We start from the raw sequence: 72089 nt of genomic DNA on the forward strand, positions 1-72089 counted from the left end.
TGCAATATTGGTATTTTGGCGTATAATTGGAAGATGGTTGCGCCATAATTGCAGATTCTACCATGAATGAAGAAAATACTAGATTCTGATTGGTTGTTCAGAAAAATCAGACGGCATCAATTGTGGATTGACGCTCACCTGATGGTAAGGCCGCTTCACCGCGCATTAACAAATCTTATTGTGAGAACTACTTCCGTTTGACCACAATGATGGCGGATCATAACAACAACTCCATGAATTTTGACGCTGACTTTCGAATTTTCTACATAGGCAATTGGAATTTTTTGGATTAAAAATGCGTTTGATTTCATTGCGCTTCACTGCGCACGTAAAGAACACTGCCGCACTACTTCAGCTTGGCCACCAACATGACTAATATCAACACAACAGACGTGATGGAAATGCTGATGAAACATTTATTTAAACTCGAAAAATACAAATATACGATTTCTCCTCCACAATTATTAGGGAACCTCACTAGCATATTACCTTCTATTATATAAATATTCAAACTCAATTACAATACACAGCCCCGAACATAAACAAAACAATATGTAATCAGAAAGCCTTGTAAAAATACATCCCTATCTATATACAAAATATGCAGCAAAACATTAGTAAACATTTACCTACCTGGTAAATGGTATATTTATTTCCGTTTAGAATGGGAAATTTGCAAAATAGATCTAACGGTCTGGCGAAAAACACCACAGTTATGCCACTCATAGTCATACTCCATCATATCCCGTTGCATCGTTCACAAAATAATTCTGCTCTCTGCCAGCTTCCCCGCAAGGCTGTCACTGTTATGTTCATCTACTTTGAAAAAACGCTTGGACACAGTCCAGTCCCAAATGATGAAAACAAAGTTCCAAGGAATCACAAGTTAGTCGCATGTACACTAAGCAGCAGCACTGTCACTCTTTTGTCGCATGCCGGGTTGGAGGCAGTACGTGAAATCATGATCGGCCGGTCATAAAAATCAACAGTCTTTGATGAGTTACAGGTCGTAGGTTGATCAGGAAAGGATCTGTTCTTCGATTCTGCAGGGTTCAGATTCAACAGTCAGTCAAGTATTGTCCACTGTCACTTCAAATTTCAACCTTTCGCAAAATGTAAACACTGGCTCGTCCGCCATTTCAAACTGTTACGTAACTGTCTACTTCGAAGAGAAAATATAAGTAGGTCAGACGATTCCATTATAGTGTAGCCAGGGGTACAGGTTTCACGGCACCCTGAAAACAATAGGCTTGTTTTATTCGTGTGGGTAGGGATGAAATAAACAACAAGATCTCGGGTATTACATAATTGCATTGAATAAACAGTAGTTTGATTTCTTTGGACAGAATATTGTTATGTTGTAATGTTAAAAAATACGAACGGCACCTACCGCTCCCTTCACAGACGAGAGTTCAATTCGCCTCTCGTCCCATGCCGGATTACACCGTGTCTCCCGCAGAGCGAGGAAGTTCGATTTTAAATGGGTCATGGTAGAATGGAGATAAGCCTAGTGTGTTTGAAAATCAGAGACATGCTTTACTGAATTGATGGCGACTAAATATTTCAATTGAAACCTCACGCTACGTGTTCGGTTCCAATTGAAATTTTGTCAGTTAGTTAGTTAAATATTTCAATTGAAACCTCACGCTACGCGTTCGGCTCCAATTGAAATTTAGTCGCCATCAATTCAGTAAAGCATGTCTCTGATTTTCAAACACTCTAGGTTTACTTCCTAAATAACCCATGAGGACCTAGATGTTTTCACTATGGATATGACCACATTTGACGATTTGACAGAAGCCTAATGGAGTATTCGGATGTATTCAGTAAATCAAGAAACATCAGCTTCTAAACAAAGGTCAAACAAATTGTGTGACTTTTGTACATTTTCGGGCGCTGCTGGAATTTACAGTGTCGATTTCCGACTCAGAGGCGACGTTAATGAACCTCATGATCAGACTGGCTGGCTTGGTTGATTCCATGCCATCATGCAGTGATGATATCAATCAGATTTGTCCGCTCAAGTCTGTTATTTTCAAGTCGTCGTGATGCACAAGACAATCTTGTTATTACATTTCATTCTTTAATGTGTTAAGAACTCCAAAGGAAACTAACAACTAGTGTCAATTAATGTAATAAATATAACCCTGACGCTAGCCATAGTATCATACAGAGCTAGTTGACATTGATAAAGCAACAGACAAAGAATTTGGTCATACGAACATTACAGTTATCCCTGAAGCCAAACGTGTTCCCTCAAAATAATCTGGGACATTTGTTGGTTGATCTCATCTATCACTGTAGATAGATGTATTTTTATAACTTTTTTTTAAGATTAGGAACTGAGATTGTTGGTGGCTGTACCTCGAAGGGGGTTAAAGTAGCATACTATTATTGTCCCCGGGAGAGGTTCGTAAGTACCAAAACATTCGAACTAGAAATTAAATATCCCAGGTTTTTAATCATTGGATATTTGTGTGGTTTTTGAGTGATGGCTAAATCGCCAACATCTCAAGAAACCATGGACATTCAGCTTGGGTCCGTGCAGGTAGCAAAGGTACTGTAAACCCCCATGGGCCCTTGTGTGGTGATCTACCTTGAGTTGCTGGCGATCTATAGCCTATAATTTTATTGTGTATTGTCTGTTTATAGTGCTATTATTTTAATATGAAATACTAGTTTTAACTCTGATACTCTGGTTGTTTTACTGTCCCTTGACGACAGGTTTTACATTATACATTTATTCATCATGAATGTCATATTGGTTCTTGTCATGATATGGCTGACATATTGCGGATGTGACGATATTATTAAGCCAATCACTAACTATGATATTGTTCTTCATTATACATTCTATTTTATTAATGTAGTCGAGCAAGGTTCATGTTATGTCAAAATATGTAATGTGGATAGCTAAAGGTGATTTTCAGAGACAACTGTGAATAAGACGCATAGAAGTTCCATCACACCTGTGTACGAGGGGATATCCAAAAAAGTTCAATTACCGCCAACACTTATTCAGGTACAAAACTTTATTTTCTTGCTTTTTGTCCTTATGATTTATCTACATAGTCGCCATCGAGCTACACATTTCTGCCACCGTCGTTTCTTGAACTTGCCAAAGATCGGCTGAATACAAAGTCCCCTGATTTCAGGCACCTTGCCTTTTTTCGGAGGTGTGACGTGGCATGTTTCCACCATCTACTCATCTCTTTTGTCTCAGGATCATACAAATAGACACACCATTCGTCCGTGGTTACAAGACATCTGCAGAAATCCTCTCAACCCTGCTCCAGAAGCCCCAATGCCTGTCGTGACATGTCCCGTCGAGTCTGTCGTTTAAGATGAGTCAGTAAGCGAGGAACCCAGCGTGCTAACACTTTAAACATGTGCAGCTGGTTATGGATGATGTTCCATGCACTGTCATAACTCCAGTCGGTCTCATGTATAGCCATTGGTATTGTTACACGTCGATCTTCCTGAACCAGCGCCTCGACCTTGTTCACGGTGTCCAAATCATCAGTAAGTGGGGGTATCCACTTCTTGGCTCATCTGTGAGGGAAATGTAACCCGTTTGGAAATTCCTTTTCAATGTCACAACAGTGTCATAGGATGGGCTATCATCACCATAAACAGATTTCATCTCATCGTGCATTTGTAGTGCAGTGCAGTCCTTCAAGTGCAAGAACTTAATTACACTGCGCGCCTCAGTCTTCTTCATACTTGGGGGTACTGGTGTGTATGATCAACTAGCACAAGGCTGAATATAGTGAAGTAGATGGTTCTCGGTCCATTAACCAGATAGGGATCACTGATGTTACAGTCAAAATCTTATCCTGATTGCTCATTAACTTCGTTGTGATAATTGGAACTATTTGATACCCCCTCGTATTATTGGGAATCTTATTTATCAACTTTATTGTATACACAGTAACTTTGTTGATACCATACAGCTATGCTTGAAGATTTGACATTCCCGTAAAATGAGAACCTCTCGTTCTGGCAATTTGTTTCTCCCAGAAGTCAGCACACACAGTGCGATACATGGCATATCGATGGCACAACAATGTTATAGATCTGTCATATGTGTTATAATTGTACTTGCTAGAAAGTGAGCTTTTGTCGTTTCCGACTTGTCCCTTTGCCATCTTGTGCATTGTTTCTTAAGAATCCTTTGGACTGATGAAGCCGAAACGTGCCATGATCCTTACTCCATGATTAGTTTGTTAAAGGTGCTTGAACGTTGCATGGGCGCCACAACAAACATAGTGACAAATCTATTCATGACCATTACTCTGCCTGTTTGTTTTGGATGTGTGATTGAGCATATATTTTATGAATTTGATTTGACAATGGTCTTTAATTCTCTCAAAAGGGACATTGATGTATTTGGCCTGAAATTGCCAGAAAGAGGGAGCTAAACTTTGGACTGTATTCCACAGCAACTGATTGTCTTCGTAAATATATTTATACTCTTGTACGAATTTACCAGTTAGCTACAGCTGCAGTTAGCTTTAGGGTAGGGATCATCTATGCCACTCTTAGATTATATGACTAAGAGGTAAACATGTACAAATGTCATCAAGTCAGTGTTTTAACTTCTTCAGTAAATCTTGTTTTAAGCCTGTCTTCTTTTCAACATATAACGCTATTAACTTTATGTAGCTTATGTAGATGTAATAAATGTGTATACATCTTGTATGTGTTGATTGTGTTCATGTACTCTCGAATCAGCTTGTGAGGAATTAAGTATATTGTAAATTCAATGCCATCTATTCGCACGTAGGAATGACGACGTGAGTGAGTGAGTTTAGTTTTACGTCGCCCAGGAAATACGACGACTTACAATGTCTGAAGGGAGTGAGTGAGTTTAGTTTTACGCCGCTTTTAGCAATATTCCAGCAGTATTACGGCGGGGGACACCAGAAATGGGCTTCACACACTGTACCCATGTGGGGAATCGAACCCGAGTCTTCGGCCAAGCGTACGAACGGTTTAACCATTAGGCTACTCCACCACCCCCACAATGCCTAGAATTATAAGTAATGTCAAAGATTGTCTGAATGTTATGAGAAATATATTTTGCCACCGCATTCCAGAACACATAACAGGAAAGTTTGAATGTGAAGTTTACATAATACAGGGCGTTTCAGCGAGGTGTCTGTTCAGTCATATACCTGCAACAATAAAATTGTGCAACAATAGAATAAATCGATGACTGTTAACTGTTAACGTTGTCATCAAACTTTACAGGGAATGATTACATCGTCCCTGTGTATGTCATCAGTTGACTCGCTGTATCAGTGTTACAGAAGACTATTGTCTATTACCACTAACGAAGAGCAGATGCAACGTGAGATTCGTCAATCACTTTAAATTTCTTATTTTACTCGTTTAACACTGGCTGAATGAAAAAGACAATGGTGGTAAGGTATGCATTGAAAAAGAAACAAGTAAAATTTATAATTTAAGATAAGAGTTCTTTTAAAACACTGGGATGGTGGTTGGGTGCGTAAGTACGCTCAGCTTGCAAGTGAGGGAGTGACACCGAGTAAAAAATCCCGTGCAGCGCAAGCATCTCTCGAGCGCAATTCAGCAGCTCCGGGCACGACCGGTGGTTACCGAGTTAAATCCAAATATATGTATTTATTTGGTACTTAACACTGGTTGAATTGCAAGTGTTGGGGGTAAGGTCAATTTTACTGATTGATAAAACATGACATATTACATTAAACTTCATGCATCCGCCAACCCCCCAACACTGTATTATTTGGATATTTCTGATGCTGCCAGAACGATAGGGAGAACTTTCTTTGAATGATACTTCTGACATGGGGGCATTCCTACGTGGAAGGCAAATGTACATCCTCCCCGCCTAAAAGAGTGACCACAGTATGAATTTGCATTATAGCCACGAGAGACCAGCACACACCTGAGAGTTTTATGAAGCTATCCTTCGTTAAGCCCTGAATTTGATCGTTGACTCTATCAGAGAACAAGTGGCGATCGGCCAGTATTCCTGTCTGTAACTTCTGGAGAGCACATAGCGCCGACACCGGACAGAGTGGGGAACTTGGCTCGGAGCAAAGTGGTATAGTGAGGGTGCACTGGCCCAGCTGGATTGTCTTGGTGTGTCAGACTGTGGGTAGCACAGAGTTTTGCTTCCCAGCTGACGTCACGGATGAGCAGTTGTCTATCTGTTGGCAGCTCCCTGCGCGTCAATAGAGTTGATTTAAGGAATGAAGTGAAGAACACGCTTGTACATGCACTCCAGAAAGCAACATTAAATGGGATGCTAGGGTTCAGCTTGTCTTAGCTGTGAAAATGGATGGAGCTATGGGGAGGTTCTTTACTCGCTGGATCACCTGTTTAATAGACCAGTCAAACATGGGGTTGTTAACGCCTGCTTTGAGATGGATAAACCAGACTATATTGAGGTATCCTGGGATACTGGTAGAACTTAAAGACCTTGGTAGAAACGCACAATACCGGGAGACAGTGAGTCTACTTGCTGGGACGAGTAGGTTTGGAGGTGACTGCTTGTATCCGGCGGGCTCAAGGTCAAGCTGCTGCAGGTCTTGCCACTGGGCCTGTAAGAAGGCTGAAGTATTTGCAGACATATAATGAGAGGGGCAACCACTACAATATTCACATAACTACTGCATATTAGACCTGAGATGCAGACGTGAAAGATTACAACTGAATGTGAACGTTCCTCGCTGTAACGTAAAAGCTAAAGGTAGTGGATAGCCAGAACACATTCTGTGGATAAGATCCATGATATTTGTATTACCAGTGCCCTTACTGATACTGTACATTGTCGAAGTATTGTCTGTGAATACTACCATATGTTTGACTCGCCATCACCATGTCCACCTTTCCACCGCCACGCCCACTGCTGCAAGCTCCTTTATATTTATGTGTTGTGATGCAATGTCGGGTTGATCACGATGCCACGACACATAAAACCAGTTTCTTTCGAAATGTCTGTTGCCGCCAATTTCGCATTCTGTTGAGAAGGTGTCATAGCGTACAGGTTCACTTTCGATTATACAGGGTAATACCATTGAAAGTCTTGCAGGACTGAGGCCATCATTTTATGTCCACTTTCACCACCGGAACTAATGCATCGTGGTGATGTTTCTGTTTAACCGAATTGCAAAAGTCGATGAGATGCCGAAGGAATGTATGCCCACCCGTTACAGCCATGGTGGCCCAGATGAGTTTCGATTTCTGTAACTGGTGCTTTGACGCGGTTTCAAGCTCATGAAAGATGATGTACAAGCTTTAAGTTCATCGAGTTTACGTTTTGGCAATGAGAGATTATGTTCAAGGCTGTCAATTTCGATTCCAAGAAAGATTACTTTCTGTGATGGCGGAACAAACATGATATAGTTTATAGTAAAGCCGTGACTCTCCAGAAAGTTCTTGAGGCAATCACCAGCAGCTGGGCACTCTGACTCGTTCTGGGATAGTATAAGGAAATCATAGAAGTAAGACAATTACACATATAAAACCTTTTCTTTGCATCATGCATGTAACACCAGATGAGAGTCTCTGAAAGATTTTGGGGCTCTTCGCAGCGCCAAAGGGTAGGTTATTGTCCTTGAGATACGTGATATTAGAGTCTCCATCGACCTGCCATGCTAACCCTAGAGCTGTGTAACAATCTGTGTGTATTGGTACACTTCTATAGGCATTACTGAGGTCTGTCTTGGCCATGAAACCGTTCTTAGGTAGGATTGATACTGCTGTGTCTAGGGTGTCATTTACAGCATGTTTAGTAGTGATGTAGTCATTTACACTCCTGCCAGTAGGACGACTGCAGTCATGGATGATGCGCACATCTCCACAGTCTGATTGAGGTACAGCACCTAAACTTCTTATGGCAGTCGGTTAAGTTTTGGAAATGATATAATATCCACTTGACTCCTGTAGTTCTGCGCCTGTGTTGATTACTCTGAAGCCGTTGCGGATACGTGACAGAAGGAAGTCGCGGTCATGATCGGCCTGTACTTCCTGTTCCCACTTGCCTATACCCTCTGTAAGTGCGTTGAACTGTAATTGCTACTGCCTGTTGTGATCGTGTGGGTTCGAACAGTAGTTCGGTGCTGAACCGTGGATGTCTTCTGGATTTGGTCCCTGGCAGCACAAACGAACATGGGAATATTTTCAATTTACGAATTTTCTGGAAGAGTTTTAAAAGTTAATACATATTTCTACACTACCACTTGTTCGGCATTCTTTGAGTTAGTTATCCGTATACATTCGCGTTTTTCTAAACAATAGAACATAGAGTGGTACTCAGAGACCAACTGGTGTTGTTGTCACTCTGGTTACATCTATGAATGTGGTCAAACAGCATTACTGACTGTGCTGATGCAGATATATAGTCGCCGATGAATGCTGTGTAATTCAATTCAATTACTGATTTTGTCCTTGTTACATAGTCTCTTCTAAACAGTGCTTTCTCACCTTGTACCCCAGTAGTTAATATAAGTTAGTCACTATTTTGATGAAGAACACCCTTCAACAAAGTTGACGAACCTATCCAGTCAAGTAGTTGGCTGAGTTGCACGTTTGCCGCTAGGTCCCTCGTTGTCATAGGTTACAGTCCATCTTCACCTTCTCGTCACTCAGTGTTATGATGACATGCCCAAGTAACTTTCGTTGTGCGAGCCCCGAGCACAAACTGTCAGTGTCTGTTTTATCAAGTGCTGCTAATTCGGATGGTTAACGGAAGTCTTTTTATATTAATTTAGACACTGCACTATCGGTAAAGCCTTTATCTTTAAGCCAGTCGTCTTCAACACTTCACGTCTGCTCAGGTTAGGCCATCTACATTTTTATGTTTCTCATCTCCAAACTGGTTCTGATGAGGGGCAGGCTGGCTAAAAAAATAAATAAAAAAAATAAAAGATAAAGCAGTTTGCCATCTTCTTTTCAAGCTGGAGAATCTCTTTTCCTTAATTTTAGACTGTTCATATAACATTAGATATAAGGTAAATGATAGGAAGCATATATTGACTCTTAATCAAATAAGTTATATTACTTTTAATAGAGCCTCTTAAAATGTCACATTGGATCTGAATACAACAACAAGGTCAGTTCTTCAAAACTGCCACTATGTTGTATATTTTTGGAGAGATTTATCGCTTTTTGGAGGGGTGAACGGATGTCGTCCACTGGTAGCACACTGGTTGCAGGTCCACAGTTTGTTTAACCTCCAATTGCAATACGAACTTACATGATAGAAGATAAGAGGGAAAACGCCAGGAGAAATCGGTATGTTGTCACAGCGTTTGCCTACGACAGAACACGAGAAAGTGTAAGTCTCGGGTGTCATAGCATCTATGAAATAATGAAAACTCATTTTATATATCAGCCCGTATGTTGTTTCCCCGACGGCAATTCTTGAACTATTACCGCATTCAAATTTAACAAATAGTTCTCATACTACCACCGACCTCAATGTAAAAAGAATCGGAGATACCCCTTCAACCAGCCGACCCATTGGAAGGCCTTTAGCTCAAATTATTACACATCTCGGACAATTGAAGAAATTCCGTGTAGAATGTAACATTTAGTTATAAATATGAATACTACGTTTTGATCGGCAGTTGCATTTCATTTTGTTTTTAAACTCTTGACACTATTAGTGGAGCGGCTTGGTAACAATTATTGGCAAAATTGATGCTTGGTGGCAGGAAAGCTAATATTTTGCACATAGATGGCCTATAGTATTCTAAACATAAAATAATCAGGAGGCAGGCCATATTTACTCAGTTTTAATTTTTTGACTAATGAAATTGCAAAATTTGAACCGCTAGTGACCGAAGCATAACAAAATCACTATTTTCCATACTTACCTCCCTTACATGAAAATTACCTCCCTTCATGATCTTGAATGGTAGTAGAATAAGAGTGACCTCCCTTGTGTGTTTTCTGCATGGAATTTCAATGAAGGTTTCTGATGTTTTTGGGTGTAATTTTGAGTGAGAAAGGTTAATTATCTTGTGAAACATTTTAACTTTATCACATACTGAAGCCTTTGCCTGTAATACATGCTTACCAACCGTTAGTCCGTCAGATACTAGCCAACTAGGTGTTGGCTTCAGAAAACTTAAAATTAATTTGACAAAACTTTTAGAGTTGCATTCATTTCCATAGAATATTGAACTGTCAAGAATAGATGATGGGAATGGAATCCAGAATAATTTGGAAGAAAATCAAGCTATATGACACAAGCACTGGTTTGACAAGTGTGGGGATAGAGCAGTTGAGACAGCTATGAAAAGGGAACATAAATTAGTGGAAAATGAACATCTAACAACAACACCTGTAAAAAAGAATCTGAGAATAACTTCTTTGAGAGATATTTAGAAGTTGGAGCAGTAAGGAAGGATAACGATATATACTGAGTCAAGAAAGAAACTTCACAAAATGTAATTTGAAAAATAATGAATAATTTTTCTCTGATGATACATCTATGTATCCGAAATGGGATCCCTATCTTTCGACACTAGCAAAACCCACTCAAACCCATCCATTCGTCGTGCAAATGACGTTAGTGCCAAATCAGGTTTTGCACGTGCAGTCGATCACGTGATCTTCGCATCGAAGTTTTCTTCATATGCACGTGTTTGCATTGGCCTCAAGCATTGAAAAAACACTTTGAAACCACAGTTCTAACGGTACTTGAAATGCAACGATTGTCAAATGTGAAACGTGAACGTGCCGTTGGCATGTTGCAAGCGGGAAGATCAGTTATTGACGTCGCAAGAGCAATGGGATGCAGCCGTCGTACTGTGTATGACTTGCGAGGTCGTCTACAACAAACTGGCATCACTTCTGATCGCCCAAGGTCGGGTCGTCCACGTATTACGTCACGAGCAGAAGACCGTCAAATAGTCCTACGTCACCTACGTGACAGATTTCTGCCGGCTACACGAACCAGGGTTGAGATGTTTAGAGGTCGACTGTCCTCACAGACCATTCGAAATCGGTTGCGGGCTGCCAATCTCCATTCTCGACGTCCATATCGTGGGCCGATATTGACGCCGTTTCATCAACGTCAACGTCTGCTGTGGGCCAAACGTCACTTCCGATGGACACAGAGAGACTGGAATCGAGTCGTCTTTAGCGATGAATCCAGGTTTACCCTCAGATTCGCGGACGGCAGGCATAGAGTCTTGAGACGACGTCTTGAACGGTATGCCCAATGTTGTGTACAGGAAGTCGACAGATTCGGGGGCGGAAGTTGCATGGTGTTGGGGTGCTTTCTGTGGGAACAAACGTTCCCGTCTTCTGGTCATCCGTGGAAACCTCACAGCTGCTGCTTACCGCGACCAGGTGCTCACCCCTGAGCTCGTTCCTTTCATGGCGGCTCATGGCCCCGGTCTACAGTTCCAGCATGATAATGCTCGGCCGCATACCGCGATGTTGACACGAAATTTCCTTCAAAACGCTGGAATCAACGTCATGGACTGTCCATCGAGGTCCCCTGACCTTAATCCAATAGAGCACGTTTGGGATGCACTTGGGAGAAGGCTTCGTGGTCTTAGGAACCAACCTCAGAATTTGCAGGAACTTGGCGCTGCCTTGCAAGAGCAATGGCGCAGAATCCCCAACCACGTGTTCACAAGCATCAGGCAGTCGATGAGGAGACGGTGTTTGTTAGTGGTGAATGCGCGGGGCGGCCATACACGATATTGAACTGAGAAATTTCACATTTTTATTCTTGTGACTTGACATTCTGTATACTCATGTTTTGGAACGGCGGTGTAGCCTAATGGAACTGATTATGGCACTGTCAGTGTATCGAGTACATCACACAGATCTCAGCAATGAAATAATAACAATTTAACCATCTTACCATTGCTTGTTCTTTTTTTGTGCCCTGAAGAAAGAATGTGAAGTTTCTTTTTTGACTCATTATATACTAACATATTTTCATCTGACTATGAAGGTGGTTTGTTTCACGGAGACTCACTTAGACTCAAGTATAGATACTGAAACATTGGCCTGGGAAAACATTCATGACCCGATACGTAGAGATAGAAATGCTTTTGGGGGTGGTGGTATGATGTATATATCTCGACATTTAACTTTTGACAGACTTCCAAATCTTGAACATGTATATGATGAATCTGTATATGTTAAATTATTTCTTCCACAAAAACCATTAATCATATGCACAGTTTCCAGGCCTGAAAGTAATACTGCCAACTTGTGGAGTATATTTGACAATAGCATTGAAGGTGCTTTAGATATTTCAAGTAAAGTTACTTTTGTCGGAGACTTGAATGGACATTTCCTTGCCAAAGCCAATCTAAATCAACAGACATCTTACTTAGAAAACACCTACATAATGTTACAACGGAACCTACAAGGGTGACCAAGACAACCAGCACTCTTCTAGATCCAATAGTTGTTAATGATGATTTTTATAATTTTATTTTTAGTTTATATTGGTTCCCAGGATTACAATGTCATATGTAGAAAAGTGATGTACGGACAGATGGATGATGTACAGGTACGATGTACTCTTCTAGATCCAATAGTTGTTAATGATGAAGTTGACGTTGTTGAAAGTGGCGTTGTTGATTTCGATAGAAGTATAAGTGATCACAAAGGCACGTTTGTCAACGTTGATGTGCATGTATGTATCAGCTAAAGTTGCATATCTTAGACAAGTTTGTTGTTACAACAATGGTGATTATGAAAAAATGAATGCACTTGTTAGCAGTACGGAGTGGTTGTCACTGTTTACTGACTGTTCTAATGTTAAGGATGCTTGCTGTATATTTTATGAACGTTTTAATGATTTAAGATCTAATGACAAACCATGGTATGACTCAAATATTCGACGTGAAAGTAGGAAGTGAATCGATTGAGGAAAAAAGCGAACACAACACAGAATAAAACTGATGTTATCAAATAAACAAAACAAAACAAAACAAACAAAAAACAACAACCCAACAACAACTACAACAGCTTAATAAACTTAATAACATGAAATGTTATGCAAAAGAACATTTTTCTTTTTAAATCTGGACGTATTTTTAATCGAACAGGTGAAAATTAATCATCATGTTGTTACGCAGTTTGATCAAGACGTCAGGTACTGCTTCCTTTATTCCCGCTTTGAAAATAAATGCAGATGAAGAGGGACCATCAGCTTTTTCAGATTTGATCAAGCTTATATGTTAAATGAATATTTTGAGTCTATATCTAATTCAAATGGTGCAGATACCACTTGTTTACCACAGTTTGACAAGTGTACCGATGCGGTATTAGAAAACATTAAAATCGAAGGTAATGAGGTTTCAGATATCATTAAATGTCTACCTCTGTAGAAAGCTGCTGGGTCACACCAGATTAGTCATCACTTACTCAGAAAAAATGTTTATTTCATAAGTCCAGTCCTATGCATAATATTCAACATGTCACTAAATTTGTTGTGTATCCTAGCCAATGGAAGTGTGCGAAATGTTATTCCCTTATTCAAGAATGGTGATCATACGGTTTTATCAAATTATCCCCAATTTCATTTATTAGCTGTGTTGGGAAGTCGCTTGAAAGAGTTGTGTTTAAGCATGTTTATTATTTCTTTGTGTCTTATGATCTGTTATACAAATACCAGTGGTATTATACAAATACCAGTTTTAGGCCCATTTCTTTTTACTGTTTATGTAAATGAGATAGCCGATAAGCCTCATTGTATGACTTGGCTTTTCGCTGACGATACTTCACTCGGAACTTTATCAAAGGACAAACAAGTGATGGAAAGAGTCATGAATGAAAACCTATAATTATTAAGCGATTGGACAAAGGTCTGGTTAAGTTCTTACAATCCGGAAAAACGAAGCTATATTATTTACTTTGAAAGATGCCTCAAAAAAGACATTCATTTGAATATTCATAGCTGTCATACAAAAACAGTCGATTTTAATAAACATTTGGGTTTAATCTTCACGTCTAACGGGAGTTGGCATCATCTTATTGAACATTTTTCCAAAATACGTCTAAAATGATTGGAGCATTTAGGAGCAATTGAAGGTCCAACTAAATAGAACAACGCTATCGAAAATATATACTGTATTTGTAAGGCCATACTTTGACTACGCATGCGAGGTATGGGATGGATGTTTGACTGCACAAGCTAATAGATTAGGAAGTCTCCAACTTGAAGCAGCTCGCAATGATACGCATTCGTTGCATTATGAAACGTGATGGGATCTACTTTCTGAAAGAAGGAAAAGACGCAAGTTAACATTATTTCATAAAATTCAATAAGGTCTGGCTCAGGTTTTCTTCAGGATTTACTCCCACCTGCAGTAGGCAACCAGACAAGTTATGAGTTAAGAAACTCCGATAAGTTTTGCCAAACATGAACAAGACTAGAGGTACTCAATATCATCTTATATTCCATCAACTGTTAAAGTGTAGAATAATATTCCCTTAGCTATTAGAAATTACAACTCTGTTCCATTGTTTAAATCTTGTATCCAAGAAAATAAAATGCGCCCTATGTATTATTATCCAAATGGAATAAGGAAGTTAATGTTTTAACCTAGTCAACCCACTGTCGACATAAGGAGGTCAATAGGGACAGTGGTGACGTCAGCGATGACGTGAGAGCACCAACTATGTGGTGCGATACTTCCATCTACATGTACATATACGATGGAGCCGTAATGTCGTATTGATCGGATAAACGATCTGTATAAGTGTAGGAGGGTAGTTTAGCCCCATCCCCACTTAGAACTGTAAACGACTTTTAAGTAGTCAAGTTAATTTTGGAGGCAAAATTCCTCTAAGATTGGTGTTTATTTTGTTTGTAGGCACCTCGTGCACGAGTTCAAACTGTGAACTTGTAGGATATGTTTCCTTTTTCTTCCTACATTTTTCTGTTTTGTTTGTATTCCTTGTTAAAACATGGTTTGCGAATATGAGGAGTCGCAGAGGACTTAGAAATTGTTTGGTCAGCAATTTCATTCACTTGACAGGAAAAAAAACTGTATGGGGTCTGATTCATTATTGAAAACATACAGGATTCATTTTACCACTCACAATGTTTCGTACAAGGACCAATCGGCCTTCACCAAAGTCCCACCGTGTTAAGGGTGGGATCATCAAGCGGTTTAATAGCTTTTAGGATAGTAGGGAAGTGATCACTTCCACAAAGGTCATCATGAACAGACCATTCAAATTCGTTGTAAAAACCTGAATTCGCGAGGACAGATCAAGTTTAGAATACATTTCCGTCGCATAGGAGGTGTAGATAGGTGCTTGAATCGTCATTAAAAACACATACAATAGTATCGGAAATAAAACCTTGCCTTTATTGTTTGTACTTGTACTTCCCAATGGGAGGTTGTGCTCGTTCAAGTCACCCGTGATGATGCAGGTCTTAGGTAGCTGATCATATATATTCTGAAGATCATATTGTTGAAGAGCAGATGCAGGTGGAATGTGCAAAGGGCACAAAGTAAATGCAAATGGCAATGCAATGGCTATGGTCGGACACATCCATTCAAGAGATCCAAACTTATTAAAAAGTTGGACCTGGTTATTTGTCCCCTTTGGGGTTCGTCTGCTTTGATTCTTTCTAGGATTTTCAGTGTTTGGTATGGACTTACTTTTAACGGTTTAATGATTGTTTCTGAGATACAGAAGATAGTTTAGACGGACTGATGCTTTTGGATGAAGGTGTGGTTTGGGAACAGGAGGTCACTTGTGAAGGTCTCCTCTGGGGAGCACAAATTCTAGCCCGTTTGTAATCATCTGGCAACCAACTGAATTACATTTTACTTGTTTTGGCCTGAAATCGTCATGCCTGTTATAACATGCTTAAAGGTCACATGCAACGTAAAACACAACTTTGCAGATTCTGATATCTTTCGCTGTGATCAAACAAGGAAATTCAACTTATAAAGTTGAAAAATAACGAGATGAGAAAACCCCGCAAAATAGGAGTTCAAACGATTCAATAAATTCCCCCAAGCTGGGGTGAACAGTGATTTCAACAGCTGTGCTGGCGCATGCGCAGTGAATAGGTTCGCGCAGCTTGGAAGCAGGATGTTCAAATTATAAGGTCGTGAGCAGGGGTAGTCTAATCTTGGTTGTGTACAAGTAGTTAATAATCTACTCGTTACATAAAAGAACCTTGTTTAGGATCTAGATCTACTCAGCTACGTATCAACCAGTGAGGCGTTCAACATTTCAAGACGGAAAACCTTCGCTGGCGGTGAATACTCGGAGTAGTCTTTGATGTGAGCTATTTTTCTAATGTTTTGTTGATATTTCACATCCGCGAGCTTGTTATATGTTATGACAGGAGATTTCCGATTTAACTGTTTATGTAATTTCATTTGGCTATTTCTCCACACGTTCTTCTTACCGAGTCACTTTCTCAGTTCGATACTTAACATCAACGTCATTATTTAGCATTGTCAGAATTTCTAACTGTGATATAGATATGCCTCTGTCACAGACTGTCAATGTCTGTCAATGTCTGTTTTATTGACACCTATGTGTCTGCCTGCCTGTCTGCTAATGACAATATGCAATACACAACTTCGATCACTGACCACATGTTATTTGAACTTAACACCTATCAGGCTGTACACCATAAACAAAACGCATTGATTTATGGCTCGTGCACCAGAGTTCGGTCTCTGTCACATTATGTAATTACACAGACAGGCAGGTGTGATACTTGTACACATGACATGTTATGGTGTCTGTTGATTGCAAAATGTTATACACAAAAAATGAGCATGTATTTACAAAACCCAACATCTCTATACACACACAAAGATAGTAATAATATAATGTTTGTCTATTTGTTTTGTTCATAATCAGCAATGTATATTATATATGTCATGAATAATTAATAATTATGTTTTAATTATGTTTGTTTTTTGTGGGGGTTGCATGTGGCTTTTAAAGCGCAGAACGAAGCTGGCAATGTAAACTGGACTTCACATGTCAAAATGTTTTTATTTCAAACTGGTTATTCATTAGCTTGGATTTTTCAAGAATGTGGAAATTTACACAGCCATTTATAAATTTATACATTCAATCGTGATATGGCCTATGAAGGTCCGGGTTAGAATGAACCTTCAGTGACCCATGCTTGTCATAAGAGGCGACTAACGGGATCGGGTGGTCAGGCTTGCTGGCTTGGTTGACCCATGTCATTGGTTCCCAATTGCGCAGATCGATGCTCATGCTGTTGATCACTGGATTGTCTGGTCCAGACTCTATTATTAACAGACTGGCGCCATTTAGCTGGAATATTGCTGAGTGCCACATAAAACTAAACTCACTCACTCAATCTTGGTATGGGGAAAATGGAGACATCTTCATTCCTCAAAACGTATTCTTCTTATAAAACAATAACAAGAAAAGTATTTAAGTACTCATGTTGATAGAGGTTTAACTGAAGCACTTGCAGAGTTTAGATGAAAATTAAAAACATACGCATTAATGAATACATTGCTCATTCTGACTTATTATGTAAGCACTGTAATTTAAGAGCTATTGAATATGAGTTCCAATTTGTTCTTGTTTGTCCTTTCTTTAAGAAACGTCGAAAAAGACTCATACCAAATTTTTTCTTCATTATCCAACACATCAAAAGCTTGCTCCAATAATGTCTTGCACAAATGTAAACATCAAAGGTGTAGCCATTTACTTGAAAAGAAACATGTACGTTTGTAGTTGATCTCCCACACCAAATGTATATTGATATCGATGTTATTTAATATGTAGAATTACTTTGTATTTGTACTCTGGGCTACGCGGCCTCCAATACTAAATAAAGTCTCTCTCTCTAAATTACTTAATTTTGTTCCTACTTGGAGAACAAAAGATGTGCTGTTTACCTGTTTTAATGTTTGAATTAAATACCGATTTTGAGCAAAGCGAATTCACACAGACGTAGTATATTTCGTGATCCCAAGATTCCCTTTTTTTTAAAAATCCAGTTATCATAAAAAACTTTTCTTACACTAGATCTGTTTTCATCCGTTACTGTGAACGACAGATGCTCCACCAGAGAAAAGGTTCCATCTTCAATTATCAGAATTATCCTTCTTGCAACGATAGATGCAGAAGAAACTTATATTTTTGTTATGACATTATAATATCTCCCCGCGTCAAACATTATTCGATAATTGACTGCGAAATTCTTTCAACTTCGGATTTGTGAAAAACAAATCTTGCACACCGTTGGAAATATTGCAGGCAAAAATATACAACGAAAGAAGAAGAAATTCAATTCCAGTTGATATAACGGTAACCAAGTGGTGATGAAAAAGTTAATTGCACAATATACTTTGCATTTCACGGGAATTTGAATCAAGTTAGAAAATGTATCAAGGATGGATACAATTAGAAATATTGTGATTATATTTCATTATCTGCATTGTGTAGGTCTTCAATTGTTTTGTTAGGGTGCATATACGTTTCTGCTGATTAACGCGTATTTTAAATATTTATCGTGTCTTATGACCTAAAAACATCGCGAGTAGGCTAGGCCCTCACGTGTCACCTGCCACGGTCAACAATGTAGATGGTGGAAGGTTTATCAAAAAAATAAGTATAAACTGGATGAGTATGATAATTTCTTTACAAAGACATGAGTGAGTGAGTTAAAATTTAAAGTCACTTTGGCAATATTTCAGCCATATCGTGACTGAAACAGCATACATATCAACAATAATTAAAGATAGAGTATAAAATCCTGTCAACGAAGGACAGTAAAACAACTATAATATCACAGACATAAATGTAAAACTAGTAATTAAATCTAAAACATTTTAACTATAGAGGACAACACAATATAAAAATAGGCTATAGATCACCAGTAACTGAGGGTAGTTCACCATACTAGGGACTACAAAGTCATGAACAGTTACTTAATCGGACCATGTAATTGATTCCTCCCATATTGTAGCGGGATAAATTGGAAGGATGGCATGTTTAGTTGTTTGTTTATCACCGTTGCCATGATAGTTCCTTTTCATCCAGTCGGTGATGTAACATTGAGATTGCTTTTGTTTACTGCTAATGAATCCGAAAGCTGCTAATTTTTAATAGAGCGGGAACTTCAGTGTGTGTTCTGTTCACCAAAGAACAAAAATACTGATCAAATTGCCCAAATATGATTTCATTATGAAGAAAACATTTGACTGAGTACCATCCGCCGTGAAGTCAACAATGGCCGTTGTTTGTGGCTGTGTGGCGAGAATATCGCGAGCTTTTCGTTTAAATTTTTTTCCATCAGAAGGGATAGCTATTTCAAGGTTTCAACCACGAAGGATCTTTTTAGCATAAATTCTCGTTAAGTGTAGGTTTAATCACTAACATCTGAAGGGATGGTGTAAATCCAACTAGAGTCCATGAAGGTACCAAAGGTATCGAAAGTCCCCGTGGTCACTATTATGGTCATCTCCCTTCAGTTGTTGGCGACTTGTAGCCCATTTTTATATTGTATTTTTGAAGACAGAAATATTGTTTTATGGTTATATGCCAATTTTAAGTATATATAGTGATGTTCAAGTTATGGTCCAATTAATTATGTGACATAACATGTATTTTCGTGAATTATTATGTCGGTAGAGCTTGTTATCAAATACTTGTCTGTTATTAGTCACTTGTATTTTCACAACACCATTTCAGTCATTTCGTGAAATGGCTAGACCTGTAAATCAGTCATTTCATGAAATGACTGGAAATTTTAGTCATTTCGCGAAATGGCTGACCCTTTTAGTCACTTCGCGAAATGACTGATATTTTTATAATCATTTCACGAAATGACCGATTTCACAATCTGACTGTAACATATATATATATGATAGACTAGTTATTTTACTGTCTTTTGCAGACAGGTAAGTATACAAGTATGTTTTTGTTCATTTCTACATTTACGAATTTACAACTTTCATAGTCACGATATGGTTGATATACTGTCGATGTGACTTTAAATTTTGACGCACTCACACACTCGTTTTTAGGTACATAAACTACTAAAAGTCTATGGATTTAGTAAGCTGATTATTCGTACATTCCATACATAGTTCAAATGAAACGTAAATCCTACTTGGTCAATAGTTATTGGAAATTTTGTTTGGGTTGTCATTATGCTGTTCTCCTGTCGGATTGGTCCGACAGCAGCATTGAGAGGGTTAAACGTTGAACGTTATCTTCAAACATGTAGATGCTACACTAACGCGCAGATAAAGTACTGAAAGATGTATTGACAGTTTCAGTTATATCAGCTTCATATCATATCACGGTTGGAAAAGAGACTGACCACTGCGCATTCCATTGTTTTCAACAAGTCTGTACGTCTTTCTAATGATAATAATTGTCATGTATCTTTCAGAGAACAGTGAAGTCGGGCAGTTGCCTGGAGACGATGCTACAATGAGAAGGGACCTGAATGACTCATCCACACCATCGTCTTTTGAACACTGGCAACACAACAAGGACGTACTTGATAGGCTAAAAGCAGGCAACATGTTGCATGTTGATCATGGATTGCATTCTCACTGTGGCATATATGTTGGTAAGTGTAATTAAACAAAATATTGGAGCAAAGTCTTAGAGCAAGTTGTATGGTTAGTTTTCTACACAACCACTGAAGAAATCAAAAGACTTAAATCATGAGCATCGATCAATGTATTTGTTTTGGTATTCAAGGTAGAAATGGAGCTTTTTAGCAACCCATGTCTGACCCTATGTGACACACACAATGTTGCTCCTCTTGGATCCATTAGAAAGTGGTCAAATGTGTGAGTGAGTTAAAATTTACAGTCACTTTGGCAATATGTCAGCCATATCGTGACTAAAACAGATCATACTTATATAAAGCATGGTCAAAATCTGCCGCAACTGGACCATGACATCACAGTTACAGACTTAAAACCAGCATGCAACCTAAAGTATACTATTTAGGACATTACAGCGTAAAAACTGGCTATAGATGACCATCAACTGAACGTAGGTCACCATACTTCCTGCATGGACCCTGACTATATTGTCACCATCACTTCCGCCACTGGCGATTGTACTCATATCTAGTCATTACTTAAAACGGCAGGTATTCTACAATTGTAAAACTTGGTAGAGCTTAATTTACTTTGAATTATAGTCATATGTTGTACCTGTGAAGATCCGTGATAGATTGTGCCTTCAGTAACCTAGGAAACACTTGAATGTTGAACGTTATCTTAAACCATTTACCAGTAAATACCATTACTAACAGACATTTTAATTAATACTGGTAGCAAAGCGTCATATCATATCACGGTGTTGGTAAAGTGGCTGTATATCGGCATTCTGCGAAGACTACATAATTTTATGTATCTAATGGTAAACATTATGGACTGTTTCGCGGTAATATTTTCCTTTGGATATATTAGGTGAATTCAGGATAACAATAGCATCAGTGTTGCCAGCGTTCCAAGGTTTATTCAAATGCAGATTGTACATTCAATAAACATTTCAATTCAATTCCATATATGAAGATATCAAATACATGTAATCATTCAGTATTGCAAATGACTGACATGAAAATATTATTTTCATCTCATAACTATTAAGCTTAGCAGAATAACGACATGTACTGAACATTGACTTTCACTAAACATTTCAATATTGTCGTAACTGGCGATTGGGCTTCAGTAAACTAAGTATGGCCGTTCCACATTGTCAGTCGAGATGGTAGGTCCGGCTCTCCAGTCGCTCGGTCCGTCCATGGATGCTAAGTCAAGGAGTGAGGGGTCGGTCGAACGTCACTCCTAACTAACCGCATTACATTTATGTACGGGCGGGCACACAAACATTCAAGGATAAACGCAAGACCAAGTTCTATACTCAAATAGGTTTACTCTGTCTCAGTCCATTTCTCTCTACGTACAACTCCAACACAGGGCAGGTTGGTTACCACACGAGGAACTGAGTAAAGTAGATTGGCTTCCGAAATATTGAGCTAGTACTCTCCGCACTCTGAGCTCTTAGCGCCCAAACATGTCTTTTTAAATGAGACGAGCCTGACCTGATTTTGATCACATATTTCAATATATCGTTTTGATACGATAATAACTGTATCTGTCATTTCACTCATGTGTATTGTAACTAGAGGGTCCTCGGGCAGCACCGTTCGGTGACTCCCCTTTTCAATGATTTGTTACTTTCACCCGCCCTTTAACTCGTGTACTTCGCTATTGTCCTCTGACGACCTTGTCGTGTCCTTGCCTCGCGAAAGCTTAGGCCAAGTTCACGTCTCAATGTTTATCTTTCTCTTCTTCCCTGACTTCCTGTATTCATTCTGTGTGTAGTCAAGAGCCTAAGGTTATCAGACCTGAGTCAGACTAAAATCTAAACACGGAATCTCATGTAATTCTATTAATGCTTTAGGGGTGTATTTTTACCTTATAAGAATATCAAATTGAAATGTTGAAATATTAACTGGTCAACGTAAATATTTTACGGTATTTCCACTTGTATTATTTAGGTAACTCGGAAGTTGTGCACTTGTCTAGAGTAGATGGTGCAGAAAGAAGTGGAATATATAATGATAAATTAAATGTAATTGTTCGCAAAGATGACTTTTGGAAAGTTGTTGGAGAGAGCAAGGTGCACAGCGTAAATGCAAAGGACAGGGAGTTAGAGTAAGTTTTGTTGTTGATGAAAACAACACTTTCTGTCCAGGTGTAAGATGATGTAACGTGAATATAACTAACTCTGGAACAGACAAACCAGTAATGTTACTCACAACTTTACGGACCCTAAAAAACGATCAATATATAAATCCTGGACAATGGTTTACATTTTGTTGTTGTTGCCCTTTTCACGCCCGTTATTGCCAGGGACCTAAATTCCAAGTGGTCATATTGTTGGTTTGCTGTTTACAGTCCACTGGAATCGTCTGAGATAGTTAAAAGAGCGTTACCAGAAACTGGAAAGAAAGGAGATGATGTAATCTTTGAGAACTGCGAACACTTTGCTTCATGGTGCCGATATAACACAGCAGAAAATAGTCGGGTTTGTATTTGTTCAACTGTTCTTTTTCCAGGTTCACTTAGATTCCACAAGGCTCTGTAAGTTGGAGATCAACTAATGAATGACGTTTAGGTCTGCTCAGACAAAAACATGTATCTTGCTACTGGTCACACATACAAAAGACGTATTTACTGTCGCAAATGGACATCTAAATTTCTGTGTTGAAGTGTAAAGCCTAATGTCAAAGAATAACAGTCTCGTCTACTGATAGCCAGGTCAGGAAGCATTTGTACCCACTGGCCTTGGCGCATATTGATATAAAACGTAAAATGAGAGATGGTCAGTCTTGTCTATGATGAAAAACAGACATATTTCTTAAATGATAAAATATTTGTAAAAATAAGATGAACAGATCACTGAAGAATTCGCCTCTAATGAAAGCTTTTGCACTACTCCTGTCACGCGACGACGTCTGCTTTGAATGGAAGCATTGTGTTCGCCTTTAGGCTATCGCCATAATAACCTATTTGCAAACATATCACGCAAGACGTACAAGTTCATCATTAAGAGGGATGGTAGGGTAGTGGTTGACGCAATTTCCCATCACACCGAATCCCTGGGTTTAATTCCTCATATGGGTACAATGTGTGATGCCCATATCTGGTGTCCACTGACCGTGATATTGCTGGGATATTTCTAAAAGCGGCGAAAATAAATATTTGGAGACACAGTTCACAAAGTGCATAGCTAAATAGTAAAGAAACGTCATCCCTTGAACTACAGAAACACAACCAGAAAGTACTTGACAACTTGGAACCAGGTGACTTGTTGGAGATTAAGCGAGGAGTGTACAGTCACTGGGCTGTGTATATCGGTAAGTGTAGTGTAACAAAATATTATGTAAATTGTGTGTCTTTCTGGGCATTTTTATTGTTGAATGCTGTGTCAGCAATACACGTGGTATATGACAGCAGTTGTGAATAATCACAGCTGGCCCAGACAATCCAGTGATTGAAATCATGAGCATCCATCCATGGAATTGTTGGTATTCAAAATACGTATAGAGATTCACAACAAAGTATACCTGACATTTTGAGATCTGCACAATAAAGATGCAATTCTAGTTTTCCGTCATTGCATGGATATCACAGAGCATATATCCTATCTGAGTTATAATTGGTCTTCAGTAACCCATGCTTGTCGTAAGAGGCGATCGAGCCGGTGACTCGGTTGGTGCATCCTCATGATGCCAATCACCGGATGATCTGGACCAGACTCGATTGTTTACAGAAAGTCATATAGTCGAAAAAAACAGAGAAACAATGAAACCCTATGTCTACGATTTGTGAGTTTCAGAATCATATGTGTCATGTGTAAATATTAAAACTCTGTGGCACATAAAAGTTTAAACATATATATGCTATACTGACTTGTAGATACCTTTACTGAAAGATTAAACATCTGTTCGTTAACGCCAAATCATATCACTCAATTTATAAAGAAGTTGTATATTGGGCATTCGGATATTTCTGACAAAACTGCATTATCTTGTAATAAATAATGTTATCATATTCTCGTGTGTTATTCAGGTTACAGCAACATCGTGCACTTGTCTGGAGTCGATGGTGCAGGTGGAAGAGACCTGAAGCACTCATGCACAATATGTGGAGTACAGTCTGTTAGAGGAAAGGTTCTCATAGACGATTTTCTGACAGTCGCTGGAGAGAGCAAAGCGTTCAAAAACAACTCAAAGGATTCGAAATTCAAGTAAGTTTTGTTTGTTGTTCAATTCAGCAGTCATTTTTGTCCCAGCTGTAGGACGGTGTCACATCTAAACAATTAATTCTGGACCAGAAAAACAACAACAATAATTGATACTGTCGGAAGTGAAACTTACTCCCAGTAACAATCCTGGAAGAACGGTTCATTTTGAAATCCTGAACAAAGGTATTAAATTTTATCCAGTTTTGTGGTCTTTCCACCGTCCCCATTAATACCAAGGAATTGAATTCCACATGATCATATTGTTGTTCTGTTGCTTCCAGACACTTGGAGCCATCTAAGATAGTACAAAGAGCATTATCCGAAGTTGGAAAAGTTCGCTATAACTTGCTCTATAAGAACTGTGAACACTTTGCTACATGGTGCCGGTATGACAAAGAAGAAAGTGATCAGGTTTGTGTTTGTCCACCTATTCCTTTGCCATGTTCATTTGTCTTCATTACGTTTAATTACGTGTAGATCTGCTTAGACAAACTATTTATCTTGCCACTGGTCACATATACAAAAACCAACAATGTATTTACTGGTATACATTTCTGGAAGGTAGTTTTGCGAAGGGACATCTAAATTCGATATTGAAGTGTAAAACCTACACATAAATGAATGACAGTCTGGTAGCAAGGTATGGAAGGTATGTAGCCAATTGTCCCGTTGTGTCATGATATATAACATCAGTGCCATAGATGACCAATCTCTCTGTTCCAAATAGATTGCTTTAAATGGTAAAATAGTGGCCAAATTAATATGAACTGATCACTGAAGAATTAAAGAACTAGAAAGAAAGCTTTTGCGCTATTCCTGTCTTGCTACGACGTCTGCTTTTAAACTGTTGTATTCTGTTCGCAAATGGGTTTTCGCCATGTGGACCTATTTGCAAATATCTCTTTTAAGACGTACATGTTCTTTGGATTAAATTTCACAAATGGGGGCGATTACGATTTGTGTAGCACAGCTCTGGTATCCTCAGGCGTGATATTGCTGAAATACTGCTGATGTAAATCGCAACTCACTCATTCTTTATTAAGAAGAGATTGCAAACGGTTTCCCTTTAGGTCGTAAAATTACCTTTCAGAAAAGCCAGCACGTTTAGAAACATTTGGTGTTCCTTACAGAAAAAACCGTATGGTTGAAATAGTGTTGTCTAGGGTTATGGTGAGTGAGTCTAGTTAACGCCGCACTTAGCAATATCCAGCAATATAGCGAGTGTGGGATTTAGGAAACACATTATGAATGTAGAAACAAATCAAACATCAATCGTTTTCCTTTCCTTTAGGCTGCGGTTGTTCGGATTGCCCCTGTGACAGTGGCAACGGAGGTATTGGATGCCGTAAAGAAGTGAAGTGGCGGAAAGGAGGAAAGAGAAAACTAACAAGTTCAAATCCCAGCATAAAATGGTTGCGATTGAAACCAAATAAATCGGTCAAGGAAACTGTGGACTGGTCGACGAATGCACCATATTTGATCACAAAGCGGTTTTCTGGATTCCACAACATTCCTCACCAACTTGTACCATTACGTGACAAGCCCAATATTCATGCCTCAGTCATGCACCTGTTCATTCAGCCTTCCGAAGCAATCATATCAGCAGTTCCGGGACATGTCTTTACATTCCATCATGTAGTATGAACTGTAAAACAAGAACGATAACTCTTATTCCATCTCCGTCTTAAAGCTCCTACAACATCTGCTTAACATATACAACCACATTGTATGCCCAATATATATATTAGTAATGCTGCTTGTATTCCGAGATAGACTTTGGGTTGTAGCTACCTTTGTTTTAATAGAACTGAGTCTTGCAACGTTTTAAAGCAAGAAGCTTTTACAAAATGCATTGAAATGTAATGTTTTAATAATGCAAAGGAAACGTAAAATCTTGTTCAGCAATGAGGGAAATATAACCCTTGTGCTAGCCATATGTTTATAATTAGCTTAAATGTTATCATTGATAAATGAAAGACAGGTGGTGAAAGTATATTACACACACAAGAAACTATAATGTAACCGTTAAAATAATTACTGAAGGCAAAGTTATTACTTAACGTGCCATGGTGCCAAAGTTTGTTGATTACATTGAACAATGTATTATAATGATTAGAACAATCAAAAGGATTGATAATTCCATAATATATTTATTTATCATACAATGGATAGCATTCTCGGCAGGATAAAGCTAACGGATAGTTTCGGTATCAGTTGGGGTCATATGCAGATATGGATGCAAATTAGAGAGGTCATATGCAAATTTTAGGGACTCCGTTCACAGTGTAAACAAACATGGCGTCATGTGTGGGCGATCGTATCCGGATTGACGGCCGTGGTTACGGTACTGTCAGTGCTTTGATCCAAGAAAATTCATGTCTGGCTATGATAGATGTAGTGGATTACGATGTGAAGATTGAAAATCATAGGCTTATGGAGATACCAACACCAGTTCCTCGACCTACTGTCAGTGTTAGCGAGCATACGGCAATCGAAGCCATGTGCAGAATGTCACGCGGACATTACAGCGTATTGTTGTTCAAGAGGTTAATTGAAGGTTTCTGAAGTTCCGCACAAGTGTGTTGTTATTTTTTCAAGCATAAGCTAAGATTCATTTGCATTACTAACACATTTTGTTTTAAATTAGTAATCTATAAATACTTGACATATGTATCGTCTGCTGCTCAGTTGTAAATTTTGTGTAATGTAATATAGGCCTGTGGCCCTTTAAGTACCGATTACAGATTGATTGAATAGTGTTATAACTGTATCTGACAGGAAGTGAGGTTAGGTTATCTCCTGCTTGTTTTTTGTGCATCATGTACATTTTATCATCCGAATCCTCTGGACCAGTGAAGCTGAAACTTGAACGTGTTAGAATTATATATAATAATTTGTTAGAATTCTATATGGTTGTCACAGCAACAGTTTTTGGAAAAATATTTCTATGACCATTACTATACATGTTTTGTAGAAACTTTGAGAGAAGTTTTCATTTGTTTAGTTTGTGGTTCGATTCAGTCATTTTTCAGTGTTTTGAATATAAGAAAATATATCTTTTCAACAATATTGTATACATCGTATGTGTGAAATAAATATTTAAACATATTTTTTGTAATGATCGTGTTTAAGTAGCATGAAACCAACTTAAAGGATGCTACTGATATCTTAATTTCTATTACAGTGCATATATTTCTTCATACATTTTTATATTTTTCACAAATTATTCAAAACATAGGAAATCTGTATAGGTGCAAGTCGCTGTGCATAGTCTGTCTGCATGGCAAGCGCAGTAGTAGGCAATTAGCAAACGCATCCATGCCAACCTTAACCTAATTAATCAAAGATGAAGCTAGCGAGCTGTGTCGGCTCCAGCCTTTCTTCTCGGGTACATCCCTTGGTAAAGCACAGATAAGTAGTCCCATCCCAGCAGGAGCATGTCTACCACCAACTAAGTCGTAATCGAAAATCAACTTTTGTTGAACAAGATCGAGATTACCATCATGCCATCCTCTTTGTCCTGTCGTAAATGCCATGGTCAAGCGCTGACAGATATTTTGTTAAACAGCTAGCGCAAGCTGACCGTGGCTACACCATAGAGAAAATCAAACCTTGTTAGGTAATCATCTTCTTTCCACCTACCTCGTGTATTGAACCTTGTCAGCATAGGGTAGATAACGCATATGGAAACTTCAACTTTATAGAAACTTGATAATGACAAACGAGTAGAGCTGTGGGGTATAAAATCCTGAGTTCTTCCATCTCAGGCACACTTGCTTGAATAAACCCTGGATCTCACAGCTCTGGCGCCTTTCTTGTTTCAAGGTAAGAAACATTTAAACTGTATTATTGTTTATGTTTCACTTGTTATTTCTTTGTAATTATCGTCTAGAAAATGTTCGAGTTAGGTTAGAACTTTTCCTACGACATTGAAGCACTTTTCATTGAAAATGCTAGTTCTAGATAACCGATTAATTCTTAGGCACTATCCAGGGATATTTAGTTATTCACATTGCGTCGTGGGCTCCTCAAGTTTTATGTTTTTCATGTACAAACGGATATTTCTTTTCTATGTTTCGACACACATGTGTGTATTCCCAGTCCTTGTCTTGTTTTATTCATTTGCGTGTTAGTTCTGTATATGCAGGTTAGATTCTCGTTCAGTAGTCTAGATTCTAGTAGCTTAGTCACAAAAACACTCCGAGAGTTTATACAATCAATTCCAGCAAAGACGGAGTTTATATATTTTACTATAGTCCGCCGATCAAATGATATTCGTGGAGATTTACCTCAGATACGCGCTCACATGATAGGTATAACAGCCAACATTTGTATTTTGACATTTCACCAACATAAGTATTTGAATAATGATATATTAAATGTTCCGTTCCGCGTGCAGTTGTATACTGTACAGAACAGATTATACGCGAATCACGTTACCGTAATCAGTAGAAAATGGTATTGTCTACTCTACATATTATCAGAAAATATACATTCAAATCCGTATAGTTGCAAGTACAGTCTTCGTTCCGTATTTAGTTAGCTCCGTAATTTAAGAAATACGCGTAGTCAACGACAACAGCGCCGTCCTAGTACATTATTACATATTCATTTAACTAAGTTACTGTCTTGTTTGGTAAAGCACAAAAATGTAGCACTACAGCATTACATATATTCTAGGTCATGGCTTAACTCCGTTTATGTCGAAATTACACGTTGCCAATAGCAACACCACCGTCGAAATACACTTACCGTAGTCACCCAAATAATTTGTGATGAAACAAGCTTAAGTAGTAGTACTCTAACTAAAACTAGGCCTTCTGTCTTCGTATTTACAACACTTTTATATTTCTCCAATACCCCTTACCGTATCTACTGAAATTATTGTATTGAGAAAATAAATGTTCACATTACAGTTAGAACGCGTACAGTCAATACCGGAGTTAAATGGTATATGTCAAATCTGAGCACTTCGCGCCGTTTACCGTATTTGCTCAAGGCATGTATGTTGATAACGGAAATGTACTTACACTAGTCATAAATCGTTACCGTAGTGAATACATTAAGCGCAACATACCGTAATAATCATACAATCTTACCGTAGATAACGCAATAGGCTCTACATACCCTAATTGTCATAAATCAGTACCGTAGTTAACGCATTAGGCGCGACATAACGTAATAGTCATAAAACCTAATGAACTAGGCACTACATGCTGTAATTAAACTGTTAGGCGCTTCACTAAGTACTGATGAATTTATCCGTCAGGTTATGTTATTTATCAGTACCGTAGTTACTCAAGGAATACTTATTTGTATTATGTTTTTGTAAGCAGTTACCGTACATATCCTGTTGTACCACACATTGCTTCAATTACCCGACTTAGATATAAACTGTATTAGGATATAATTGATTATTATTTCTATTATTGTATGTCATTATTATGTATGAATTGATGTGTATTGAATGTCATGCAAAGACACTTGCTTGAATAAACCCTGGATCTCACAGCTCTGGCTCCTTTCTTGTTTCAAGGTTTCAAGGCTTGCTCCCTATAGCTAATTCCCCAAATCGAGGCCTGACAGCACCTTTAGAACACCTAGCGCTAAAGGTCGTCCTAACGGACACAAAAAGAAAAGCTGTCTTAATTGGTGGAGACGTTAGATCCTCGATGCCTGGGAGCCAACCCTGAAAACTACAAGTTGAGACTGCGCAGTTTCCGTGAGAAGTTCCAAACACCTAAGCCCCCAACACCATCTCCACACCCCAATACAACAAAACTATGTCAGACGACACCATCACCCACTTTATCAACGGATGAGACAAGGTCAGACATCACATCACAGACCCTTGACAGTTCGCCTCAATGCAACCAGCAACATCCCACAACAAAGGCGCAAGTACATCTTCCAAAATACAATGGACAACAGGATGCTGAAAGTTGGTGGGCAGATTTTGCCAACTTTAACATCCTCCATGGACATTCAGACTACATTTCCTGTAGAATTCTGCCATTCTACTTGGACGACACTGCAAAGGTATGGTTTCTCTGCCTGCCTGAAACCACACAACGCGACATGCAGTCACTGAAGGCAGCCTTCAAACAACGTTTTCAGCGTTCCTTTGACGTGGGTCTTCTACACACATAGCACAGAAGGAGCAGGAAACGATAGAAGACTACATCACCAGGGTGCAATCATCCATGTTGCACTCCACATTGCCCCAATCTGTGATAGTAGCTATTGCAATCAATGGGCTACTCCCACAGATTAAGCAGTGGGTGTACACGAAGGAGCCAGCAACACTGGACGAGGTTCGCCACCAGGCACACCTGGCTGCATAGTCGCAGGCCCTCAGTACAGCAGAGGTCGACTTGGTCCAACAAGTTGAACAACTAACGAACTTGGTGGCCACGCTGATTACAACAAATAAGGCCTGTGCTGTACAGTCAGCAATCCCTTCAACCAGCCCACAGCAGCAAGAGCCCCAGGACCACCACCAACAGCAACAACAACACCCGTACCAACAACCACCACCGCTACCACCACAACCACAGCAGCAGTACCAACCACCACCTCCACAGCAGAACCAACCAGCACCACCACCACAGCAGTACCAACCACCACCACTGCCACCACAGCAGTACCACCCAGCGCCACAGCTGTATCCAGCTTCAGCTCTGCCTCTACAGCCATACAGCACAGCGCAGCAACACCCACAACCCTTCCCTTAACAGCCTGGCTCCAGCAACAGACGACTGTCAACACCACAGCACCTTCGAGGCAGATGTCGCGGATGTGGTGAGTTTTTTCGGTTCCCTCACAATTGCCCGCACAGAAACACAATATGCAATTGCTGCGGTTTAACAGGTCACCATGCCAAAGTCTGCGTGTATACTATGCTCAAGGTAGGCAGTCACAATAGGGACCCGCACCTGATTCTCAGCATTCTGGGGTCAGACAAGAGTCAGATTTTGTATCTCTTGTGGCACCCTTGACAAAGAACACTGTTCATGTCAAGGTGAAACAAGTCAGAACATTAGCTCTTGTTGACACAGGTGCCTCAGTTAGCTGTGTCAGCATGGGTTACTTACACAAGATAGGTATCAAACCCTTTCATTTAGGTCCATCTCACCTCACTGAAATCATTGGTGTAGGAGGTGAAAAACACTCTGTGTTAGGTTCTATCTCTCTTGACATCAACATAGGTCACATCTATCTCTCTCAAACCTTTCATGTCTTCCATAACCTACATCACTCACTCATCTTAAGCATTGACTTCCTTGAGTCCAACAAAGTCACCATAGACCTGCCTCCAAAGTGCTTACACATACACGAAGGTCTTGTGCCTGTCTCTCAGGCATCAGTCAATGGAGGTTATGTAAGGCCATACAAATCTGTTGTCATTCCTCCACACTCTCAAGCTGACATTCCCATCAAAATTTCTCATTGTCAACAAGGTGAAGTTTTTCTCTTGGAACCCGTCCCAACGCTAAATGACATGGAGCTCCAAGGTGCCAAATGTCTCATAACAAACCATTCCAAATCAGTTTGCATGAGATTACTTAATGCAAGTAACAGCCATGTCACACTGTTTTCTAAAACTGTCATTGCTGTTGCAAGAGACTAAGATTGACCCTACATCTGTCCTTGACCTCCCTGACACGTCTGATTCTGACTCTCCTTCTACAAGTGCTAACACAACACATTCACAAGACATTGAGTTTGATCTCAGCGATGCTGATCTCACACAGGAACAACGAAAACATTTACATGCATTTCTACAATCACAAAGGTCAGTTTTTGCCACAGATTTGTCAGACTTAGGACACACTCACTTACATCATCACAAAATAGATACAGGTGATGCCAGACCCATCAGACTCCCTTTTTACAGACAAAATGCAGCCATTAGGAAAGAATGCTCTAGACAAGTACAAGGCATGTTAGAAGCTAATATCATTCAGCCTAGTTCTTTGAGTGGCACTCTCCTGTTGTCATGGTTAAAAAACGGGACTCTTCTTACCGTTTTGCCGTAGATTATAGACGCCTCAATGTAGTTACCAAGCCCATATTTTCCTCTACCACGTTTTGAAGATGTTGTTGATGCTGTAGGTGATAGCCATGCCAAATTTTTTAGTGTTCTTGACTGTGCTAGTGGCTTTTGGCAAATACCACTTCACCCCGAAACGAAACACAAATCAGCGTTCATTACACTTGATGGCGTGTTTGAATGGAATCGCCTCTCCTTTGATCTCAAAAATGCCCCAATGGCTTTTCAGCAAACAATTTCAGAGGCACTAAAAGAAATGAATTGGCGTTACATATTGATATATGTTGATGACATCATAATATTTTCAGGCAAAATGGCAATGCAGGCAACATGAGGTCTACACCCTCGACCGCCTCCACTCGCAATTCTTCCCATTGCAATGCAGGCAACATGAGGTCTACACCCTCGACTGCCTCCACCCGCCATTCTACCAATTCCAATGCAGGCAACACGAGGTCTACACCCTCGACTGCCTCCACCCGCCATTCTACCAATTCCAATGCAGGCAACATGAGGTCTACACCCTCAACTGCCTCCACCCGCCATTCTACCAATTCCAATGCAGGCAACATGAAGCCTACACCTTGGCTTGGCAGAAGCTTGGCAGAAAAACACAGCTAGCTGTCCCCGTTTGCTGTCGCAAAGAGCTTCTTTTTGCTTACCATGATTCCAAAGCTGGTGGTTGCCACTTTGGACGAGACGCCACATGTCAAACAATACTCACTAAGTATTATTGGCCAGGCCTATACCGGGATTGAGAACTATATCAAGTCCTGTGATGACTGTCAACGCTCCAAAAGAAGGACAAATGCCAAGCCAGCACCAATGGTGCCTATGCCTATTGAGGACACATTCTCTCGTGTCCATGTTGACATCCTCGGTCCACTACCTGAGGCTAAAGAAGGCTACAAATATGTTATCCTTGCCGTTGATTCCTTCCCTCGCTGGACTGAAGGTTTCCCAATGCGCACTCAAGAAGCATCTGAGGTTGCATCAATCCTGTTTAATGAGGTGTTTTCACGATTTGGTGCTCCTCGTACACTTCTTACTGACCGAGGTAGGCAGTTCACGTCCAAGTTGGTAAATGCCCTCTGTGAACTCTTGGATATCAAACACTATTACACTTCATCCTATCACCCCCAAACCCATGGCATGTGTGAACGGAGGAATAGTGTGATAGAACAGGCTCTCCGAACATATGCTGACCCTGATCAAACAAACTGGGCCAAACTCATTCCATGTGTAATGATGGCCATGCGCAATGTACCTTACCAATCTACTGGGTATTCGCCACACTACCTTCTGTTTGGGAAGGAAATGAATCTCCCTTTTGATACTACCTTGCTGCCCAAATCTACTCTTGGCAAGGATGCACAGGGTCATCTGCAAGATCTCTTGACAAACCTCAGTGTGGCTTAATCACTTGCAAAGGACAACATGTCTGCTGCACAGGACAAAAGCAAGGGTCTTCAGGATATCAGAGCCAAGGAACCTTCCTACTTTGTTGGCGATCAGGTTCTAATAACTGATCCCACAGTCAAAATCGGCCTTTCACCCAAACTATCAAAGAAATGGATAGGGCCTTAGAGAATCATTCGCATTGGTCTAAACCACACATACAAACTCATGAATGCAAGCACAAACAAGGAACATAAATCATTCATACATGCCAACAGACTCAAGCCTTATACACCTCCCACTCCTCGTATGCAAGTGTCACAACCCACCCAGCATCTGGCAACACCCACTCAGTCAACATCTTCCCAGCCTGACAATGCACATAGACAAGGCTCACAAACAGCTACTCCAACTCCGTCAACATCCTCACAGCCTTACAGGTAATCATATTACCTTCTGTTTTATAAGTGCTACGCTGTGAAATGTTGCGCCCACAACTTTTCTGCATTATGGTCATCCCATCTGACTTGTCCCTTGGTTTCTTTTTGTCGTAGGTCCATCATGGGGAGCCACTATCCTTTCATTACTGCTGCTATTTGTGAATCCTGCCCTCACTGAAAAAAACGACCCAGTGACTAAATTATGGGGTACTGTTTAAGCCATCAACCCCTGTACATTTTGCAACCGAATATTGGCTTCACACATATGAGATTAGGCTACCATCTAACCCAACCATCCCTTCCTTGTCCACATGCCCCACTTCAAATGCTACATGCCTTCTCATCCGACAAATTTAAACACACCTTCTTTCTCTGCAAACCAAATGTATTTCACACCTCAACACAATGCATACACAGATCAAACAGTTGATTCCAGAATCAAAACTGAAATCTCCTTCCAGGTCAGAACGGGCACTTTTAAACTTTGTCGGGGCCTTTTCTAAGACTCTGTTTAGCACCGCCACTACAGGTGATGTCAACATCCTTGCACAGCACATTAACACACTCACAAAACATGAAATGAATGTTATCAGTACACTTCGACAGCACTCCCAACACATCTCTTCTTTCATGCAACTCATTGAGAAACGGTTCAAAAATGCATTGCAAGGTATCAAAGCCAACCATGACACCATGCAATATGTTACACAAACCATTGACAGAAATACCAAATCTCTCCAAGCAACCTTTGTTTTACTTTCTACTCTCCTAACTGAACAAATACGACATGCTTATGATATTGAGCATCAATTGGATCAACTAAAATCAGGCATTTTAGATTTAGTTCAAGGCCGTCTGTCACCACTTCTTCTTTCTCCTGAAGTCTTAAAACAAACAATCCATCATCTATCGCGTCTTCTATCTGAAAAGTACAGAGGATTCCAGCTTCTACAAACTGATCCTTCTTTCTATTATGCACATGCCCAATTCTTATATGCTAGAACAAAACTAAACATCCATGTGTCCATCAAATTTCCCATTTCTTCTATCAGCAAGCCTTTTCATCTCTACAAAATTCTTTCACTCCCTGTACCTGTCAATCAAACATCCTCTCACTCTACTCAGCTTCTGGATCTCCCATCATATTTTGCTATCTCATTTGATTCTCAGCACTTTGCTACACTTGATACTTCTCAGCTATCATCTTGCACAGGTCGGTCACTTCTTCCCTGTCCCTTTCGCTTTCCTCTTCAAGCTTCGAACAATCCATCATGTGAAATTGCTCTCTTCCAAGATAGAAGAAGTGATATCAAATCCATGTGCAAATTTAGATACATAACCCAACCACAACCATCTCAACTTATTCCCGTTGATTCTTCCCATGTCCTGGTCTACCAAATACCCTTTCTCTCGCTAACATGCCCAGGTCATCGTCGTATGGTACCTGGCTGTACCTTCTGTGTTCTGGGCACTCCCTGTTCTTGTATGCTTTCCATGGAAACACTCTATTATCCTGCAGCCTTTGGCACCTGTCACAACACATCTGAAAAGCTGACACGTTTGCACCCTGTGAACCTTGCTCTCCTACAGCATTTCTTTGATCCTTCAACCCTTGCTACCATTGCAGGTGACACTAATTTCAAGAAGGCCATCAAAATTCAAATTCCGGATTTTCATATCTATTCCCACAAAATTTCCAAAATACTCGCTCAAGATAAGAATACCCATTTAAGTCTCAGACGAATTGCTGAGCGGGCCAAAAATGATCAGACCATCTTCCAGAATCTAGCGGAACCCCTCATAGATGGTCAGATTGCTGTCCCTAGCTCCTGACCCGACACAAATACGATTATTGTGCTAATCAGCACCAGTATATCGGTCCTCTCTATCGGTCTGGTCATCTGGATGTTCTTCAAACTACGCGATCTCTCGGCAGCACTTGTTTTAATGTCCCACACTGCTCCTGTCAAATCTGCTTTACTTCCAAACTTCAACTACGATGCCTACCCATCTACTACCATTAATCCCTCTGATCTTGTAATCACTACTTTAACTGACTACCATGTCTCCATTCTGTTAGGGATCCTGACTGTCCTCCTGACAGCATTTCTCATCTTTGTCTTTTACACACAATATTCTCGACCTAACAACTGTCTATTCCTAGAACTCACTACTGGTCCTGATTGTGTGACTATTCCATTTTTTGCACTCACACTGTGTCCTTCCTACTGGCGCATCCAACCTCCTTCTGTAATAGAAAATCTTCAACTCTCAGGATATTTCTTTCCCACTCTCACACTCCACTGGCCTGATTTCCATGTCACCAATAAACTGACCGACCGTTCACTCAACATCCCCAGATCAATCTCGGTCTCCTATCTCACTTCCTGCAAATTACGCAAACTCTTTCAGCAACCGTTTACTGCATATATTTTACTAGTCCACCATGGGTATTTTCAAGTTTTGGAACCAACTGGCATGGTCTTTTAAAGGTCTTTTAAAGGGCAAATTGTTAGGGAACGCTAAAAACTCCCTCATCATTCAACCTGACTCAATTATATACTATGTATCTTTTCACCTTTTTCAGGTTCCTTTTGACTTGTCCATCTTTTTAAATTGTCCCTGATTTCTTCTACTGCCATGTGTATTTGTATTTCAGGTCAAATAATTGTATTTCAATCCTTGTACCATAATTTTGTTTTAAACGTACCAACCCTATGTCCATCCTATTTTTTTGTTTTGATCATTGTGTATACGTTTGTAAAAGGCTATCATGCGCACCTCTTTGATTCTCATTGTACACCTCTGTATTTGTAACCCTTTCCTGTTTGTGTAAAAGCTTTTGAGGACAAAAGCTCCACGACGCATAGGGGTATTATTACAGTGCATATATTTCTTCATACATTTTTATATTTTTCACAAATTATTCATAACATAGGAAATCTGTATAGGTGCAAGTCGCTGTGCATAGTCTGTCTGCATGGCAAGCGCAGTAGTAGGCAATTAGCAAACGCATCCATGCCAACCTTAAACTAATTAATCAAAGATGAAGCTAGCGAGCTGTGTCGGCTCCAGCCTTTCTCCTCGGGTACATCCCTTGGTCAAGCACAGATAAGTAGTCCCATCCCAGCAGGAGCATGTCTACCACCAACTAAGTCGTAATCGAAAATCAACTTTTGTTGAACAAGATCGAGATCACCATCATGCCATCCTCTTTATCCTGTCGTAAATGCCATGGTCAAGCGCTGACAGATATTTTGTTAAACAGCTAGCGCAAGCTGACCGTGGCTACACCATAAAGAAAATCAAACCTTGTTAGGTAATCATCTTCTTACCACCTACCTCGTGTATTGAACCTTGTCAGCATAGGGTAGATAACGCATATGGAAACTTCAACTTTATAGAAACTTGATAATGACAAACGAGTAGAGCTGTGGGGTATAAAATCCTGAGTTCTTCCATTTCAGGCACACTTGCTTGAATAAACCCTGGATCTCACAGCTCTGGCGCCTTTCTTGTTTCAAGGTAAGAAACATTTAAACTGTATTATTGTTTATGTTTCACTTGTTATTTCTTTGTAATTATCGTCTAGGAAATGTTCGAGTTAGGTTAGAAACATTCCTACGACATTGAAGCACTTTTCATTGAAAATGCTAGTTCTAGATAACCGATTAATTCTTAGGCACTATCCAGGGATATTTATTTATTCACATTGCGTCATGGGCTCCTCAAGTTTTATGTTTTTCATGTACAAACGGATATTTCTTTTCTATGTTTCGACACACATGTGTCTATTCCTAGTCCTTGTCTTGTTTTATTCATTTGCGTGTTAGTTCTGTATATGCAGGTTAGATTCTCGTTCAGTAGTCTAGATTCTAGGAGCTTAGTCACAAAAACTCTCCGAGAGTTTATACAATCAATTCCAGCAAAGACGAAGTTTTTGTATTTTACTACAGTCCGCCGATCAAATGATATTCGTGTAGATTTACCTCAGATACGCGCTCACATGATAGGTATCACAGCCAACATTTGTATTTTGTATAAGTAGTAGTACTCTAACTAAAACTAGGCCTTCTGTCTCTGTATTTACAACACTTTTATATCTCTCCAATATCCCTTACCGTATCTACTGAAATTATTGTACTGAGAAAATAAATGTTAACATTACAGTTAGAACGCGTACAGTCAATACCGGAGTTAAATCGTATATGTCAAATCTGAGCACTTCGCGCCGTTTACCGTATTTGCTCAAGGCATGTATGTTGATAACGGAAATGTACTTACACTAGTCATAAATCGTTACCGTAGTGAATACATTAAGCGCAACATATCGTAATAATCATACATTCCTACCGTAGATAACGCAATAGGCTCTACATACCCTAATTGTCATAAATCAGTACCGTAGTTAACGCATTAGGCGCGACATAACGTAATAGTCATAAAATCTAATGAACTAGGCACTACATGCTGTAATTAAACTGTTGGGCGCTCCACTCAGTGCTTGTCCCTTGCAATTGTTGTTTATGATGAATTTATCCGTCAGGTTATGTTATTTATCAGTACCGTAGTTACTCAAGGAATACTTATTTGTATTATGTTTCTGTAAGCAGTTACCGTACATACCCTGTTGTACCACACATTGCTTCAATTACCCGACTTAGATATAAACTGTATTAGGATATAATTGATTATTATTTCTATCATTGTATGTCATTATTATGAATGAATTGATGTATATTGAATGTCATGCAAAGACACTTGCTTAAATAAACCCTGGATCTCACAGCTCTGCCTCCTTTCTTGTTTCAAGGTATCAAGATTTGCTCCCTATAGCTAATTCCCCAAATCGAGGCCTGACAGCACCTTTAGAACACCTAGCGCTAAAGGTCGTCCTAACGGACACAAAAAGAAAAGCTGTCTCATTTCTTTGTCCTGTATGGGAAAGATGGTGGATGTAGAAGAGAATGTGCCAAAATTGCCATCACATAAAGGATTGTCTGCAAAACTGGCCAGTTAGTGGGATATACGGAGCAGTATAGTTTGCCACCGTCAGAACACATTTGACGGCTTTTGTTAACTGTACACATTTTGTAAATGTGAAGTTAACACGACATGCACATTTCCCGTTGGACGAGTGTTCGGTCACATACAGCAAAACTCACGTTCCATGATGTATCATTAAAATCATTTCCCTCTCTCTCGTTCATCACGCGTCTGTATTCATGAAATGACATAAACACTGACGGACTTCTTCCATGTTCCTGTGAATAGTGGGTGAGTGAATATGATTTTACGCCGCCATTAGCACTCTTCCAGCAATATCATGGCAGGGGAAACCAGAAATGGGCTCACACATTATACCCATTTGGGGAATCGAACCTGCCCGCGTGACGAGCGGACACTTTAACCACTAAACTGCCAGTTCCGCCCCTCCTGGTAATAACCTTTAGAAAGAATAAATGTAGAAGCTTTGTTTCGTTTTGACCTGGTGATCTCGACCTTGGTGTTTTGTCATGCATTGAGAGAAGCCACATAGTTGGGGAATATACTGGCTTCGAAGCATGCGAGTAAACAAGAGAAGTGACATTAAAACTGAGGACTTGATCTTTGTATAGACAGACAAGTAACAGCCAAACACAGTGTGTATATTTACCGAACATTCTATCAAACACACCTTTCTGATCATCATTTATTCATCATTGATAAGTAACACTTTTAATTAGCACCGGTTCCTGAACAACTTCAACAATATCTCTTATCTTACCTCACATATAAATATCTTTTCTACGGAAGCGTAGTAAGGCCAAGGTGAAACTATCTCCTACGTAGGACTTAATATCTCCTACGTAGGACTTATTATCTCCTGCGTAGGACTTGCTATCTCCTACGTAGGACTTAGTGACTTAATATCTCCTACGTAGGACTTACTATCTCCTACGTAGGACTTATTATCTCCTTCGTAGGACTTGCTATCTCCTACGTAGGACTTATTATCTCCTGCGTAGGACTTGCTATCTCCTACGTAGGACTTAGTGACTTACTATCTCCTACGTAGGACTTACTATCTCCTACGTAGGGCATACTATCTTTAAGGATGATTATTAAGTTGAGAAATGTTTGGCCATGCAGGACGTTAGAAAGTTGAAATGTGAGTCAGTGAATATTCATGACACTGACACAGTGTTACTATACAGTGTAATTGTGTGTGTATTACGTTAGGGTGACGTGGACCCTGTTCTAATTGCAGTTATGGAGGTTCGGGTATAGTTATGGTTAATCTATCATACATACATCTATTCACACACACAAACACACACACACACACACACACACACAGAGAGAGGTGGGTGGGGTGGTTGGGGTGAGGTTGTGATATGAAACTTGGGTTATAACACGACCTCCGCAAGTTGTTGCTTGTCTTGATGGGGCTAGGTTGGATCGGATGCGACGCTCGTTTGCGGTTTTATTCGTAATTGTTTACAGGTTGACTTGACTGGGGTGGACAAGTGTAATACGAAATTCAAAAAGGAAAAGAATTGTCATTATAGTTGTTTGTATACATATAAGGGGATACGTACACATAGATTGCCACCGATAGTCTAAGACACGTCTGTACACGCAGATTATGATTCATGTGCAATGACCTCTGAAATATCCAATGCATAATAGTAAAGTGTAACAAAGTGCAACATATAACAGTGAACTAACTGCAACGTGTAATAGTTGAGCAAACTGAACGCAGGGCAGTAAAGTATAACAGTCGGTCCAACACAATACTAGTGTGCAACAATTAGTTGAACACATGACTCTAATAGTGAAGGAAACAGTAGACTCTAATAGTAAATGAAACACATAACTGTAGACTCTTATAGTGAATGAAACGAATAACTGTAGACTCTTACAGTGACTGAAACAGTGAAACAGGAGATTGTGTGCGTGTCTGGGGCTTTAAGTCTACCGTTTCAGATTAATCTATATAAACGTATATCGATCATCTCCTACAGGAAATATTAAGTACTACGTAGGAGATACTATGTCCTACGTAGGAGATACTAAGTCCTACGTATGAGATATTAAGTCCTATCATTAATACACTTTTAGTTAGCACCGGTTCCTGAACAACTTCAACCATATCTTACCTGACACATAAATGTCGTTTTCTGATTGGCTGAGCGGTCTTTTATTATTTTCAGTGTACCTCTTACAAACGATACACGTACGCGTTTTCTATGCTACCAGCTTGGAATACCGAACTATGGGAATTTCTTTGGTACTTCGTGTTAGTAATGCTTTATCTCGAATAATTGAGTCAAGTATGATGGTTAGCGAATGCAAATAAGTGGAAGGAGGTAACTCGATTTTTTTCTTGTCGTCTGCTAGATTCTGTGTCATCTGAAAATCTAGCCATTGTCGGTATTGGCTAATTGCTTAACCCTGGTACACCTTATTATGATCCGGTACCCGTGCTTCAAACAGTTCAAGATTAACATTGAGGTGTTCGGTAAGATAAATACGCTGTACACTGATCCCTTGGGGCCTATAGGTTGACACAGAGAACATAAACATAAACACAAATTAAATTATTTCCACACAGCCAGATCGTAAATTTGACTCCAACTCGAGCAGTTTTGAGCGTTGAAATAAGGAGAAACGTGATTGGTTGATTATTATCCAATGAAAATTGTTGTTAGTAGATATCGCCAATTTGACAATGGATTTCATGCTAAAAAGGCCAACCCTTAGAGGTAAATAAAATCTGATGTTTTACCTGTATGGAGAATCGAATCGAAACTGATAGAATCGAGGGTCCTATATCAAAAATGGAATCGAATCGAGGTCTGGGTGAATCGTGCCAGCCCTACTCCTGACCAGTCAACAACAACTTACAATGTTACGTTAATGGCGTCACCCATTTCCACGTTCGGAACTTGTACATGTGCTACACTCCAATAGTGCTAAAAACAAATATACGCTCATGATATGGTCACAATTGTGCAACCGACTCTGCTTTTACCAGATAACTTTAAAGAATGTGGAAAGGTTTTGTCGCTTTTATTTACTAGGTACTGTGTTGTGAACACCTTAGGTAGCTCGGAGGACATATGTTCATATTGTATTACTTGAATCTATTTGTTTTAACACAACAGGATATTCCTCTGTCTTATGTGGAGCATACAAATGACTTCTCCCTTTGATGAACTCCCCTACGTGATATTGCTTGGACATTGCTAAAAGCGGCGTAAATACATACTCACCCATTTTGATGAAATATTTTGCTCCACTTCAGAGGTTATCGTCTTAAGGCTGTGTATGCAAGCTGACTGTTGTAAGTGGGCTACTATAAGAATATATCGTCCGTTTTGAATTTATTATGAGGTCCATGGTTTTGAGTCTATTTTTAGACCATGAGTCACTGCTCTCTATTGTATATTGAGATCTATTGTGTGAACATCTGGTGTGTCTATTTTTAGACTCTGGTGGGTAATATAAGGTCCACCAAACAGCCCTCCATATCATTCTGACTTCAGTCGGACAACGTCCGGATCTTACGTTCTTGACTCTACTGGTTCTATTGGCCTTGACAATGGAAGCAGTTCACCGTGAGAGTTGTGATAACGAGGCCCTGTTAACACTTCCAAATCCCAGATGCCATTTACATCTAGGGGACGACGTCTATGTGACAGCCAAGACATGGAATAGAAAACTAGAAATTCATGTGAGGAAGTACGAAGCATACCCGAGTGGCAAGTGCTACCCAACCAAACGAGGCATCGTGCGTACCTTGAAACACTGGCTGGAAGTGTCTAGTGTTCACGTGCAGCTGAAACAGCAGGGAAGGTACTCACACGTCCATGTTGGAGGGAACATGTACGCTTCCTGGGACGACAATGGTATTGATGTGCGACAGTGGGAGAATGATCAGAAAAGTGGTAGAGTGATACTTACCAACCAATGTATTCTGTTGTCCCTAGATCAGTGGGAAAAGCTGGTAGATTGTGTAAGAGTCATGTTTGACTTTGTGCCAGAACTGAAGGACATGGTACCCGGTATGCTTCAGGACGATCATCAAAACCAGATGGGATACTTCCAGTGTTCCTTTTGCAACCCTAGTGACTACAGTTACTGGGTGTAAAGCCATTCTTGGTTTAGACACTGTACTGTGTGGATGTGTTACCATTGGTCTGGGATATCATGTAATGTGTGTGGACATTACCCATTCGACAAGACTGTCATTGCCGATTGCTGTGCAATCAAGACTGAATGGACCTCATTCCAGAAAAGACTCGATTCGTTTAAAGACTGGCCAGTGCAGATGAAACAGAGTCCTAGTCACATGGCTCAGGCAGGATTTGTGTACTTAATAAGAGGGGACGCTTGCATGTGTTTTCAATGTGGTCTCGTTTTCAAGAACTGGAAAGTAGATGATGATCCCTGGGCCGTACATGAAAAAAGGTCTCCAGATTGTCCGTATTTGGCCCTGGTGGGAGTACCTCAGAAAGAGGTGACCCGTTGGGGTAGTCATGTGGATTTGCATCCAAGAGTGTGATGTAAAATGTGTGACTATTGGAAATAAATCAATGTTAAGAGTATGTCTGCCTTGGTTGTCTATGTATAGTATAAATAGAGGTTTACTCAAATACTAATCTCACTGAGATCCCAACCACGATAAGAGTTTGTTTGCTAGAAATAGTAAGGCTAGGTACGTGTTAAAACATTACGAATTTTTAAGGGTTCATGTTAATGTTTCAAGACATTGAGGAGATTCGACAAGACATCTTAGAAATGAACAGAGAACAGATTCTTGCCATCAACGGTATTATCAATAGGTTATGAAAGGGAAGATTACCAGTGACTCGATATGAAAGGCATCGTTTCCTGAGGAAAAATGATAGAAATAACTATCTAGCAGTGTTACGAAGATTAGTTCACCCCCTGTGGACGACAGACAGTATGTGGAAGAGTCTTTTTGCCAGTAACATGCCAATCGTAGCATTTGTTTTGAAGCCACAGTTTGTCAATGCACTTAGAGATGAGGCCATTCAAAATGCCTGGTTGTTTGATAGAGCATTGGCTTAGTATGTTTGGTACACCTGGTTTAGTTTGTCATAATAGTGCATCCAAACCATCCTGGCAGCGATGTTGAAAGCTACACCACGCCCAAGGTCGATGAAGATATCTATAAAACAGGCCACAAGGGCTATCTAACTTCATTTAGCCGTGGACCAGTGACAGTGACGCATCACCTCAAGCCGCTCCCGTTTTCATCATGAATAATCCACAATACGAATTCTTCATACCGGATGCTGATAAATGGACATGGTTTTACATGCTCAGGGCTGAAGGGAAAGGAGACCCTTATCATTCTACCATATGCAGTATGGTCCAAAGACACAAGGAATACTGAAACAAGTAAAAGACACAAATAATACGTATCATGAAGTGATTTCAAAATTGTGCCAATATAAGTCTTTGGTCGAAGGCATGACTGAAGATGAAGACAAGAGAGTGAAGGACAGGTGGATGAGGAAGGGTAATAAGACAACAGATGTAAAGTAGGCATTTGGGAGAGCTCCTATCCTAATGTCTACTCATTTGAAACGGAGCTAATAAACAATGAAATCTGTATATCTCTCTTGTTTCTTAATGTATTGTACCCCTGAAAGTCTGGGTTACCCTTCAGTAACCCATGCTTGTCATAAGAGGCAATAACGGGACCGGGTGGTCAGGCTTGCTGGTTGACACATGGCACATTGTGTAGAATGACGCTCATGCTGTTGATCACTGGAGTGTCTTGGCAATTATGTACAGGCCACCGTCATAGAGCTGCTGAGAGTGTACTAAACTCACTGAATGTATTGCTGGAGGATTGACATAAGACAACTGTTGTACAATTCTTGGTTTTTATGATACCAATTTCAACCATATTTCACTGAATCCACATATTCTAAACATGATCATACTATTATGAGACATAAAAGATAACAACAACTATATTGATATGTAATGAATATATTCATATATAAGCGTTTTGGACATGTAGCCATTTTGAGTCAGAACCGCTTTGGACATGCAGCCGGTTTGGTTATGTGGCCGTTTTGAAAGTGTCGTTTGCGAACCGGTTTGACACAGAACCGGTTTTTAGGCTGAGACACGTGTGTCCCTAAAACCACACGAAAATGTCTTTGTTTGAGTGAGAGCACATGGGGGTCTTTGTCTGATGAGAGCGCAGAGGCAAAGGGTGGTGCGACGTGTTACTCTGTGACTTGATGGATTATAATACACAAATGTGATGGATGTATTGTGGATTTTTAAACTCTGGACTGGTAAGTCGATCTGTGCAGTGTGTAACAGTGTTTCAAGCACGTTGTTTTCATGGTCTGGATGCCTTTAACGACGTTATTCGTGTTTTTTGGTGTCGGATTGTCCAGGTAGTTTGTGTTACATTCCCAATGTACGGAGCTCGAATTCATGTTAAAAATACTAACATTTTATTTGTGCAATTCTTGACATTCAATATGACATACTTTCATCCAGATAGGGGGGGGAGAGTTAAGCATGTTGTTGTCATTGTTTTGAATGCGAACGTTGAACATAGTACAGTAACAGTAATAGATTAGAGCATAATTTTCGCATGAATAGGGTATATCATGTACGTTTGTATGACACACCGAAGTTTATTCATATTATTGTGTTGGATTGACATAACACATGTTGCTCGTTCTACAGGGATTCTAATATTCTGTATGCATAGCGATTCTACAGGGATTCTAATATTCTCCACAAACTATGATTTCCACGATTTTCATTTTTTATAATTTCAATAGTGTCATTGGGTTTCAAAATGGCGGCGGGGGACGCGATCCATGACCTGGTTTCTTCAATGGGCGTGAAGGCCGTCATGCTTCTCGGTTCATTGAACGTAGGGAGAGGCAATGTTATGGCAGAATGAACATGGCACACCTCACTCGGAGGCTGTCGCAAATTAATAGAAAGAAAAACAGTATTAACATGGACACTCGGTAACATGTATTTGAAGTTATTTATTTTTCACTCCATTATACGCTTGTTTTCTTAATCTTCATGCTTGGGTGGGAGAGGGGATTTCCTTCCCGTAAACATAGCTTTGAATGGCTGTAGAACGGACTTAGGGTGGGCAAATGAGTCATTCATTGTTGGAGTACTGTATGAATCAATCTGTTTCTTCACATGAATGGATTACTCGTTCCAACCCCTCTAAACAGCTAGATTTACCACCACTGTTTGCCTCAATAATGGATATGATGAAGAGAGGTAAGTTGACTTCATGTACACTAGTCTTTATCCCCAACACTCGTTCAATCTGATGATGATGAAAATCTTAATCTGTGTTACGATGTATTCTTTGTTACAATGTAAGGACTGAAGGTAGGACGTTGAATACATTTGAATTTCACATTTTTAATAGTATAGTTATAGTTAGTCAGACGGGAATTGATACTGCGATAAAAGGCGCTCGCTTTGAGATAAAAGAGAAATACTTTGGTAGTATATCCACAATGTGTAGTCACCCCAGAGTATAATCCAAAGATGTTTTGTAATCCAGTGAGAAATATCCACAATGTTTAATCACTCCAGAGATGTGTAGTTGAGAGGTTGAGCTATTGAAAATATAAATTCAGTGAATCACACAGTATAACCCAAGGTTGTTTAGTAATCCAATAAGAAATACACTGGTATGGAGTATATCCACAATGTGTAATCACTAGGTGTAGTGACTGAACTGTGTATGATATGGAGGGCTTTTCGGGGGGGGGGGGGGCTTATATACCAGAGTCTAAAAATAGACACATCAGGTGTTCACACTATAGATCTCAATATACAATAGAGAGCAGTGACTTATCATCTAAAAATAGACGCAAAACCATGGACCTCATTATAAATTCTTATATATATATATTATTATAGTAGCCCCCTTACAATAGCTGACAAAGGAAGTCGCGCTGTTTGCGTCAGGATGGAATGGAGTAACTATTGCCATATTGTCAACCTAATAGCAGAGACTTTGTAATGCGATAGTTTGTTCCAACGCAGTTAATTTATCTGACATGTAATGTCAGGATGACATAACACCGTGTATGAGGAAGGCCAACCGTGAAGAGGTGACCTTTATGTAGACGTCAGTGATAGGTAGGAAAAGGTTGGTATATTTCGTGACTTGGCACACAATAGTTATGAAGTAGGAAAATCTTTCAGAATATCTATGTTTGTCTGTAAGCTGATGATTCATTTCTTATTAATTTAAAGTTAAATAACGGATGTATAGGAGCATATATAATTAGCAATGTTTGTGGTATGTCTTGATTACAACTGTATTTTAAAATCAATGTCACTGTCATATCCAGGATGTTCTGAGAGGAAAAGTTGATGAATGTTAATCATTGATGTTATTTGTTATTATCAGTTATTGCCCTTACGGCGTTTCTGATAACTGATTACTAACATTTGGTGTTGCACTGTATTTAACTAACCTCGGGGCGACAGCGAAACGACGCTACAATACTGTGTTTGACGAATTGATGACGTATACCGGTGGTTATATAAATTTAATTGTATCGGCGACGCGTAAATTTGCAGCTATATAACCACTGTTATACGTCCCAATTCGTCAAACACAGTACAGTTATCCCTAAGTCAGCCTGGGGTATACTGCGCAACTCAAGGCAAGGAATGTCAGTGTTTGTATAGCTCGTCTGTCAAATGTGATCTAACACAGATTAATAACATGATATTGTACATATAATATATTGTAGGATTAAATTGTCTGTATTGTCATTTAGCATCTGTAAGTTTGTGAATAATTGTCTGAAAGTTTGCGATTCAGTATTGTTCGTTGGTGATTCAGTATCGGTAAAACTTTGATTCAGTAGTGTAGGCCTGTGACTACTTATTCGTAGGTTTTTTATTCTGCATGTGTAAGTTTGTGATTAGGTGTTTGTAAATTTGTAAACCAGGATTTGTAAGTTTGTGTCTCACTTTTCGTGCAATTGGAACATCATACCACAACTGGACAGTGTTTATCATTTATGCGCTTCTTCAGTGAGTGAGTGTGTTTAGTCTTATGCTGCTTTTAGCAATATTCCAGCAATATAACAGCAGTATTGACCTCCACTGAACTTTGTCTTGATCGATCTCTGAGTTACGGTTCACTGGCCGCAGTGAAGTAATTTGCATGATGACACAAATAATCCTGATTAATAAAAGTATTCCCGCAGATGACTTGTTCGAATTTCTGAATAAGTGGATGGAAAGATGGCTGAGATTGATTCAGAATCGCATTTCGATGTATTACAGCTTCGTATATTATCATCTCACATGTCTTTTTAAGAGATCTTTAGTATAGAAAATAAACATTGAGTATTTGAGGCTTCAAATAATCCTATTTCACCAATGCAATTTAGGGAAAAACCTTATGAGTTATACTTAACAAAAACGATCCTTATGCTCGTTTGAATTCCATCCTAGCTATTTCGATGTAACTATCCTCCAGAATAGCACAGGGTGCAATGCAGTGTACGTCTGACATGTATACAAATTCGCATGGAAAAATATTAAATGGCTTACGAGTTATGCTCCGGAAGGAAAACGTGGTTGACGGACCACGTTTCCACCCGCCCTGCAAGTGGGATTTGGTAGAGGCATGATAATTATACGCGTTTGTAACATTACATTGCTGGTAATATTAGTCAGGCAGTTGGCATAAATTTGCAGTTAAGCTGTAAGGCCTTCCACGAACCATTTCAAATGCAATTGACAGGACACAATTGTCACATAGAAATCGCCTTCCAGTCAATGTTACACAACATTTTGAGCCCCAGAGTGTGTTCCAAATTGATTTCTTTCTTCAGGCAATTTATGTCCCAGCAATGAAACCACCGTTATCTGTCTTGGCAAAGAAAAGCACATTGATGTTTTTCTGTGAATTTTCAGTCTTTGAAAATTGACACATCTTGCTAATGCAATTCACAAGACTACAGCGGATATTATTGATAGTGGATCTTGATTATATTTTAATACTCACTTTTAATACGTACATGGCAAAAGTCTATTGGGACAAAGATCAATGGAGCTCGATGTCATCCTCATAAAGGAGATGAGTAAGCTGCGCTAGGGATCTTTACTGAGGAGGTCCGGGATGGTATTATTATTTTGTTCTACAGGTTAAGATGAAAATGCAGCAGAGAGGGTTCGGGTGATCTTGGCAGATATACCAGAGTCTAAAAATAGACACATCAGGTGTTCACACTATAGATCTCAATATACAATAGAGAGCAGTGACTCATCATCTAAAAATAGACGCAAAACCATGGACCTCATTATAAATTCTTATATATATATATTATTATAGTAGCCCCTTACAATAGCTGACAAAGGAAGTCGCGCTGTTTGCGTCAGGATGGAATGGAGTAACTATTGCCATATTGTCAACCTAATAGCAGAGACTTTGTAATGCGATAGTTTGTTCCAACGCAGTTAATTTATCTGACATGTAATGTCAGGATGACATAACACCGTGTATGAGGAAGGCCAACCGTGAAGAGGTGACCTTTATGTAGACGTCAGTGATAGGAAGGAAAAGGTTGGTATATTTCGTGACTTGGCACACAATAGTTATGAAGTAGGAAAATCTTTCAGAATATCTATGTTTGTCTGTAAGCTGATGATTCATTTCTTATTAATTTAAAGTTAAATAACGGATGTATAGGAGCATATATAATTAGCAATGTTTGTGGTATGTCTTGATTACAACTGTATTTTAAAATCAATGTCACTGTCATATCCAGGATGTTCTGAGAGGGAAAAGTTGATGAATGTTAATCATTGATGTTATTTGTTATTATCAGTTATTGCCCTTACGGCGTTTCTGATAACTGATTACTAACATTTGGTGTTGCACTGTATTTAACTTACCTCGGGGCGACAGCGAAACGACGCTACAATACTGTGTTTGACGAATTGATGACGTATACCGGTGGTTATATAAATTTAATTGTATCGGCGACGCGTAAATTTGCAGCTATATAACCACTGTTATACGTCCCCAATTCGTCAAACACAGTACAGTTATCCCCTAAGTCAGCCTGGGAGTATACTGCGCAACTCAAGGCAAGGAATGTCAGTGTTTGTATAGCTCGTCTGTCAAATGTGATCTAACACAGATTAATAACATGATATTGTACATATAATATATTGTAGGATTAAATTGTCTGTATTGTCATTTAGCATCTGTAAGTTTGTGAATAATTGTCTGAAAGTTTGCGATTCAGTATTGTTCGTTGGTGATTCAGTATCGGTAAAACTTTGATTCAGTAGTGTAGGCCTGTGACTACTTATTCGTAGGTTTTTTATTCTGCATGTGTAAGTTTGTGATTAGGTGTTTGTAAATTTGTAAACCAGGATTTGTAAGTTTGTGTCTCACTTTTTCGTGCAATTGGAACATCATACCACAACTGGACAGTGTTTATCATTTATGCGCTTCTTCAGTGAGTGAGTGTGTTTAGTCTTATGCTGCTTTTAGCAATATTCCAGCAATATAACAGCAGTATTGACCTCCACTGAACTTTGTCTTGATCGATCTCTGAGTTACGGTTCACTGGCCGCAGTGAAGTAATTTGCATGATGACACAAATAATCCTGATTAATAAAAGTATTCCCGCAGATGACTTGTTCGAATTTCTGAATAAGTGGATGGAAAGATGGCTGAGATTGATTCAGAATCGCATTTCGATGTATTATAGCTTCGTATATTATCATCTCACATGTCTTTTTAAGAGATCTTTAGTATAGAAAATAAACATTGAGTATTTGAGGCTTCAAATAATCCTATTTCACCAATGCAATTTAGGGAAAAACCTTATGAGTTATACTTAACAAAAACGATCCTTATGCTCGTTTGAATTCCATCCTAGCTTTTTCGATGTAACTATCCTCCAGAATAGCACAGGGTGCAATGCAGTGTACGTCTGACATGTATACAAATTCGCATGGAAAAATATTAAATGGCTTACGAGTTATGCTCCGGAAGGAAAACGTGGTTGACGGACCACGTTTCCACCCGCCCTGCAAGTGGGATTTGGTAGAGGCATGATAATTATACGCGTTTGTAACATTACATTGCTGGTAATATTAGTCAGGCAGTTGGCATAAATTTGCAGTTAAGCTGTAAGGCCTTCCACGAACCATTTCAAATGCAATTGACAGGACACAATTGTCACATAGAAATCGCCTTCCAGTCAATGTTACACAACATTTTGAGCCCTAGAGTGTGTTCCAAATTGATTTCTTTCTTCAGGCAATTTATGTCCCAGCAATGAAACCACCGTTATCTGTCTTGGCAAAGAAAAGCACATTGATGTTTTTCTGTGAATTTTCAGTCTTTGAAAATTGACACATCTTGCTAATGCAATTCACAAGACTACAGCGGATATTATTGATAGTGGATCTTGATTATATTTTTAATACTCACTTTTAATACGTACATGGCAAAAGTCTATTGGGACAAAGATCAATGGAGCTCGATGTCATCCTCATAAAGGAGATGAGTAAGCTGCGCTAGGGATCTTTACTGAGGAGGTCCGGGATGGTATTATTATTTTGTTCTACAGGTTAAGATGAAAATGCAGCAGAGAGGGTTCGGGTGATCTTGGCAGATATACCAGAGTCTAAAAATAGACACATCAGGTGTTCACACTATAGATCTCAATATACAATAGAGAGCAGTGACTCATCATCTAAAAATAGACGCAAAACCATGGACCTCATTATAAATTCTTATATATATATATTATTATAGTAGCCCCCTTACAATAGCTGACAAAGGAAGTCGCGCTGTTTGCGTCAGGATGGAATGGAGTAACTATTGCCATATTGTCAACCTAATAGCAGAGACTTTGTAATGCGATAGTTTGTTCCAACGCAGTTAATTTATCTGACATGTAATGTCAGGATGACATAACACCGTGTATGAGGAAGGCCAACCGTGAAGAGGTGACCTTTATGTAGACGTCAGTGATAGGTAGGAAAAGGTTGGTATATTTCGTGACTTGGCACACAATAGTTATGAAGTAGGAAAATCTTTCAGAATATCTATGTTTGTCTGTAAGCTGATGATTCATTTCTTATTAATTTAAAGTTAAATAACGGATGTATAGGAGCATATATAATTAGCAATGTTTGTGGTATGTCTTGATTACAACTGTATTTTAAAATCAATGTCACTGTCATATCCAGGATGTTCTGAGAGGGAAAAGTTGATGAATGTTAATCATTGATGTTATTTGTTATTATCAGTTATTGCCCTTACGGCGTTTCTGATAACTGATTACTAACATTTGGTGTTGCACTGTATTTAACTAACCTCGGGGCGACAGCGAAACGACGCTACAATACTGTGTTTGACGAATTGATGACGTATACCGGTGGTTATATAAATTTAATTGTATCGGCGACGCGTAAATTTGCAGCTATATAACCACTGTTATACGTCCCCAATTCGTCAAACACAGTACAGTTATCCCCTAAGTCAGCCTGGGAGTATACTGCGCAACTCAAGGCAAGGAATGTCAGTGTTTGTATAGCTCGTCTGTCAAATGTGATCTAACACAGATTAATAACATGATATTGTACATATAATATATTGTAGGATTAAATTGTCTGTATTGTCATTTAGCATCTGTAAGTTTGTGAATAATTGTCTGAAAGTTTGCGATTCAGTATTGTTCGTTGGTGATTCAGTATCGGTAAAACTTTGATTCAGTAGTGTAGGCCTGTGACTACTTATTCGTAGGTTTTTTATTCTGCATGTGTAAGTTTGTGATTAGGTGTTTGTAAATTTGTAAACCAGGATTTGTAAGTTTGTGTCTCACTTTTTCGTGCAATTGGAACATCATACCACAACTGGACAGTGTTTATCATTTATGCGCTTCTTCAGTGAGTGAGTGTGTTTAGTCTTATGCTGCTTTTAGCAATATTCCAGCAATATAACAGCAGTATTGACCTCCACTGAACTTTGTCTTGATCGATCTCTGAGTTACGGTTCACTGGCCGCAGTGAAGTAATTTGCATGATGACACAAATAATCCTGATTAATAAAAGTATTCCCGCAGATGACTTGTTCGAATTTCTGAATAAGTGGATGGAAAGATGGCTGAGATTGATTCAGAATCGCATTTCGATGTATTATAGCTTCGTATATTATCATCTCACATGTCTTTTTAAGAGATCTTTAGTATAGAAAATAAACATTGAGTATTTGAGGCTTCAAATAATCCTATTTCACCAATGCAATTTAGGGAAAAACCTTATGAGTTATACTTAACAAAAACGATCCTTATGCTCGTTTGAATTCCATCCTAGCTTTTTCGATGTAACTATCCTCCAGAATAGCACAGGGTGCAATGCAGTGTACGTCTGACATGTATACAAATTCGCATGGAAAAATATTAAATGGCTTACGAGTTATGCTCCGGAAGGAAAACGTGGTTGACGGACCACGTTTCCACCCGCCCTGCAAGTGGGATTTGGTAGAGGCATGATAATTATACGCGTTTGTAACATTACATTGCTGGTAATATTAGTCAGGCAGTTGGCATAAATTTGCAGTTAAGCTGTAAGGCCTTCCACGAACCATTTCAAATGCAATTGACAGGACACAATTGTCACATAGAAATCGCCTTCCAGTCAATGTTACACAACATTTTGAGCCCCAGAGTGTGTTCCAAATTGATTTCTTTCTTCAGGCAATTTATGTCCCAGCAATGAAACCACCGTTATCTGTCTTGGCAAAGAAAAGCACATTGATGTTTTTCTGTGAATTTTCAGTCTTTGAAAATTGACACATCTTGCTAATGCAATTCACAAGACTACAGCGGATATTATTGATAGTGGATCTTGATTATATTTTTAATACTCACTTTTAATACGTACATGGCAAAAGTCTATTGGGACAAAGATCAATGGAGCTCGATGTCATCCTCATAAAGGAGATGAGTAAGCTGCGCTAGGGATCTTTACTGAGGAGGTCCGGGATGGTATTATTATTTTGTTCTACAGGTTAAGATGAAAATGCAGCAGAGAGGGTTCGGGTGATCTTGGCACAGTGAGGCTTGTAAGGCCCATCATCAGCTCAGGGCCCTTGTTCCCCCTACACGCAACCCAGGAGCGAATGGGACTCTCCCAGGAAACACTGCCTAGTCGAACCCACCAAGAACTTTCCAGAGAATATGTAGACTCCCGTAGTACACTGAAGCCTTCTGCATTTACCCACAGTGTCAGAAGGGCTGTGCTTCCGGTGGAGAACCCGGGCACTCTCCTGATCTGCGCCAAGAGTTCAGGAGGTACCAAACCAAGGGCACCGAGAACAATGGGGAACCTGACGACAGTGTACTTGGGATGCAAGCGAGACATTTCAAAGGCGAGGTCTGCATACTTAGCATGCTTTTCCTGAATATGCCAATCACGTTGCTGTCATTGGCTTTATCAAAAAGGACAAGATCAGGTTTGTTGGCTGGAATTCCTCTAAGACTGTATGTGGGCCTATTTCGAAACATTTTGAAAGCATCATTTTCCATGACGCCCTGGACATGTTCAGGGTCGTACCATGGATGGACCTCGGACTCAAAGCCACAGGCATGGCGAAGACGGTAGTAGAAGCAACGAGCCATGCCATAATGTCTTTTAAGATATGCTGTTTGTGCCCAGGGAGGGCATCCACTGACAAGGTGTTGGACAGTCTCTGTAAATTCATTACAGTCGTCATTTCATGTTAATATTTTCTTTACGAATCACATTTTGGCGATTGCGAGTAGGAAGTTACTGGTCTTGTGTAGCAAAAAGAATACCCTCTGTTTCACATTTACGACCAACCGAATTCATCCTGTTCACACACTGCATGTACACACGGTTCAATGGTTTCTCCGAAAGCTTCTCCACAAAAGACGGGCTCTGAGCAATGGTAAATGACTTCACCTGGTTTACCCCCATTTCTGTACCGCCTAGCAGTACGTTGTCATCAGCAAAATTAACTCGATTGTTAGATTCTGTCCAGCGACATTGGCACGCTTAAAATAGTTGTGGAATTCCTTGTTTTCATCATCAGTCTTGATATGCATCACCAGAGGATCATCCGATAAATATTATGTGCAAAAGTACAGAATAAAATTCTATCGTGAAGCGCCTCCACATTAATCAAACCCTCCAGAATTGATTGGCATATATAAACGATTAAGGGAGGAATGAGGTGGTGGGCTGTATTATCAGACATGATCCTTCTGGTCAGGCGGTCAACACACTGGATGTCTTGTTTCGTCCAATCAACTACTCCAAAGGAATTGGACAGATTATTATTGTTTACAGTAGTGATAGTAGTAGTAGTGGTGATAGCAGTGGTAACAGTAGCAGGCATGTTAGGAATCGAGTATTTTATATATAGGTCAATTTGACACATCAATTAAAACACGTCTTCTTTCTTCTCCTCCTTGGCAACTGGTCAGGCCTGAAGTTGACCTAACTCTGACAAAGTTTAAGAAATCTGAAACTAATGAATTGCAATACAAACGAGAATATAATCAATTCAAACATAAATATAATACATACAAATCCTTATTTACAGATGGGTCCAAGGATGGTGGCACGGTGGCATGTGCCACTGTCATTGGATCCCGAACAATACCTTCTCGACTACCAAACAACAGCTCTATTTTCACAGCAGAGGCTAAGGCCATATTAACAGCTCTTCAATATATTCATAAACACCGTAAATATAAAGACTACATAATATTTTCCGATTCTCTTTCGTGTCTTCAGGCTATTAAAAATATTTCTTGTAAACATCCACTTTTAATAGAAATTATTGAATTGTATAATGAGCTTGCTACTGGCCAATGCGACATCGTCTTTTGTTGGTTACCCAGCCACGTTGGCATTTCTGGGAATACAATGGCCGATCTTGCTGCTAAGGTAGCACTCAACAAATCTGTGACACCACTTCTTATTCAATACTCTGATTACAAAGCTAGCATTAGAACTTACATCCGCGATCTGATGCAGAAGAAGTGGGACACCCAAGTAGGTATTAATAAAGTACATGAAATAAAACCCTATATTGGTTACACCTACTTGGGTTGTCAGTCCAGATTTGAAGAGGTCATCATGCGACGATGTCGTATTGGCCATACAAGGTACACTCACAAATATTTGTTAAAAGGTGAAGATCCTGCGTTTTGTATTCCTTGTGATGAGAGAGTCACAGTCAAGCATCTCCTGCTTGACTGTGTTGAATTCTCCATCATAAAGGATAAATATTTCAATGTTAAAACTGTTATGGATCTTTCTGTTCATCTTCATTTAATTCTTGCTTTTTTTAAAGAAATTGATTTCACTAATGAATTTTGATAAATATGTTCTGTAGATAGATGTGTTTTAATGATTGGTAGTGTAGATTATCAGCCTAGATTGTTAGTGGCTGTAACGGGGTTGAAGTAGCGTAAAACTATTGTCCTCCTGAGAGTGTACGTAAGTCCCAAAAACTTTCAAAGTAAAATTTTCAGGTCCTGTGTTTTTAAACGTAGTATTCTTGTCATTTTAATTTGTGGCTAAATTTTCCTACAATCGCCAACAGCTGAAGGTATGGTGTAAATCCAGCTAGGGTCCATGCAGGTAGCAAAAGTAATGTAGGTCCCCATGGTTCCTAGTATGGTGATCTACCTTCAGTTGTTGGCGATCTATAGCCCATTTTTACATTGTATTGTCCAAAAATAGTTTTGTACCTTTAAAGATATATGCTAGCTAGTTTTAACTCATTTTGCGATACTCTAGTGGTTACTGTCCTTCGTTGACAGGGTTTTATATATTATCTGTATGTATTATAAAGGACAAGGTATGATAAGGGTGGTTTTTGGCCCACAAACAGAATTGGCTGAACACATGTTATTTGTTTAGAGACAAGATGGCTTTGCATAAAAAAGCTTTTTTTTAAATGATCTGAGGCCATAATTTCAATGCAGAGGGGCAAAAAATGGGTTTTATCAGTTCCCATGAAAAAATAACAAGAAATCTGAAATATCAGTGTGCCAAAATGACTTACATACAACTATCAGTTTATTTACGTACAAACAGTATCAGTTTTGCAACAGGTATTCATGATGAAGAAACATGTCAACATCAATCACAAGGTTTTAACTTCAAGGGGCCCAATTAGGGTTGCAATACATTGTGGACAGTAATTCAATTACTTGCCAATTGATTACTAAAAGCACATTATTCACAACTTTCTTTGCAAACATAAATTATAGGTCAATTTTACAACATGTACTTATGATAACCAATCATGTCCCACGAAAAATCCATTTTAGGTCTAATTACAGTTTGGGCACAGCTTGATTTTAACAAGTAAGTGTTAAAAGTCAGTATTCACAACCGGTTTTAGCAAATATACAGTAAACATCTCATTCACAACATGTTATTACAATAACCAACCATGCTTCCCTAAATATCACAGGTCTTGACCTCAAAGGGGGCCATTTTGGGTGAAATTACATCTTTGGCACAGCTTGATTTTAACACCATGTAAGTGTTAAAAGTCAGTATTTACAACATTCTTGCAAATATATACCGTAAACATCTCATTCTCAATATGTTGTTATAATAACCAATCATGTTGCACTAAAAAGCACACGTCTTGACCTCAAAGGGGACTATTTCAGGTGAAATTACATACTTGGCACAGCTTGATTTTGACACCAAGTAAGTGTTAAAAGTCAGTATTCAAAAATCTTCAAAAAGTAATTATTCACAACTCATTCACTGCAAATATATATAAAACATCCACTTTCACTCTTCATCCACATGGTCATCAATCTCTGAATCAGTTTCTGAATCACTGTCAAAAACTGCAGCATTCAACCGTGTATCACTAGAGTTGCTGGAAACAGGCATATTGTCTTGGTGTCTGCCATACCCAGATCTTCTCTCAACTGAAAAACAGATGACTTTATATCAAAAGAAAATCCTGTTTTAATACTTTGATATTATAAATCTATTCAAGGGTAACATTACTTATTTATTTCAAATGTCACTAGTCTGGCCTTGAAGGCTTATGCAGATTTAATCACCACTGAGACATCAGTATTTCTGAAATTCTGTCACATTAAATAACAAAATTGAAGAAAAAAATATTGGTTATTTTTTAGCACTCACATTATTCTTACCTTCCACCTCAAGTTTTAAGTTGTCATCTTCATGAAATGACACTCCTGAAATCAGTCCAAGCAAATTTCTCTTATCTGAAAACAAATATTTGAAATCATAAAAGAATTATCATTATGTTCAAGAAATTGGTGCTTTGTAATTTTTCTAATGCTAAACATGTCCATAGGATAGTTATATAGGGAAGGGAATTGACCTCCAAAAGCATAATCAATTGTTGAGGCCACTTTTTGATCAATAATAGATATAAGAAAAAAACAACTGTTAGAGCACATGAAAACAAAGGTAATCAGTCCTCAGTTTCAATATGAAGATTGAAACCAATAGTCATTGATTCTGTAAACATATTTTTAAGAAGAAATAGTGAACGCTTTAATTAATTATGTGATTTGCTTATCGGTAATTGACTGGCAGCCCACAAAATATCCATAAACTAATTATTTGTTTGATCACTAATTAACAGCTCTGGACAGTTTGTAAATATTTACTTAAAGAAATTACCATACTAACATTTTGAAACAATGCTAACCTTCTACGGGTTCTTTATTGTGTGGGAACAAAGTGGAAAGGTCAGTGTCTACAGGCTTAAACAAGATTTACATGATGTTAATTCAAGTTTGTTTGAACAGTGTAACTTACATTAACAAACTTAAGAATTTTTTTTACAAAATTTGTATTTAATGTGCACAAGTTTTGTCAGCCAATTTACAATGTTTAGCTTAACTTTTGAAGAAAAAAAAGAAAAAAACAGTTAGGATTTGAACCTGAATGTCTGATAACAGAAAAAATTGAACAGCCATCACCGTAACCTCTAGGCTACAAATTCTACTATTATTGTTTGTCACTTTAAGCTTATATATACACTTTGCAACAATGTGTTTCTTGACGTCTGCTTGCTTTTCATAATCTGCTAGACCTTGATACAATGTTCTTATTCTAACAATATTAAATGTAGCCTGATATATCCTAGAAAACATTAAGATACATTATTTTTGTTAAAATGTGTATGTTTATACACTGTTACATCCAGTGGAATGCCAGTGTTATTTGACAGTGACAGGTGACACAGAGGGGTTTGCTAAACAGATGATAGAACAAATATGATAAAATTCTAGCATAATTACAAAGATTCTTACCTTTAGAATGCTGCCTGATCATATTTTTGAAAAATCTGCTGATGTCTTCTTTATTTTTCCAGCAGTGATCAACAGGGTCTCCAAAACTACCCTTGTTTACTCCTCAAAGTAATCAGCCTTGAGAGTCCCTTTTACGATATTGAATTTTTTAATAAACATGTTTGATAAGTTTATTTTAGTGCTCTAAAACATTCAAAATAGTAATGAATCATGGTATAGTTGTGTAAATGTGACGGATAGTTTTCAGAGATATTACTTTATGCCAATGTTTATTTTTGAGATGTTGTTTGGGGCAATTTCATACAACAGAAAAAATGTACTTTTTTAAACATTTGATATGAGTTAAAACCGTGACCCACGACAATTTTTTTTAGGAGTGCATTCTAATTTACTCTCTTCTATGTGTGGAAAAAATTGGGGTGGGTCAAGCTTTTGCTCACACTTTTTTATCGCTCTGAAAATATGAAAATACAGGTTTTTCGAAGATATTGTAAAATAGGTTAACTTTGAGGTCTTCAAAGAGGGAAAAAACAGCACTAAAACATATAAAAAAACATATGGAGGTTAATTCAACAATCCATTCAGCATTTTTTATGCTAAAATTATCATGTTGTAGAACTTTGAATATAATGACATTTTGTGGGCCAATAAGGGCCTTTATCATACCTTGTCCTTTAGAACTAGTTTTAGTCACGATATGGCTGAAATATTGGCGATGTGACTTTAAATTTTAACTCACTCACTCACTGTTAAGTAAAAACTTACCTAACAGTTAAATCGATCACAATACGACCCCGCAACTGTAATCTGTGATAACACCAACCGTGAGCAATTGGGTCACCCGGTACATTCAGGTATTCGCATTTTTTGCTTGTCCAGTTTAAGTCTTCAAGCCAAGTTTGCGTTATATATCCATGTTTGATGTGGTGAATGTATTATATATGATGTAAAATGCACGTGGCAGCCGACGAGAGAAGTATGGTCAGTTGAGTTATAACATAATTGATCAAAGAATGTTGTTCTTTCTTGTTTGAGAGGCATTTTAAAATTGGGATCAACAAGGAAGGATGAGTAGTGGTAGAGCTTGTTAGAACCTTAACCGAAACGCCGCTCTCACTGTCATCCTTCTTTGTCACCCCCTTTCCTGCGGGTATTGACAGATGCATTTAATAAAAGAAATAAGGTAACTGCTAAATACTGGGGCAGGTATTACTATTATTTGTTGTAACATTAAAAACCGAAGTATTTTCATGATCTGTTCTAAAATATATATCATCAGTTACAATTTACAAAGTTGTTTCAAAAGAGGTCACATACAAAATTCGGAAAAAAATTAATCTCCAGTAACCCATACTTAGGGGATCGGGTAGTCAGGTTTGCTGACTTGGTTGACACGCGTCATCGCATCCCAGTTTTATAGATCGATGCTCATGATTTCAATCACTGGACTTGATCATGTACAGACTGACGTCATATAGCTGAAATACTGCTGATTGCGGCGTTACACAAAGAAACAAACAACAAACAAACCGTGCATGACTCATTGCATGTCATAACAGACATAAAACCACTCTGACATCATGGCAAAACACATAAAGCCACTATGATATCATGGGAGCAGACATAAAACTATGACATCATGGGAACAAACATAAAACCACTATGACATCATAGGAACTGAGATAAAACCACTATGACATCATGGGGACAGACATAAAACCCCTGTGACAAAGGGGCAGACATAAAACCACTATGACATCATGGGAACAGACATACCACCACTATGGCAGCATGGGAACAGACATAAAACCTCTATGTCATCATGGGGACAGATATAAACCACTCTGACGTCATGGGAACAGACACAAAACCAGTATCACAGCATGGGAACGGACATAACACCACTCTGACACCATGGGGACAGATATAACACCAGTATGACATCATGGGGGCAGACATAAAACCACTATGACATCATTGGGAAAGACATAAAACCACTATGACATGGGGACAGACATAAAACCACTATGACAGCATGGAAACGAACATAAAAAAACTAAGACATGGGGACAGACATAAAACCACTATGACATCATGGGGACAGACATAAAACCACTATGACATGGGGACAGACATAACATCACTCTGACATCATGGGGAAAGACATAAAACCACTATGACATCATGGAAACAGACATAAAACCACTATGACATGGGGGCAGACATAAAACCACTATGACATGATTGGGACAGACATGACATGGGGGCAGACATAAAACCACTATGACATCATGGGGAAAGACATAAAACCACTATGACATGGGGACAGACATAAAACCACTATGACAGCATGGAAACGGACATAAAAAACTATGACATCATGGGGACAGACATAAAACCACTATGATATCATGGGGACAGACATAAAACCAGTATGACATGGGGACAGACATAAAACCACTATGACAGCCTGGAAACAGACATAAAACCACTATGACATGGGGGCAGACATAAAACCCCTATGACAGCATGGAAACAGACATAAAACCAGTATGACATGGGGGCAGACATAAAACCACTATGACAGCATAGAAACAGACATAAAACCAGTATGACATGGGGGCAGACATAAAACCACTATTACATGGGGACAGACATAAAACCACTATGACAGCATGGGAACAGACATAAAACCAGTGTGACATGGGGGCAGACATGAAACCACTATGACAGCATGGAAACGGACATAAAACCAGTATGACATGGGGATAGACATAAAACCACATGACATCATGGGGACAGACATAAAACCACTATGACAGCATGGAAACAGACATAAAACCACTATGACACGGGGGCAGACATAAAACCACTATGACATGGGGGCGGACATAAAACCACTATGACAGCATAGAAACAGACATAAAACCAGTATGACATCATGGGGGCAGACATAAAACCACTATGACAGCATGGAAACAGACATAAAACCAGTATGACATGGGGGCAGACATAAAACCACTATGACAGCATGGAAACAGACATAAAACCAGTATGACATCATGGGGGCAGACATAAAACCACTATGCCAGCATGGAAACAGACATAAAACCACTATGACATGGGGACAGACATAAAACCACTATGACAGCATGGAAACAGACTCTATTACCCAAATTTACTAACGTCAGGAAATACTCGTTTCATCCGGCGGCCATATGAACAACGTTTGAAGTCTACGTATCATCTGGCCGTCAGATTTACGCACGTTTAAAGATGTGTTAAAATAAACCAACATTCAACTCTGCATTTACATGTATTTCACAGGTGTGTAAATCTGGCCATTGTTGTCATGTGTTTCCTAACATGTGTAACATATGTAAATGCTGTGATTGTAGGACATGAATTTCAATACCCTTGAAATCTTGTATGACCAGGGTTAGATTTGTCATATATTTAGTACATGCGTAAATGGTTGGAAATGGGTAAATATAGTGTTACATGATTAGCACTTCTTTAACATGTATTTCAATGGTTCTGTAATGGAACTGTCACATAGGGTTCGTTGGCGCATCCGAGCACGCCATAATGTACTGAGATAATAAGAAACACATGGTGAAGTGATGCCCAAGACTGAGCACCACTAATAACGTGCGTGTCTTTCTTGACATACACATGGTGTCTGTTTAAATGGTGCAAATATCGGGTCTTTGGGCCAGAGCGATATGTATGTGAGGGGGTGTGTGTGTGGGAGAGGGTGTTGCATGGGGTAGGCCTAGTGGTGGTTGCGGTCGGTCGGTGTTGGGGTAATGATAATTTAAGTCTTTCTGACCAGTAGGTAATATCGTTTATACTTTTTGTAATGGATATTATATAACAGTTTATATAACTGACCTAAGTTACTCTTCTTATATATGCTATACAAGGAGACACTGCTAATTACATTAAAACACAGACAGATGTGTTCACACAGACATGAACCGGTAGGTCCCTAATTTTAGTGCTCACTTGTATGAGTTATCCGACCCATCATAACTGAACAAATTTCCTTATCTATACTTTCATAAAAGATGATTACAATGTATTAATGATTCCCGGAGTAAATTACTGTTGTAAATGTGTGAACATGCACATACTTGGTATGACCTCTTTTTTATTCGGAATACAGGTATTATCCCATACGGACGTTTTCTCAAATTTCAGTTACCCGACGGAATATACTGTAAACATATTTTGTTTCCATCTCTTGTGTAGACTATAGAAAATTGTAGTGATTGCAATTAGCTCATAACTAAGCAGTTTCGATAATTGTTGAAAGCTTACTACCTGACAGCATTATGTTGCTCTGTGTTTTCTTTTTTGCTTTTGCTTTTTGCTGTCTAATTTGTTATACATTATATAATTATGTTAATCATTTTGGTATCTCAATATCATGGAATATAATATGTACTTATTAATCTATCAAAGTACCGAAACGTATTATCTGTATGCTTTACTGTTATTGGGTGAAACTGTTAAAAGTACCTTCGTACAGAATTTCGTGGAAATAGAAACTGAAAATTACTAGATCAATGGAAAACAAAATTGGATAAAGATCGCAAACAATCATTATTTATATTCCACTTTTTAAATTATCAGTGTGCAGATCATGTCACTAACATAAAAACTGAAGGCTATATGGTGACAAAACTTGGTTCAATCTTGAATGTATAATAAATGTACCAACAGTATCAAGGAATAATGGGGTACGCTCGTGGCTAAAGCGTTCGCCTGTCAGGTCAAAAACAGGTGTTTGATTCCCGACAAAGGCACATTAAGACTGAAAATATATTATTTTGATATAAGGCAAAGGTCTTAATTTCAATTGAAAAAACAGACGAAGTAATTTGTAAGATTCACAGACTAACAACATCTATATTGGGGCTACAGGTGCAGGAAGCATCTTCAGATATAAAATCACATTCCACAAACATCAGTTAAAGGTTTAAATGACAAGCATATTTATTGGTATCTTGCCAAGCTCTGTCCTCTCTCAATGCAGTATAACCAGAGTGCTGTGGTCACTACCTCCGGTGGCCAAATTCAGCAATCCCATTACTTTACAGTATTTTCTTACATACATATATATGGAAAATGAACTTTTACTGCTTTGAAAAGAGTAGGGGGAAACACGTGCAAAGTATTAGTCAGCTGAGATTATCCTTCAAAAACATCATATGTACAACAATCACGTATCATTATGTGCAACCAAAGCTGTGTCCTCTCTGAATGCAGTATAACCAGAGTGCTGTGGTCACTACCTCAGGTGGCCAAATTGAGCAATCCCAGTACTTTACAGAATTTTCTTACAGGCATATATATGGAATGTTAACTTTTACGGGCATGGAAAGACTGGGGGGAAACACGTGCAAAGTATTAGTACGCTGATATTATCCTTCAAAAACATCATATGTACAACAATCACGTATCATTATGGCATTACAAAAAGGCCATATTTCCAGACAGCAGACCATAACCTTTGGCTGGAGTTCCAAATAATTTGACACCAAAAGCCTGTCAGTTAACGCAAAGGAAATAACCCTTGTGTTTTAAAGTGATAGTCACAATGAAGTGTAGGTTACCATGCATTTTATAGTCTGTCGCACAGTCCCTGAACCACATTATTTTCCTTACTGTTTAGTCTGTCTCACAGTCCCTGAACCACATTATTTCCCCTACTGCCAGGCCCTCTTTGCAATGCTAAAGCCTTAAATGAAGCAAGTCTAGATCTCCTCAGGTCCAGGGTTTGTTAACATCTGCAAGAAACCTAACTCACTATGTGGGTCGGGTTACAAAGTAAACATATCTATAGCTAACTGCCATGGCTCGCCGGACTGAATCTCGTGTCTCCCGAGGGCTCAATTTAAATGGGCTTGTTTGTTACTATCAAACTTATATATACATGTATTCAGACACTAAGCGTTAGTCTATGTATTTTCCGACATGATGGAAATACTAATATTGACCAGATAAAATTCTAAAGGATCCCTTCTTCAAGCAGTGACTTAACGCCATACATAGCTAGACTTGCTTAGAAGATAGACTTCATATAAGGCATCACAGATATTTCACAAACATGGTACATGACCCTTAGCCTCATTAGCTTATTGCCTCACCACTTGCGAATTAAGCGTTGGCAGATGTAAATGTTACTGGAGATGTTGGTCCCGCCAGCTCTGGGTGTTTGGTATGGCTCTCCATAACCCGAACCCTGCAGTCAGTTTTCCTAGAGACGGAAGGGGAGAAAATATCGTTTTGTGACTATGGAAAACCAAAAATTTGGACAACAAACCATTGTTTGGGTCTTTTAATTGTAAATATGATTCAAATAGCTTAACCTAGATTTCGATATCCTCCGAATGTACATTTGGTGGAAAATATACATTTATCCGGAGCCAAGGACGAATGTTTATATATAATTAAAAAATGTAACAGCACTAGTATCCATTTTGTCTTTTGTCTTCTACCCGTCAGAATTAAATTAACAACTAGTCTCTGATATGAACATATTTTACAGAAAAAAAGTTGATAGTAAAAAAAAATATTATATGAGGAAAAGGAGCCCTGAGACTTTCTCCTGAAGCTGTGGAAATCTAGACTTGCCACATTTTGTAGACTTGCGTGGGCTTAGATATATTTGCTTCAGGGTCTGTACGACAGACGACGTGCCAACACACGCTCAATCACATGTATATCCAGGTCACGGAGAATCAGTGGTTAGAGGCCCGTATTGCAGTTCTCGTGCGTTTGTCAGGCACGTAGCAAGCCAATTTTTTCGTGTAAGACCTATGGGCTGCAAAGCCTTATATTTAGGTGGTATTGAGCTCTTTCCCAACTTTCATTTTTTATGAGACCTGAAGTGTTATCGCTTGACGTTTGATGATTTCAATAGCTTCAAAATATTGTGGAAAGACTTCCGCCTGTATCCCCCCTTAAATTTCATTCTAGTGAAATCATATCACCTGAATATATATTCCTCATCCGATAAGGATGAGTTTTAACTTGTTTTGTTTTTTTAATCTGAACATACCGAAAGACATATAAATGCCACTCAAAGAAAGTTTTCCTCATCGTTACAATTTAAGGGGAGGAGGAGAGAGGGGGTGGGGGTGGTTTGGGTGTGTCTTACCACCATTGAAATTCAAGTGTGATTTCCTCATAAACAAATATGTTTGGACATATTTTTTACATGTCATCTGCATTGATACAGTACCATACATCGAGTATTTGGTGTTTTTTCTAAAATAATTGATAAACAAATGATAAATAAACAACTGCATTTCAGTGATGGTTCACATATAATCATGACTGTAACAAAACATCCTCATACATGTCGATGGAAAAACACTCATCACTGAAAGCTATGATATGAAGAATAACCTGTTTACTGTACATGGGAATGCTTTAATCAAAGAACATTGTAGTCAGTATGATACATAGAGGGATTTCCACTTTTTAAATGGAACGTGTTTGTAGGTATTTTTGGCGAGAATTAGAAGAAACATTATTTTTTAGCAAAGATCATGTGTATGCCCGAGCTGTTTTTTATAATGGTAGCTACGCCCCTGTTTGCATGTGTTGTTGACGCGGCATGGACTCCTTGTAACATCACTATTTCATTATGATTCACAAACACATGCCCTTGATATGGTCGGAATCGTGCCACGGAATAGCAGATACTTATCATGAAAACAGGTTTTTATGTAGGTGACTTGAAACTCGATTTAACAAAGGCCTATAGGTTCGATCACAATACATTTCGTTTTACAGCTTTTCTTTTCTAAACATGCTCATTGCAAAACTGATTTAAATTCTAATCACAGATTAAAGAATAACATAAATAGTATGCCAAATTATCGTTACCATTACAACCCTGTGATATTTCACCTTATGTAAGAGAGTAATGCAGATGATACTGTCGGCTGTAAATTTTGATAAGTTGCTTCATCGCTATCAATAAACACTGGGTATCTATACAATTATATGTGTGATCAAAGGCCATATGATAGATTATGTGGTCCCTGGTGTGATGGAGGAGAACTTGCGTCGCTAGTTTTCTCGATAATCTGAACACATGTATGTAGCGTGAAACCGGCAGATACTTTAGAAGAAAGTGTTTGCCCTACCTGTAACAACGATGTCCCGTGTCTATAAAAGGGATATAATATAACTTTTATCTTGGCCCGTTAATGATGATACATACTGCGATCTTTCACAATAATCCCTCTGGCTATCAGATTGAAGGTACGTTTTAAACATAACCGGTATTTCTATTATTGTATTTATAAAGTTCTTCGAACGTTCTCCATATACGTCCGTCATATACATCGCGCACTACCCTTTTCTCTTTTGATCTTCTCAAACGACTGTTACAAGTTCGAAGAATCCTGGTCAAAGTAGAAAAGTCTTAAGACTATTCCCTACAATTCTGTAACTCACACATTGTACCCTAAATGGGTAGAGCTTTCGTTCGGGGGAATATCAGGACAACGATACAGTTATTTCCAATGTTGTAGAAAGCACTCCACTTACTAAGGAAAACACTGAGATCTTGTATTCATGTCGGAATGATATTTTATGCCCCTGTCAGATCAGAACTTGAACATGCGAGGTCTGCGTCTGTGTCAGACTAAAGGCCCACAAGATGTTTAGCAACACTGGGGCGTAATAGCCATAGACCTTCTTCAAACAAGGGAAATATATCATGTGAGAATGACTTCTCCGACAGGGAAATTTACAGCAATGAGACATCACAATTACTTATGTGATATTTACTCGCAATCTGAGTTATGGATCGTCAATTTAAACAGGACAATATAGACGAATTTCACAAAAGGCACGGAGGTCCAACATGCCTATGGTATACTCAGAGAACGCACGTGCTATCCGGTCATAATCGCTACACGATAAAAAAAGTCATTTTTCATTTCATGTCTCACAGAATATATAATTTGATATGGCATTGTTTATTATCGTATACTTTTGCGTTAGTGAAACAAATGTGGACAACTTTAAAGTTTATGTATGGCGTTATTTCAGCAAAGGCTGGGCGAATGGAGAAATAACATGACTCAGGCACTGTGAGACTATAAAGGGAGGTCACATGCAGTGCAATAATATTCCAATTATGTACTGTCAAAAGAACGTTACAGTAGTGATGCGCGAGCTGGACAGACTTAAGAAATTACAAGTTGGTACTTCTGGTGTCCAAGAGAGATACAAGAGAGATACAAAGTGCTATTCTATTGGGACAGCTCTGGGCACGTGCGAGGACAAAGGGGCAACGCCCTTTATTCACCACTGAACTTTTTAATCCCTCGAAACATGCACCTCACAAGACACCACAGACAAGGCGTAACTGATACTGGTAGCAAGAGCGAGTGCAACTTAATAAAGCTTGCGTAATACTGCTTTCTTTTCAGCAACTCCTGAAGCACTTGCCAGAGTCATGTTTGGAGACACTGTTACATATTTTTGATGATATTTGGACAACTGGAAATTTCCCTTCGTCGTGGCGTGATGCTATCATTGTGCCCATCCCTAAACCTGGACGTGATCATACTGATCCTTCCAATTATAGGCCAATTTCACTAACTAGTTGTGTTTGCAAGACCATGGAACGCATGATCAATAATCGACTTGTTTGGTACCTGGAAACCAATAACTTAATAACAGATATACAATGTGGTTTCCGTAAAAACCGTAGTACCATCGATCATTTAGTGCGTTTAGAATCTTTTGTAAACAATGCCATAATTAATAAACAACATGCAGTGTCAATCTTTTTTGATTTAGAAAAAGCATATGACACTACATGGAAACATGGTATTTTAAGAGATTTACACGATTTTGGATTGAGAGGCCGTTTGCCCTCAATTTATATCCAAGTTTTTAGCTGACAGGCAATTTCAAGTCCGAGTGGGTTCCCTACCCTGTCTGACCATTATAATCAGGATCAGGGTGTCCCACCAGGCAGTATTTTGTCTGTCACACTTTTAGCATCAAAATTAACAGTTTATCCAGGGTTTTAAACGATTCAATTGATGGATCACTTTTGTGGATGATTTTAATATTTCTTGTCGTGGTAAGAATATGCATACTATTGAACGGCAACTGCAGCTGTGTTTAAATAAAATACATAAATGGTGTCTTGAAAACGGCTTTAAGTTTTCCAAGTCCAAAACAAATTGTCTACACTTTTGTAGAAAATATAAGCCCCATCAGGATCCACAACTATCTTTAAATGGCACTCCCATCAAAGTTGTTAAGGAGGCCAAATTCTTGGGTCTAATTTTCGACTCCCATTTAACCTTTTTTCCGCATATTAAATCACTTAAAGCCAAATGCCTGAAGGCACTCGATTTGTTGAAAGTTGTTTCCAACTCAAAGTGGGGAAGGGATCAAGCTACGCTCCTCCACCTATATCGATCATTGGTCCGCTCGAAACTTGATTATGGCTCCATCGTATATGGTGGAGCCTGCAAAAGCAACCTAAAACTACTTGATTCTGTCCACCACCAAGGCTTAAGACTTTGTCTTGGGTCCTTTAGAACCTCTCCTATTGATAGTCTATATGTTGAAGCAGATGAGCCCTCTCTTACACAACGTCGTATCAAATTATCTTTACAATACATTACTAAACTATATTCTAGCGAGTCTAACCCTGCATTTAACTGTGTTTTCAATCCCCTATATGAGGATTTATACAACAAAAAGCCTTCTCTTGTTCCGCCTCTTGGGCACAGAATTAAACCATTCCTGTCTGCTGCCGGCATTGAGCTGGAAAATATAGCTCCTTCCCGTCTTCTTTCTTCTCCTCCTTGGCAACTGGTGAGGCCTGAAGTTGACCTAACTCTGACAAAGTTTAAGAAATCTGAAACTAATGAATTACAATATAAACAAGAATATAATCAATTAAAAATAAATATAATACTTACAAATCCCTATTTACAGATGGGTCCAAGGATGGTGGCGCGGTGGCATGTGCCACTGTCATTGATCCCGAACAATTTCTTCTCGACTACCAAATAACAGCTCTATTTTCACAGCTGAAGCTAACGCCATATTAACAGCTCTTAAATATATTAAAAACATCGTAAATATAAGCAATACATCATCTTTTCCGATTCTCTTCTTGTCTTCAGGCTATTAACAATCTTTCTTGTAAACATCCACTTTTATTAGAAATTATTGAATTGTATAATGAGCTTGCTACTGGCCAATGCGACATCGTCCTCTGTTGGTTACCCAGCCACGTTGGCATTTCTGGGAATACAATGGCCGATCTTGCTGCAAAGGCAGCACTCAACAAATCTGTGACACCACTTCTGATCCCATACTCTGATTACAAAGCTAACATTAGAACTTACATCCATGATCTGATGCAAAAGAAGTGGGACGCCCAGGTAGGTATCAATAAATTACATGCAATAAAACCTTACATTGGTTACACCTACTTGGGTTGTCAGTCCAGATTTGAAGAGGTCATCATACGACGATGTCGTATTGGCCATACAAGGTATACTCATGAGTACCTATTGAAAGGTGAGGATCCTCCGTTTTGTATCCCTTGTGATGAGAGAATCACGGTCAAGCATGTCCTGCTTGACTGTATTGAATATTCCATCACAAGGGATAACTATTTCAAATCACGAACGATGAAGGATCTTTTTAATAATATCAGTTCTCATTTAGTTATTGCATTTTTAAAAGAATTAGATTTGTTGAATGAATTGTAAATAGATAAATATTTTAAAATTGGTAGTTTAGTTGAGCAGCTGAGATTGTTAGTGGCTGTATCCTCACAGGGGGTTGAAGCATTGTAAAATTATTGTCCTCCTGTGGGGGTACATAAGTCCCAAAACATTCAAGCTAAATTTAAACTTACCATTAGTTTTAATCGTAGAATATGTGTTCTTTTAACTTATGGCTAATTTGTCTAAACTTGCTGACGGCTGAAGGGATGGTGTAAATCCAGCTAGGGTCCATGCAGGAAGC

Source organism: Haliotis rubra, unplaced genomic scaffold (assembly GCF_003918875.1).
Source record: "Haliotis rubra isolate DU_JTF1 unplaced genomic scaffold, ASM391887v1 Scf338, whole genome shotgun sequence".
In the NCBI taxonomy this organism is placed as follows: Eukaryota; Metazoa; Mollusca; class Gastropoda; order Lepetellida; family Haliotidae; genus Haliotis; species Haliotis rubra.